The 70,385-nt window shown below is 51.2% G+C and overlaps 3 protein-coding genes across 3 annotated transcripts in view; 1 reads left to right on the forward strand and 2 right to left on the reverse strand.

Annotated features, from left to right (window-relative positions):
• The first annotated feature begins 2,270 nt into the window (after nucleotides 1–2,270).
• LOC148596036 (olfactory receptor 14C36-like) lies at nucleotides 2,271–57,111 on the forward strand. The gene is made up of 8 exons (XM_088532829.1): nucleotides 2,271–3,027; nucleotides 33,150–33,323; nucleotides 52,629–52,690; nucleotides 53,127–53,295; nucleotides 54,406–54,662; nucleotides 55,424–55,509; nucleotides 55,686–55,779; nucleotides 57,043–57,111. The coding sequence occupies exons 1-8, from the start codon at nucleotides 2,271–2,273 to the stop codon at nucleotides 57,109–57,111; spliced, it is 1,668 nt and encodes a 555-aa protein (XP_088388955.1).
• Nucleotides 16,778–17,737, reverse strand: LOC148596037 (olfactory receptor 14A16-like). Its single transcript, XM_088532771.1, has one exon. The coding sequence runs from the start codon at nucleotides 17,735–17,737 to the stop codon at nucleotides 16,778–16,780; it is 960 nt and encodes a 319-aa protein (XP_088388897.1).
• Nucleotides 57,112–69,655: 12,544 nt separating the features above from the next.
• Nucleotides 69,656–70,385, reverse strand: part of LOC148596038 (olfactory receptor 14C36-like) — a 936-nt gene continuing 206 nt past the window's right edge. The window contains exon 1 of the mRNA XM_088532779.1: nucleotides 69,656–70,385. This exon is cut by the window's right edge and continues 206 nt beyond it. Coding sequence (XP_088388905.1) covers nucleotides 69,656–70,385 — 730 coding nt within the window.

Here is a 70,385-nt window from a genome sequence, read left to right on the forward strand (position 1 = left end):
GAGATGCCCAGACTGACACATCTGAGTCGATCCCTGAACCATGTGCTGAGGAGCTCCCTCTTGTTCTGACTAAGAGTCCTGCCTAGTTCAGCGATGAGAATCGGGTGTTCCACAGGAGCACATTTCCATCTCTCATAGGTAGTGATCCTTTGATGAAAGAACTTGCAATGTTGGAAATAGTCGTTTTCCACTCAATGGGAAGAGACAACAGGTGATTACTTCAGTCTATTCCAGTGAACATTTCCCAGGAGGAGGGGACACAAGGCACAGAGAAATTGGTGAGTTCAGCTGGGCCTCTGCTCCTGAGCGGGGCCAGGCTCCTGGGACGGAGGCAGCTCGTGGCAGCCTGGCAGCACTGCCCAGAGACAGCCGAGTGCAGGAGCAGCTCCTGTGCCAAGAGCAGCAGGGCTGCGGGCACTGCCTGCTGCTGCGGACAGCAGAGGAGAGAAGGCAGCGAGAGGGGAACGGCAGTGTGGAGCGGGAGCACAGAGGAGAGCTCCACAGCTCTTGACACGGTGAGTTTGCGCTTACAGGACAATGCTACGGAGCTTCTTGAAGGGGACATAAGAACCCATCACACCCCATGGCTGGCAGCATTTTTCTCTTCTTTCTTCTGGCTTTTCCTGTGCAGAGGAAGAGGAGCTGCTTCAGAGCAGGGATTCTCTAACATACCACCTATGAGCAGGGCATCCTGCTGCCTTCCCCAACAGAAACAGCAGTGATGTGGAGCCGGGGTGTGCAGACAGGGTGAGAGGTCTGCACTTCAGAGCAGGCTCCCTGCACCCAAAGGTGCTGTGTGCCCACAGCAGTGACTGTGTCGCCTGTGAAGGTCAGTGCTCAGCCTGCCCAGGGAGCTCCCCACAGCACTGAGGGGAGAAGTTCTGGGTGGGAGGATTATCCTCTACCAGGACAGGCTCCTTCTCCTGCTGGGAGTTGCTGCGGGGGTCAGGTCTGCTCACAGGTCTAGCTGTGAGCACATTCCAGGGGGAACTTTGGAAAAGGAAAGGCGGGGCAGGCATTGAGATGGTGCTTAGAATTTCCTGCCACTTGGTAAAAGGAAAATGGAAATGAAATGGTCAGATTTGGACAAGAGACTGAGACTCATTAAGAGTTTCAAGGAGCTGCCAAAGAGTCTGCCAGGGACGTCTGAATGTCCCCTCACCCATCCCTTAGTGCATAGACAGCACCAGCTTCTCCTGTGCTGCTGCATCAGGGTCTATCTAAGCTGCTCCTTAGCACCTGCAGACATGGGGGTGCCCCTGGACAGTCCCCTGCTCCTGGGAGGTTTCTGCAGGGAGAGCTGGGCTCACTTGTGAGTGTCGTTGTCCTTCATCTGAGTGAGGTGCAAGTACACGACAGTGAGGGGCAAGGCTCAGTAATGAAGCAGGTCCCATGACAAAGTCCTAACAAGTTTTTTTTTTTTTTTTTTTTTCCTTTTGGAATGCACAAGGGTTTATGCTGAGAACGATTGAAGCACCAAAGATTTCTGCTCTATCAAAGAATGTTCCGACAGTGAGTAGGCACCTTATCAACAGACTCCTCCACTTATCCTTTTGCAGAGAAGACTTGATTTCCAAATGTTGAAGAGCCCTGCCATAGAAGGGGTGGACATCGTCTCCTGCAGCTTGTGTGCATCAAAGCTACTCCTTCTCTCTGCAATGCCTGGAATAAGGGTGCAGGGTGCAGGGTTAAAGGAGGCATGAGGACAGGGTCTATCTCTAGACATCTTGACATGTAGAAAGGGTAAGGTCTATCCTTGTTTCCTTTTGACCGTTGTTCTCCCTTGTTAGAGTGAGATCTAGTGTGGCAGACTCAGATACAAATATCTCTGTTGAGGAGGGCAAGAGTGATGGGGGTGAATCCCTCACAGAGCTCTTCTCCTTCAGATACAACTGCTGTGAGGGCTGTATTCAGCTCTCGTGGTGGTGAATGGAGAATATTGCCACCTGGTATCTGGACTAAGTCCATTCCAAGCAATGCAATATGCCATTCCAAAGCATCTCCACAAATACCAGTCAAAGACTAGTGCATCTATTTCCACCTGCAGCAAAGCAAAAACAGCTCCTCCGGAGCTATGGACAGGAGTCCCTGCTGAACTTGGCACACTCAGCCAGTTCAAAGTGGAGCACCAGAAAGGGAGCCGAAATAAGGGAGAGAGGAAATGTGGGGAGTTCCTTGAGAAACTGAAATGGTTTGGCTCAGAAAAGCCTGCCTTAACTTTTGGCTTTCTTTCCTTCCTTGGACAGGACTCCTGGGCCCCGAAGGAACTAATGTCCAACAGCAGCTCCTTCAGCGAGTTCCTGCTTATGATGTTCTCAGACACGCGGGAGCTGCAGCTCTTGCACTTCTCGCTCTTCCTGGCCATCTACCTGGCTGCCCTCCTGGCCAACGGCCTCATCATCACAGCCGTAGCCTGCGACCACCGCCTCCACACCCCCATGTACTTCTTCCTCCTCAACCTCTCCCTCCTCGACCTGGGCTCCATCTCCACAACTGTTCCCAAAATCATGGCCAATTCCCTGTGGAACACCAGGGCCATTTCCTATTCAGAATGTGCTGCCCAGATATTTTTCATGGTCTTCTTGTTTGGAGGAGAGTTTTTTCTCCTCAGAGTTATGGGCTATGACCGCTACGTGGCCATTTGCAGACCCCTGCACTATGGGACCCTCCTGGGCAGCAGAGCTTGTGTCAGAATGGCAGCAGCTGCCTGGGCCAGTGGTTTTCTCTATGCTCTCCTGCACACTGGGAACACATTTTCCCTACCCCTCTGCCAAGGCAATGTGGTGGAGCAGTTCTTCTGTGAGATCCCCCAGATCCTCAAGCTCTCCTGCTCAGATTACTACCTGAGGGAAGTTGGGATTATTGTGGTTAGCGTCTGTTTAGGCTTTGGGTGTTTTGTTTTCATTGTGGTGTCCTACATGCAGATCTTCAGAGCTGTGCTGAGGATCCCCTCTGAGCAGGGCCGGCACAAAGCCTTTTCCATGTGCCTCCCGCACCTGGCCGTGGTCTCCCTGTTTGTCAGCACTGGCATGGTTGCCTACCTGAAGCCCCCCTCCATCTCCTCCCCATCTCTGGATCTGGTGCTGGCTGTTCTATACTCGCTTGTGCCTCCAATTCTGAACCCCCTCATCTACAGCCTAAGGAACGAGGAGCTCAAGAATGCCCTAAGGAAACTCATCCAGCGGGTCTAGTGCCAGCAACAAGATCTGTCCTAGGGGCTTTGGCATTAAGGATAAGTGTTGTTCATTTTTTTCTTGCTTGCTTTTTTTTCTCTTATATTCCAATAAAGGAAAAATATATAGTCTGGTTCATGCCATTTCTCCGCAGGAATGTCTCGTTGGAATCTGCCACAGGGACCATGTTGGAGCAGGACGCCAGGCTTCCCCCTTCACCAGCAAAGAGGGGATAAACTCTGAGCCCCACTAAGCAACCTCCGATGTCTCCCATGCAATGAGGAGAGTTTCCCTTTGCAGTGTCTCTTCCAGCACTGGAGCTCAGGGCCACAGAGTCAGGCTCACACGAGTACAGACATGGTGAGACCATGGCTCCTATGTCCATTAGGAGAACTCGGCTCCCCTAGCCACAACCAGGGGGTAATTTTACCTGCTCTCCCTATGGAGGTCATAGTCATGTGTCGCCCTACATTGGTCCCTTCCCTCTACACTGCTCCAAAAGACCAAGTGGGGCATGAGTGGAGGGGAGGAGAGGCTGGATGCAGCATGTGGGGACAGAGCTCTGCTGCTTAGGGCCATCCCCACACTGCAAGGCATTTCCTTGTTGCACCCTTCAAAGGGCCCGCAGTTTTTCTGGCTACATGTCCACCAACAGCAGCAGGACTTTTTTTTTTCCTCTTTTCAAGGCTCTTCTCCTCATTTTCACACTGTCCTGCTGTGCTCTCATGTGCCTACTTGCCCTAAGTGCTCTTGTAACATGGTGTTTCCTGGTACATTTCTGTGATGTCAGGCAGGACTAGGGCCTGGGCACCCATATGCCAAACCTGGCCTACACAAGAACATTTACTATAATAAAAGAGCATCTCCCCTGTGATTTGCCTCAAGTGTGGCCTTTCTTCACAGATGGATCTCAAAGGGGTCTCGTGTTCTGCTTGTGGACTCCATAGGCTCTAGGGGACGAGCTCCAAGGATGTTTGATCTGTGTGATCTCCTAGGGACCGAGGGCAGCACTCGGAGTTCATCTCTCATTGGCCAGTGCCAATGGAGATGGGAAATTGTTTCTGAATCACCTGCAGCAGGTGGTCTTACAGGTGACAGTGCTGATGTGATTTGTCCTCTATCCTTCTGGAGGAGAATCTCCAGGAGATCCCCAGGAGAGCTTAGAGGATCTCCACAGCCCAGGTGAGGGCTGTGAGTGGAGCCTCACAAAATGAGGGATGGTCCACCATGGAGTAACCAGAAGGCAGATCTTTAAATCCAGGTGCACGTGAGGAAAGGAGGGCTCTCAGCCCTTGGAGAGGCAGTGAGGACCCAAGAGGGCAAGGGAAGCAGCACTGGAGGGTGAATCCTGCTGTGAAACACCAGAGATGGGAGCTAGTGCCCACCCAAACACACCTCCTCCCACTGCAAACACTCTGGGGTCGTGTGTCACCAGTATCGGTGGTGGCAGTCCCAGCCCAACTGGGTCTGCTTCTCTCTCTGACCACCATGGACCATAGTCCCACAGCTGCTCACTCTGCAAAGCAGCACCACCAGAACAGGGCCGGTGCAGGAACAGCCCAGCCAGTAATGGGGACACTGATCTGGGAAAAGGCTCTGTGGGGAGCAGAGACGTCCCAGGAAAGAGGCAGGGTAACATCCTGAGATAGAAAATGCAAAGGAGAGCCAGGTTTCTGTGTACCTTCGAGGAAATTCTCTGTTTTGGTGTGGCCAACTTTGAATAAATTGACTACACTCCTGTTAAAACAATGTTTTAAGGAAGTCTCTAGAGTATCTTCAATGCAATCATTGAAAAAAAGAAAGTCCTACTTTCCAAAATTTCTCACAGCTTTTGCCATTGCCATTTACTCTTTTCTGCTGTCTCATGTCTATCTTAAGCATCACAGTGTAAGAAACCCTGCTGGGGAGCCTTAAAAACAGAGATCCTCCCTTGGTACCTCTGGGAAGAAGGCTGTGTCCTGTTCTGTCCAGTCCTACATCCTGCTGTTATTGGAAGAGTCACTCACCGCAGAAATGAGATTTGAGGCTCCCCAAAACCTATCGACCTGTGGCCACACTTTGTGAAGTTTCATCCTCCATAACTTTGATCCTGTCTTGGACCACCCTGAAGCCCTAAATTCCCTCACTGGACTGCCTGGAGAAGAGATGTGACAGTGCAGGAGTGCAGAAGTGTCCTCTTCAGGGCTCCCTTTGAGACATTTTTCAGCTTTTGGCACCATCTGGAGATATTCCTGAAGGATTATCAGCAGGTTTTGGGAAATATCTGGGGGGAAAATGAGGTGACTGCTTTCCAGGACATGAAGAGACATCTCCCTGCTCCTCCTGGCTCTGGGATGTGGCTCCAAAGGACAACACTGGGGAGCCCATGAGCAGTGCCCAGCAGAGCCTGGGCCACACAGGGAAGGGAGGGCACCACTCTGGCACCAGGGAGACCTCCTTGTGATGACGCACATCTCACTGTGACCTCGGATCGTGTCACTGGGAGCTCAGCAGGTCACTGCCATGGAGATAGAAGAGCTAGGCAGGGAGGAGAGATGTGTCCTTGCACATGCTGCAAAGCAGTGACCTCCCTTCATATCTGTGCTATCACACAACTCTCCTCTGGCCTAACCCTAATCCTAATCCACAACCCTAAAACCCTAACCCTAACCTCTAACCCCTGACCTGTTTCTAACCTAAGCACAAACCTAAAACCCCAACTAACCATAACACCCTAACCCCCAAACCCTAAGACTAAACTTTCCAAACCCTAAACCCCCAAACGCTAACCCCAAACCCACTCACCCTCTAACACTAAACACTCTAATCCTAACCCTACCTCTAAACCGTAACAGTCAACCCGAAACTCTCTAAACCTAGCCCAAACCCCTAACCCTCTAACCGTCACCCTAAACCCTCTAACCCTTAATCCTCTAGCCCTAAATCTTCAAACCCTAAATCCTCAAACCCCCTAACCCCTAACTCTCTAACCCTAACAAGCTAGCCTCACAACCCCCCAACCCTGACCCATAACCTTCTAACCCTAACTCTCTAACCCTAAACCCTCTAACCCTATCCCTAAACTCTCTAACCCCCAACCCTCTAACGCTGAAACACCTAGCCCTAAACCGCCTACCCTAAACCTAAACCCTCTAAACCCTCTAACTCTCTAATAGTAAACTCTAAACCCTCTAAAACTAACCCCTAACCCTCTAACTCTCTTACGCTATAACCTCTATCCCCTCCAACTCTAACCCTAAACCTTCTAACCCTGACCCTAAACCCTAAACCCGCAAACTCTAACCTGCTAACCCTAAACACCCTAGTCCTAAACCCTCTAACCCTAAACTCTTGAACCTTTCAAACTTCTAACTCTACCCCCAAACACTCTTCCTCAAACGCTCCCACTCTCTACAGCTAACCCTCCTTCCCTCTAACCCTAACCCTAAGACTTCTAACCCTCTCACCCTAAAACTTCTAACACTAAACCCTCTAACCCTCTAAATCTAAGTCTGTAACCCTATCTCTAAACTCTCTGACCCTAAACACTAACACTTCTAACCCATAACCCTAATCCTTAAGGCCTCTAACCCATACCTCTAACCCCTGTAACCCAAATACTAAACTCTCTAACCCTAACGCTAAACCCTAAGACTCTAACTCTGCCCCTAATCCCTCTAACCCTCTACCTTTAAACACCCTAAATCGCTAACCCCCAACCCTCTAACCCCCTTAACCCTAAACCCTCTTAACCCTCTACTAAACTCCTCTACCCCTAAACCCTATAACCCACTAACCCTAACACTCTAAGCTAACAAAACCCGCTATCACTGTAAGCCCTAAACCACTGACCCCATAAGCTCCTAACTCTAACTGCCTAATGCCCTAATCCTAACCCTTAAACCTAAACCCTCAGCCCCCTTAACTATCAAACCCTCTTAACCTTCCAACAGTAAACCCTAAACCCTCTAACCCTAACCCTGAGCCCTAACTCTCTAACCCTAAACCTAAGCCTAATCACTCTACCCCAAACCTAAACTCTAAACCTTCCATACCCAATCTCTCCAACCCTCTAACCCAAACCTTAAACCCTAAGCAGTCTAGCCCTCTAACCCTAAACTCTCTAACCCTCTAACCCTAAACCCTCTAACCTTCTAACCATCTATGCCCAATGCCTACACCCTCTAACATCTACACCCTCTAACCCTAATCCCTAACCCTCTAACTCTAAACTGTCTAAACCAACCCCCACCCCCTAAACCTTCTAACACTCTAACCCTAAGCCCTAACCCTAAATACCCTAACCCACTAACCCCAACACTTTTACCACAACCTTCTAACCCTATAGCCTCTAATCATAAATGATTAACAAACTAAACTTAACCCTACACCCTAACCATCTAACCCTACCCTCTAACCATAACCGTAAACCCTAAACATCTAACCCCAAACCCTAACTCCTCTAACCCACTAACCTTAATCCCTCTAACCCATAACCCTAAATATTTAGCCCTCTAACCCAAAAGCCTAAACCTTAACCCCTCTAACCTCTCTAACCCTAATGCTAAACCCCCTAACACTAACACTAAACCCTAACATTCCAACCCTAACATTAAACCCTCTAACCCATTACCCTTAAACACCCTCAGCCCTCTGACCTCCTCATCCCTCAAACCCCCTCAGGCCTCTTACCCCCCAGTCCTAACCCTTACCCCTAACCCCTTCACCTTCTACCCCCCTTCACCCTCTACCCCCCTTCACCCTCTACCCCCTTCACCCTCCAATCCTCTACCCCTAAACACCTAACCATCTAACCCTAACCCCCTAACACCCTAACCCTCTTAACTGACCCCTTAACTCCCTAAACATAACCTTTACCTGGAACTGCTAACCCCTAAACCCTCTAACCCCTCATATCCTCTAACCCCCTAAACTCTAGATATCTAACCCTAAACCCTACCCCTCTAACTCTAAACCCTTTAACCCTAACCCCACCCATAAACCCTAACCCTCTAACAGTAATCCCTAAACTCTCTAACCCTCTAATCAACTCCCTAACCCTCAATCCCCTATCCCCCTCCTCCTAAACCTCTAATACTAAACCTAACCCCTCTAACCTTAATCCTTCAAACTCATAATCCTAAACCCTAACCCCTCTAACCCCTAAACCCTCATCCCCCTAATCCTCCAACTTTAAACCCTTAGCTCGCTAGCCCTCTAACTTTAAACCCTAACCCCTCTAACCCGAACCATAAACCCTCTAACCCTAATGCTAAACCGTAACACTCTAAACCTAATGCTAAATCATCTACACCCTTAAACAACCAACCTGCTAACCGTCAGCCCTCTAACCCCCTCAGCCCTCTATCCCCCTTAGCCCTCTAACTCTAATGCCCTAATCCCCTAATCATAACCTTTACCACTAACCCATAAACTCTCTAGCCATCTTAGCCATAAACTCCTTAACTCTAAACCCCCTTAATCCTCCACACCTAAACCCTAAACATCAAACCTTAAACACTCTAACCCTAAACCCTAACCCTCTAACCCTAAACCCCAATTCCTCTAACCCTAGACCCTCTAACTCCCTTAATCCTAAACCTCCTTAACCTTCTAACTGCTAAAACCTCTAAACCTAAACCCTAAACCTTTAACCTGAAACCCTAACATTCTAGCAGTAACCATAAATCCTAAACTCACTAACCCTAACCCCTAACCATAACCTCAAACCCTCTAACACAAAAAACTCTAACCCTTAACCCCTAAAACTTCTAAACCTCTACCTCTAAACCCTAAACATCTCACCCTAGAGCCCTAAACCCTCTAGCCCTAAACACCAAGCCCCTCTACCCCAGCCTCTCTTCCCCAATGCCTCTACCCGTCTAATCCTAAACCAAAATCCTCTGCCCCTAAAGCCTAAAAACTAAAGCCTCTAAACTTAGCCCTAAACCCCCTAACCCTCTATCACCCTAACCTCCTAAATCTAACCCTTACTGCTAACTCCTAAGAGCTCTAACACTTAACCCTAAACATCCTTCACCCTAAATCCCCTTCAACCACTTAACTCTAAACCCCTAAACATCTAACCTAAAACCCTAACCCGAAACTCGCAAACTTAAACCCCCTAATCCCAATCCCACTAACTCTCTAACCCCTTTACCCTCTAAAACTCCTAACCCTTTTACCAAAACCTTTTAACCCTACAACCTCTAATCCTAAACTCTAAATACACTAACTTTAACCCCACACTCTAACCATCTAACCCTACCCTCTAAGCATAACCCTAAACTCTAAACATCCAACCCTAAATCCTAAACCCTCTAACCCTAATCCCTCTAACCCATTATCCTAAACATTAATCTCTCTAACCCGTAACCCTAAACCCTAATCCTAACACCCCTGACCCTAACACTAAACTCTAACCCCCTAACCCTAACACTAAACCTGCTAACCCTCTATGCTTAAACCCCTTAACCTGCTAACCCTCACACCTCTAACCCTCTCGGCTCTCTAACCGCCTCAGCCCTCTAACCCCCTCATCCTAATCCTTCACCCTCTACCCTCCTTCACCCTCTACCCTCCTTCACCCTCTGAGTCTCTACGCCTGAACATCTAACCCTAAACCCTCTCACTCTCTAACCCTAAACCCCTAAGCCCCTAACCTTTAACCCTAAATCCCTAACACTCTAACCCTAACCCCCTACACCTCTAAACCTAACCTGTACTCAGAACCCCTAAACCCTCTGACCCTAAACCCTCTAAGCCTAACCCCTAAATGCTAACCCGTAACCCCTAAACCCCCTAACTCGCAACCCCTTAATCCTCTATTGCTAACCCTAACCCCTCTAAACCCCTCTAACCTTAATCCTTCAAATCCATAACTCTAAACCCTAAACCCTCTAGCCTCTCTAAACCCTAAACACTCATCTAACCCTCCAACTTTAAAGCCCTCAAGACCCCTAACTTTAAAACCTAACTTCTCTAACCCTAATCATAAACCCTCTAACCCTAATGCTAAACCCTAACACTCTAACCCTAAGACTAAATCCTCTATCTACCCTTAAAAATCCAACCCACTAACCCTGTCATCTGACCCCCTCAGCCCTCTAACCTCCTTAGCCCTCTGACTTTAACTCCCTAATCCCCTAATCCTAACCCTGACCACTAACCCCTAAACTCTCTAAGCATCTTAACCCTAATCCCTTTAACATTCTAACCCACTTAACCCTCTCCACCTAAACCCTAACCCTCCAACCCAAAAGCCTAAACCCTCTAACTCCCTTAACCCTCTAACCCCCTTAACCCTCTAAACCTAAACCCCAACAGCAAACATCTAATCCAAAACCCTAACCAACACTAACTATAAATCCTAAACTCACTAACCCTAACTCCTTACCATAATCTCAAACCCTCTAACACTAAAACCGCCCAACCTAATCCCCTAAAACTTCTAAGCCCCTACCCCTAAACCCTAAACATCTAACCTAAACCATAAACCCTCTAGACTTCTACCCCCCTTCACCCTCTAACACTCTACCCCTAAACATCTAACCCTATACCCTCTAGCCTTAAACCCTCTAGCCTTAAACCTCTAGCCGCTCTACCCCTAACACATCTACCCCTCTAATTCTAACCCTAAACCCTCTACCTCTAAACCCTAGACACTCTAAACGTAACCATAAACCCTCTAACCCCCAACTTCCTAAAACTAACCTTTATTCCTAAGCTCTAAACCCTCTAACCTTTATGCCTAAACCCCCTTCACCCTAAAGCCCCTTCACCCTAAAGCCCCTCATCCCCTTAAGCCTCTACCCCTGAACATCTGACCTGAAACCCTAACCTGAAACCCTCTAACCCTAAATCCTCTAACCATAGCCCTCCTAACCCCTTAAACTGCCTAACCCCCTAACCCTAACCCCACCCTTAACCCCAAACCTTCTAACCCTAACCCCAAACCTTCTAACTCTTTACCCTCTAATCCTTAACCCTAAACCCCGCAACCTCTATTTCTAACCCTAAACCCTCTAGCCCTGTAACACCCCTAACCCTAAACCCTTACCCCTCTAACCTCTCTAACCTCTATAACTCCCCTAAAGCCTCTAGCCTAAAACCTTACCTCTAAACTGTCTAACTCCCTAAACCGTCTAACCCTTCTGACACTCTAACCATAAACAACATAACGCTAAATCCTAACCATCTAACTGTAACCCCAAACCCTCTAGTCTAACGCCTCAACCCTCTAACACTAACCCTAACGCCTCTAACGCCCTAAACCTAACTCCTAGGCCCCCCAGCTCTACACCCTTACCCCTAAACCATCTAGCCCCCTTAACCCCAACCCCCTTAGTCCTAACCTCCTTAAGCCTCTAGCCCTAACCCCCTTAATCTTCTAACATTAACCTTAACATTTAGGGTTAATTAGAGGGTTCCTTTACCCTAACCACAACTAACCCTAAACATTTAACTCCTCGAACTCTCCAACACTCTAATCCTAAGCAATCTAATGCTAAATCCTAACCATCTAACTGTAACCCTAACCCCTCTAACCCTAACTCCTCTAACCATCTAATACTAACCCTAACACCACTAATCCCACTAACCCATGGACCTAAACCCTAAACCCTCTAAACAATAACCCTAAACTCTTAGCCCTCTAGCCCTCTAATGTCAAACCCTAACCCCTCTAACCCTAATGCTAAACCTGCTTACCCTAACACTAAACCCTAACGCTAAACCCTCTAAACCTCTAACCCCTCCCCCCAGCTCCCTAACCCCCTAATCCTAACCCTTACCCAAACCCTACAGCCCTCTATCTCTAAAACCCTAAATCCTAAACCCTCTAACCTTAACCCTAAAACCCTAAACCCTCTACCCCTAAAACCTCTGAACCTCTACCCCCTAAAACCTAAACACTCTTACCCTAAACCCTCTCAACCTAACCCCAAACCCGCTAACCCTCTACCCCTAAACGCTAAACATCTAACCCTAAACACTCAAACCCTCTAAACCTCTAACTCTAACCCCACTTCTAAACCCCTAACTCTAACTCCAAACCCTCTAACCTCTAAAAAGTTACATTAATACATTTTTCTACACTGCAAACGACTCTTACTGCATGCACACACACAATACTGTCTGCCAGAAAGCCCTAGACCACCACAGCAGTGCCGCTTGGATGCTCTGGGGAAGCCCAAACACCTCTGACCGTGGCAAAAAGGGGCCACCCAAGCTCATAAGATTGATGCAAAAGATACCAGCAATAAAGAGCCTAGGCCTTGACAAGATGGGTAACAAATGATGAGGTCAATAAATTTCAAGGCAAAGCGGGGGCAGCACAAGGCAAAGCAGGGGCATGGCACAACCCTCGGCACCCATATGCACAAAGCAGGATGTCATTGAGAAAACCCACTGACCACAACACTCTCCTTCCAGCAACTCCCTAGCTCACCCTTATTATTGGGGCATGACCTTTGCTTCCTCCATCTCTCTTTTGGGGCCCCCGTGGATGCTGCTCTACATCGGAAAAATCAATACAAATTGTATTGATATTGAAAAATCAATGCAAATTGCCACTGTCCCAACTGACTGATGCCTGCCCCCCACACTGAATATACCACACATGAATATATCAAGTCGATTACACATACCCTGACCAATCACCACTCCAGGCCATCTCTGCCACACTCACTTTACTACAACCAACTCCCACGTGCAAGGCAACTCCAGCCCCAAACTGAAAGGCACACACACAAACAATGGCATGCTAACTGAGGAAAATCCTCTGCAAAAAGAAGTGCTACTGCACAGAAGATACTTTATGTTCCAGAAAAGAAAGAACATGAATGACCTCAAGACCTGTGCAAAACAGTGCGCAGACACAACACACAGCTTAGAAACACAGGCTGGAGCTGCCTGCCCTAGACTCCCGCACATTCTCCTGCAAAACACCCAAAACACCTGCCTCGCACACCACTCATCCACAAGAGGCATCCGCACTAGACAGTCTGGCAGCTGAGACACACACTGAAACCACAAACTCAAGCCACCCCAACACTTTCTACATCGCCACTTAGCTTTTGCAGTGCGCAGGGTCAGCACAGGACTTCAGTTTGCAGACACACTTTAAAAGACTGTTTTGGATTGTGTTTGTCTTGACATTGTTGCCAAACCATTTAAGACATCTTGACCTCAGCATCCTGTCTCTGGGAAGACTGTGATATCAGCTCGAGGTGTTTTGTCTCCATACAATTTACAACTTCTTGGCCTTGGCATCCTGTCTCTGGGGAGATCAGCTCAAGACCCAAATAATGCTCAGCAGTGCCTACTGAGCGGCACTTACACTTGAGTTGGGTAAAGAGGAGCACCAGAGCACACGGCATGTGCAAAAGTGGGGGAACTCTTCAGGAACTGGGACATAAAAGGACTGCATATCCCCCACACACACACACACACATACATGTGCGGCTTCTTTTCCTGAACTCTCCTTCAAGAGAACATCACCTGCACTGAGGTGGAGCCAATGAAACTTAGCTGGACTGGTGGTGGTGGGAACTAATCTTGCTGCATGTCTCCCGCTTGTTTGTTCATTTTTCTTTTTCCCTCCTTCTTCTCTCTGTCCTACTGTGGTTATGAGAATAAAGTTTACGAGGTTGTATGGCATTTGATCCCATTTGTGTCTTAATCTCACTCTTGGGATCGTATTGAAATCTCCCCCGACAGTGGATCAGGACACTGAGATGCCTGCCATGCAGGGCTGTGCACATGTCACTTTGCTGTGATTTACGCTCTAGTATAGCCTGTGGTTATATCTGCAGAGACAGGTCGCCCTCCTCATGGTGGGATCCTCTGTCTGCTCAGCTGCATGGGCCTGTAGGCTTCATTGAAATATCTGACCAAGATGGGCTCAGGTGCTCTAAATGCACATATGTGGTTCCATTTCAGGTGGCCAAGGGGCCTCCTTGCCCCTATGACCACCAGCTGATGCTTGGGAAGGATGTGCATCTCTCAGTCTCGTTCCAAGAGAACTTGCATGTGCCTTGGACCATCCCTGGCACCTCAGGCATCACAACGTGTCATTATCCGAGCAGCCAACTCCTACCTTCTATCTCTACTGATTAGGGACAAGGGTTTCATAAGGGATGTCCATGCAGATACCTCTTTCACACTCACCTAAGTAATCCCAAAGTAATCCCATGTCCTGTGGGTCTCTGGTGTGCATAGGAGGGACACAAATGCCCCTACAGCCTGAAAGCTTCTGGAGAGTCATGGCTCCTGTCTGCACCCCATCGTGGTCAGTCCTGCTCTGCAGGACTTGATTTGGCCTCAGAAGAGAGCATGTGCAGACAGAAGATGAGCCATGGCAGAGTGTGTGGGCTGACACCAGGGTAGAACCTAAGTCAGATGGAATGAGACGATAAGCTCAAGCTGCTCCTTTCCGCCTTCAGGCAGGAGGTGACAAACCTAGGGGTGCTCCTGAGGGTGACACAAGAGAGGGAACACTGGGAGCTGCAGAGCTTGGCACCTACCATCTGCTTTGGGTCTGGGAGACCTGGCAGGTGGTGCCGCTGGCTGTGGCCCCTGAGAGACCCCCCAGCCCCACTAGCAGCACTGAGTCCCCTTCCACAATGACAGGAGCTTCTGGAGTGTCCTGGCTCCCATCTGCATCACATTGCTGCCCTGGCCCAGCTCTGCTGCCCTGCACGTGGCCCCTGTGCAGGCACCGTCCAGCACCCGGTGTGAGCAGAGGCAGGGAAACATCTGCTCAGCAGGGTTCCCATGAGAGCCCTCAGTGCCCCTTCCCCTAGCACTGCCTGCCCAGCGGCCTCCCACCAGCCCCCAGCCCCTGTGCACTCCTGCTCCTGTCCCCCTGGGCTGGGCAGAAGGCCGTGCTGAGGGCTCTGCCGGGCTCTGGGCCCACAGAGAGTCCAGGCAGGGTGGCCATTCCCCCCACACAGGTGCTGGGCCCGGCAGGCACACGGAGCTGGGCACATCCAAACAGGAGCCCTCCCGGGACCATGGGGAATGGGCAGTGCTGGGAATGGCTGCTGCGAGGGGCTGGGGCAGGGGCTGGGAGTTGTTTCTCATGCCAGTTTCTCCTCTCTCTTCCCTCCCCAAAAAATAGTAGTGTGGGCTCGATGTTTGTTCCGACACACCCTGCTTGAAGGTCCCCATGGCAGGAGGATGGTCTACTGGCCCAGTAGACAGCTCCAGCATCATCTCTGAATTCTCCCTGCCAGCCCTGCAGAGGAGCCAGGGGAGGGCTCGTCCTCCCAGGGCTCACAGCTGCACACACAGTCCTCCACCTCGGCATGGACCTTCTTGGAATGTGACCTCTGGAGCAATGGGCAGCAGGCAGAGTGCGGGAGATTGTCTCAAGGACGTGTGCTGGGGGTAGGTCCTCAGAGACAGCAGCAAACTGATGTGTCTCCTGGGTCATGCTTCCTTCAGTACAGGTCTCTGAAAGGGGTCTTAGCCTTATATTTGGTGCCATCCTTCAGGAGGGTTGATGCCCCTATGAGCTAAGAGGATGGACAGCATTGATCCTTCTTCATCTGCTTCCCAGGCCATGGGGTGGGCCAGCACAGCAGGGTTGTCTGGCTCTCATACCCACACCCTGAGTATTGTCTTGGAGCTTGCTGTAGTGCACCAGTATTGTCTTGGAGTCCATGTCAGCATTTTTCTCTCTAAGACCCCTTCACATTCAGTTCCACTTCCTTGTCATTTCAGACAATCCCTCCTCTGATTCTGTTGCCTGTTCCCACCATTCCCTTCCCTGTTCTCCCAGCAAGACCCTGAGCTCACGGTGCTGCTTCCCGGAGCAAAGGGGCAGTTGAGCACACAGGGATCAGGAAGTGTCTTCATGGTTGCTGTTCTGCTCCTGGAGGGAAGCAGACTCAACCAAAGGGGGTTTGTGGCCGCGATTCCCCCCAGGAGTCTGAGGATGTGTCAGGTGCTGGGAGGAACTACGGACATTTCTGAGGGTACTGGCTTGTGTCCAGGTGCACCTCTAGATCCTGAGGTTTGCCTTGCCCCCAAAAACCTGGGTTTAGTGTGTTACCTTTAGGTGCCTCCACCTTGGAGGACCTCTCCCCTTGTGAGGCTCCACTCACTGCTCTCCTGGCATCTCCAGCTTCCCTTCCAGAAACACAGGAATCTGACACTGTGCTTTAACATGTGGTGCAACTCTGGCCATGTAAATGCAGCACCACTCAACCTCTACACTATTCCTGGACACTGATAAGTGCTTCCCAAATCCACCCCTTGATCTCTGTAGAGATCATTACAAGATGATGAGTTTTTGATGCTGAACCCATGGAGCAAGCTGCTCAGCAGGCCCTTCTGGTGTGCGGTTTCTTCGGCGTGTTATTGACACCAGCTTTGAAGAAAATCCAGCCTTCAGGCAGTGCACTGGACAGAACCTTTTCTATTATATAGGAGTCACTGAGGGAGCCTGTCCTGATACAGCATTCGACAGAATTTAATGGACTAGGTGAGCAGTCTCAGACTAAATATCACGAATCCAAGAACTTGTGTAGCAACATGATAACAATTATTACTACTAATGAAAGACACAATAAAAATAACACGACGAAACAGTACTCAATCTGGTTGGGATAGAGAAAGAGTCATTTGTGGAGAGATGTGGCAATTTTACCACTGCTGAAAAATGTCCATGAAATCACTTCCCTTAAGGCATCCTTGAGCTCCTTGTTCCTCATGCTGTAGATGAGGGGGTTCAGGGCTGGAGGCACCATCGAGTACAGAACAGCCAGCACCAGGTCTAGAGTTGGAGAGGAGATGGAGGGGGGCTTCAGGTAGGCAAAAAATGCAGTGCTAACAAACAAGGAGACCACGGCCAGGTGCGGGAGGCACATGGAAAAGGCTTTGTGCCGGCCCTGCTCAGAGGGGATCCTCAGCACAGCTCTGAAGATCTGCACGTAGGACACCACAATGAAAGTGAAACACCCGAAGCCTAAACAAACACTAACCACCAGAAGCCCAGCCTCTCTGAGGTAGGAGTGTGAGCAGGAGAGCTTGAGGATCTGGGGGATCTCACAGAAGAACTGCTCCACCACATTGCTTTTGCAGCAGGGTAGGGAAAATGTGTTCCCAGTTTGCAGGAGAGCATTGAGAAAGCCACTGGTCCAGGCAGCTGCTGTCATTCTGACACAAGCTCTGCTGTCCAGGAGGGTCCCGTAGTGCAAGGGTCTGCAGATGGCAACGTAGCGGTCATAGGCCATGACTGTGAGGAGACAATACTCCGCTGACATGAAAATAGTAAAACTTAAGACCTGGCCAACACATCCCCAGTAGGAAATGGCTACGGTGTCCATCAGGGAATTGTGCATGGATTTGGGGAGAGTGGTGGAGATGGATCCAAGGTCGAGGAGGGAGAGGTTGAGGAGGAAGAAGTACATGGGGGTGTGGAGATGGTGGTCGCAGGCTACGGCTGTGATGATGAGGCCGTTGGCCAGGAGGGCAGCCAGGTAGATGGCCAGGAAGAGCGAGAAGTGCAAGAGCTGCAGCTCCCGCCTGTCTGCGAATGGCAGGAGGAGGAACTCGTTGAGGGAGCTGCTGTTGGACATTTGTTCCTTTGCAGCATAGGGGCAATATCTGAGGAAGAAAAGACATGGACAATCAGGAGGACACTCTTAAAAGGAAAATAAACAAATTAATGAAGTTTTTTTATCTATCTATTTGTCTCATTCCCAGATCTCTGAAGCTCATGGCTCTTCTAGCTAGAGGATGATATTACTCTAAAAAGAGAGCAGCCCCTGCTGAGAGCAGAGTCTGGTTTCAGAGTGCCCATCTCTGACCTTCTCACCCTTTCTACATGCCCCTGAGGGAGGTCTCCACACTCCCCTTCTAGCAAACAACACACAAGAGCCTTTTCTGCTGCCCATTTACAGCCTCCCACCATCACTTCCATACTATTAGTATTTCCATAGGTTCCCCATGGGTCGCTGGGATACCACAGATATGCCATGAGACAGCAGAGGCTTTCTGGAGGGCAGGTGGCAGCCTGCAGGACACCACAGGGTAACAGCCAAACGATTGTCAGGATTTAAGATGGACTTTCCTTAAGGGACAGTCAACTCATTTCCCTGTACTGCATTTCCTGGAGCTCCACAGGACAGAATGGGGCTGTGGAGACCTCACTCCTTTGGAAATCCTTCTTTTCCACTACTTGTAGCTTTGGTGCCTGAACTGCAGCTGAATCCTCCCAACCACAGAAAGCAGAGAGCAAGAACAGGAGCAGCATGGACAGGAAAAGAATTAAGGAACAACACCATGACCCTGCTGCCAAGGGAGGCAAGGAGAGGGACAGAGAAGCATTCTGGAAAACCTTCACTTTACCTGCAGGGTATGGCACCTTGCAGAGGAGGACATTGCAGCACTGCCCCTCTCAGCCCCTTGGTGGGGAGGCACCAAAGAGATGCCCCTCTCCTCTGCCACAGCTCTGGCTGCAGAGTTCAGCCCGAGTCCCATGCCCTGCAGTTCCTTCTCCTTCCCTGCCCATCTCTGCTGCCTGGAGCTGTCCCTGCTGGCAGCTCTTTCTCTGTCCCAGTGTCTTGTCCCTGTCACTGCTCAAAGATCCCATGTCACCCTCTGGGTGCTCAGTTCTGCCCTACAGAAACCTCTGGCAATGTCCAGGGCCAGCTCTGTGTTTACAGGTTGGAATGGAGCAGGTCACACAAAGTCCTGGGATGCTGCAAAGAAGATGCTGATGCTGCCTTTGGGCTAAAGTGGCAATGAAGCAGCTCACTGATGTTTATCACAGACCTATTGATCTCTCAGAGTGAAGGTTTACAACTCCCAGCTCATTGCCAAAACAGAAAACTTGTTCCTTCATTCTCCCTGTCAAAATTAGGAAAGTGAAAATGCAGAGACCTGAAGGAAAGCTCCTTCTCCTTCAAGCAGCTCTTCTCTTGCTTTTCCTCTTGAAAGGACCCCTCAGACATGTCCTGCGCATGTGCTGGAGCTGTGAGCAGAACCTGACCCCTGCAGCACCTCTCAAAGGCAGAAAGAACCTGCCCTGCCAGGGATCTCTTCCCGCCCAAAGCTTCTCCCCACAGCACCACAGGGAGCTCCCTGGAGAGGCTGTGTGCTGACCCTCACGGGTGGCAGAGTCACTGCCCTGGGCAAACAGCACCATGAGGTACAGGGACACTGCTCTGAATCACAGCCCCAGGCAGACCTTGGTGCACTCCCTGCCTTCACAGCCCTACAGCCCTGTGTTCAAGTGGCATAGCCAAGAGAAGCATACCCTGATCCTCTGACCATGTGTCAGGGAATCCCTGCTCTGAAGCATCTCCTCCTCCTGCTATGTCCTGCTTACACCAGGAGAGAGACCATTAAAAATCCTCTGAGCAATGGTTTGGCTGGGATGCAGACACCCCCTTTAGGAACCTCAGCAGCATTGCCCTGCAGACAGAGACTCACTGTTTCAAGGGCTGTGAAGATTTCCCCCACAATGAACTCTGCTCCCACTTCACGCTGCTGTTCACCTCTCGCTGCCTTCTCTCCTCCCCTGTCCGCAGCAGCAGGCAGTGCCCGCAGCCCTGCTGCTCTTGGCACAGGAGCTGCTCCTGCACTCGGCTCTCTCTGGGCAGTGCTGCCAGGCTGCCACGAGCTGCCTCCGTCCCAGGAGCCTGGCCCCGCTCAGGAGCAGAGGAACAGCTGAACTCACCAATTTCTCTGTCCCTCGTGCCCCCTCCTCCTGGGAAAAGTGCACTGTAGCCAACTAAAATAATCACCTGTTGTCCTTTGCTAACAAGTGGAGAGAGAGAGATTCTAATATTGCAATTTATTTCATCAGAGAATGAAGATCTATCAAAATTGGAAATGTCTCACTTTGCAAGGCTCATTTCACATCCCTTAACTAGACAGGAGACTGAGGAGTGAACAAGTGGGGAGGTCATTGACACAGGGTTTAGGTGCTGATTCAGAAATATCAATATCTGGGCTGTACCTGCTTAGATGTAAGTCAGAAGTCGTATTCAGATCCCTCCTGTAAACTCCACAAATACAGAAATGGTGGGATTGCCCTTGCCAAAACTGAAGTGAGCAGAGCACAGAGATCTGCCCATGAGGTCCTTGTCAAAGCTCCACCACAATCACTGGAGATGCACGGTGAGGGTCAGCAGTTCCCACAGAAACACCTGGTGACAGCAGAAGAGACTGAGGAGGTGCAAGGCATGTGTCAGTGCCTGCTTGCTCTGATGGAGCTAATAGGAGACCTGCATCACCCTAGAGCACAAGTTGGGGAATTGGCCGTCTTGGCCATCTGAAATGACCCCAGATGCCAACTACGACAGCAGCAACACTCCCCATGAAGCTGAGGTATGGGAAGATTGCAGGATTAACCAACAGCTCTTGTAATTCAATGCAGAGTCTTGATTTGACGTCACAGAAAAGCGCTGGCGGGGCCTTGTCTGATGCCTGGGGTGTCCAGCACAACCACACGTCTCTAGCAGATACAGCAGAGCACCCACATGAAAACCATGTCCCCTTGGAGTGATTGCTGGGCAAGTGCCCCAGGGCATCCTGCGTTTCTGTCCTGTACCCAAACACAGACATTCCAGCACTGGCTGTAGGGAAAGCCTATCCCGTCTACATCCAGGGTGCTGCATAAATGGGAGGCACCCTGGACCTGCCTCGTCTCTGCTCCAGGCTCTGCACTCTCAAACCCTTCTAGCTCTCCTCCCCTGAACTCCTCTTCATCCCATCACATGAGATGAACAGGCAATGGGCTAATAAGGACCTCCGGGTGGCTGCATCAAAGGCTGTCAAGGCCCATGGACATCTTCGGTGGCACCTTGTTCTTCCTGAACCAGTGTCAGGCACAGGAGAGAGTGCCCATTGGGCTGCTTTGTGTGAGAGGAAATGCCCATGGCCAGGAATACGTGTCCCCTCACTGGAGAAGCTCCAGCCTGGCTATCTTGGCCCAGGTCTCCTTCCCTACCATTCTCGTGCTCTCTGTGCAGGTCCCATCCCTGCTGCCGCCCACCTCTCCCTCCAGCCCCACCGCTCACCTCCCTCGTGCGCTCCTGCACTCCAGGGATCCCGTCCATGGATGAGGAACAGCCGTTCACCTGCTGCTCCTTCTCCAACTCCATCTCCAGGACTCGCTCTGGGGACAGCCCTGCACAGCCAGAGTGTTTCCAGCCTGTCCTCTACACAGACAGACGCGTCCACACAGTCCATGTCACAGCCCTGTCCTCTGATCAGATGCTCACACTGAGGGGACCTCACAGGCCCTTGGCTGGGGCTGGTTCTGCTGCTGGCCAATCCCGCACAGGGCCAGCAGTGACCTCACAATGTGCCCTGGAACCTTCAGCTGGCTCTGGCCTATCAGCAGCAGGGACAGAGGGTGACGTCACAAGAAACCTCAGCAACCCAGAGCCTCTTGATGACGTCAAGTCTACAGAGAAGGATGTGACCTCGCAGTCACCCTCAGAGCCACATCCCTGCTTTTGGGCTATCAAGGACTGGCCCAGCAGTGACCTCACTACCAATATCCAGGCCATGTCCCTGCTGCTGGCCTATCAGGGACTGGCACAGCAGTGACCTCACTAACAAACATCCAGGCCATTTCCCTGCTGCTGGCCTACCAGGTCCTGAGGCAGAAAGGCCAACACAACCAACATCCAAACCATGGGCCTTTTCTGCCTTGTCACCACCGGGCACTGAGGTAACATCACAACAGCCTGTGGGAGCTAAGAGCCCCCTCTGGACTATCCAGAGCAATAAGTGTCCTCAGAGTCAGAATTTGGGGCTATCAGGTGCTCAGGCAGAAAGGACCTCCGAGTACAAAGGGCAGCCATGGCCCTGCTGCTGGCATGTCATGTTCTCACACAGAAGGGACCCTGTCATTGGTCCCAGGGACATGGGCAAGGTTGTTCTCCAGGGCGTGCTTGCTCCTGCAGTGCTTTCCCAGGAGAAGGTCTAGGGAAGAGCAGTGCCCTGGCCCCAGACACAAGTCACCACCTGTGGAGGTCAGCCTAAGGTCAGTAGCAAAGAATGTCCCCTCGGCAGATGGGGGGCTGAGCAGGAGAGGCAGGAGCTGCAGCCACCTGGCCAGCACATGATCAAGGAACTCACTGGACAGCCTCACGTGTGATCAGCGCGTGATCATCTGGTTGATGGGTCGGTTGGGTTTGGGGCTTAACGTGCTGCCAGGCAGGGCAGGGGCTGTCTCCGGGGTCAGAAGCTCTATAAATTGTGTTTAAATAAAGGTCTTTGGTTTCACAACACCAAAAACCATGGTTGCTTCAGACACTGCAAATGGCATCCGAAGCTGGGGCGAGAACACAGGGGAAGCTCACAAAGCCCGAACCAGGCAGTGTAACCCAGCTGAACCAGGAACGGAGCAGGAAGAACTCCAGTGTGCACCCATCGCCTAATTAGAGGACAGCAGCCTGGGAACCACGGGAGGTGGAATGTCTCAAGGGCAGAAACACAGCCTGGATGCACTGCAGCACATGGTGCACGAAGAGAACCGACAGGTTTCTGGGAAGGATTTAGTCACTCTACTAGAGTGGATTCGGGAGAAGGTACCTACTTTCCCGAAGGAAGGCACACTCCAGCGACAGGTGTAGGAAGAACTCGGAAAGGGCCTTAAGGAGGCGATGGCGGATGGTGATACAGCCGTAGTAAAACATGTGAGCACCTGTGGCAGATCATGGTCGCCTTAAAAACGGCCTGGGATCTTCAGGGGGACAAAAGCAATCAGCCACGTGCAGCAGCACCATCAGCACCACCGTATAGGGGGGTGGCTGATCCTCCCTGCGACCATACGTTCGACCCAGGCCCCATGGACCCGGAGAAGGAACCTAATTTACACCCTTAGACCCACATAACGAGGTTACAAAAGGGGACCGAGGGTTGATTCGCTGGGAAATGTTTAGCAGAGAGGCAATTCAGCGGGGGAACTTAGAAATATTAACAGCTATGCCAGTCGTGTATGCGTTGGTGGTGCATTTGACTGAGAAAAACCAAATCCTACCTTAAAAGGGAGAAGCAGGGAAGTGTTTTCAATGTGGAGAGAATGGCCATCTCAAGAAAAACTGCCCCAAAGGCCGGGAGGCGGAAGCAAGCCAGCTCCAGCTCGCTTATTCATGTGCCGTATGGGTCATTGACAGATCCACTTCGAGTGCTGGAATGGATCATTTTACCTCATGGACAGTCAAAAAGAAATTATCACCGCAACAGAAGAATATGCACAGTTAATTCAGAAAGCAACAATGCGCTTAAGAATATTAAACAGCAGCGATCCAAGGTTCATTTATCTTCCTGCAACCAAGGAAAATTTGCAATGATTATTATCAGAACATTTAATCATGCAGATGGCTTTAGCAGACTTTGCAGGACAGATGAACATTCACTATCCCCTGCAGAGGTTGTGGTCAGAACTTCCTAACATTCCCTTATTAGCAAGGTCTCTTTGGCAGCAAACTCCCCTTTCAGGTATTACTGTCTTCACAGATGGATCAGGACAAACTAAAAAGGCTGCCATTGCCTGGAAAATGTCAGCGGACGCAGAGCGGCAAACTGAGGTTCAAGTACCAGGCTCCACACAGCTGGTGGAGCTGGTAGCTGCAACCATGGCTTTTTAAAAATTCACAACTCTAAATCTTAATGTTGGAACAGATTCCTTAAATGTCGAAGGCCTGGTGAAGCGCTTGGAGGGAGCTACGCTTTGAGAGGTTGCCAATCCTTTGCTGATGGCCCAATTGTGAAATTTATGGACTTTGTTAAATCGCTGAGCCAATCACTGCTTTATTACTCACGCATGGTCACATACTGGGGAGAAAAGTCGGGATGTGTGTAAGCACTGGTTAAGATGTTTTGCGGTCATGGATGTTCCAAAAATGATAAAAACAGACAACGGGCCTGTGTATGGTGCTATGCAAACCCAGGACTTCCTTAAACAATGGAGCGTTCAACATATCTTCGATATTCCTCATTCTCCTACTGGGCAGGCAGTTATTGAACACTCGCACCAGACCCTAAAAAATATGTTCATTAAACAGAGAGGGGGAGCTCAGAGAGATGGCCGCCAAGAAAGATTGGATAAAGCTTTATATGTATTTAATTTTTTAAATCGTAATATAGCAGGTGAGAGCTGAGTTACTCAACACTTTGGCCAACGGTCAGAAAATTTACAGCCAAGATCCCAAGTTACCATAAAAGATCTAGTTACAGGGAAGTGGGAAGGTCCAAAAGACTTAGTAACTTGGGGAAGGGGTTATGCTTGTGTTTTGACAGATGGGAAACTAAGATGTGTCCCTTCACGATGTGTATGGCCCTGGCTTTCCTCAGCAGCTGTGCAGCCTTTGTCCCAGACTGGGTCAAACAGCCAAGAAACATATGGGTAACGTTAGCCATGTCAACAACAGACAATCCCTTTCAAACATGTTTAATAGGAGTATTTTCTTGGTTAAGACAGTTTGGGCTTTGGAAGACGCAAATTTTAAAGTTTTTGATTATTAAGTTAATTGTATTTTGCTTGTTGTTAATTGTCTACCTTGTATGTTATCATGTGTGCAATGGTTAATTGATTGATGAACCCATCAAGTGATGACCGCTCAAATAAAAACTAAATAAGGAAGGGGGAGATGTGGAGGTCAGCCTAAGGTCAGCAGCAAAGAATGTCTTGTGGGCAGGTGGGGGGCTGAGCAGGAAAGGCGGGAGCTGCAGCACCATGGCCAGCGCGTGATCAAGAAGCTCCTTGGACAGCCTCGTGCATGACCAGTGCATGATCATCTGGTTCATTGGTTTGTCGGGTTTCTGGGCTCCATGTGCTGCCAGGCAGGATGGAGGCTGTCTCTGGGGTCAGGAGCGCTATAAGTTGCGTTTAACTTAAAGGTCTTTGGTTTCACAACACCGAAGTCTGTGAATCCTTCATACGCTGCAAATTTTCCATTGTCCATCTTTTCCCTGCTGTCTCCCATGCAATTAATGTGGCCTTCCAAGAAAATCCTGCTGCTCTGTGCCCTCCACAAAGTATTTGTGCACAGCATGAAGATCTCTCCTGGCCTTCTCTGGTCTAGGCTGAACAAACATCCCTCTTCCCAGCCTCTCCTTACCTGCCCCATGCTCCAGCCCCTGACCAACTTGTTGTCCCTGTGCTGAACTCCCTTCCATTTGTTTGTTTCCTTGCAGAACTGGAGAGCCCAAATGGGATCTGGTATAGAGGCACGGTGTCCACTGTGCCAAAAAGAGCGATAGAACACGCATGTGGCCCCACTGTCCGTGCTTTCCCAAATAAAAATCCGTGAGGGTGGCCAAACTATGGCACAGGGATCCAAAAGGCCTCCCCTTGCTGACCACTAAGGCACTGAGATGAGATGTGGGTGCCTTTGGCTACCACCAGGACATACCCCTGGGAGTCTCTATGGCAACGACCAGGGCTTTGTGATGGGGGTGGCATCATGTCCCCAAGGCCATTGTGATGAGGCAGTGCCCATGGCAACCAAGGCTGTGTTGGGCCAGAGCACCACCCTCAGGGTCGCACTCTGAGGAGAGCAGCTCCAGCAGAAGGGTCAAGGTTGGGTTGGGGATGGTTTTGGTTTAGTTTTATTTTATTAACCCTCTTGCTGGCTTCTTCCTTGCCTGCTCCACCTCTCCCTTTTCCTCTCCCCTTTATCCTTCTCTGTGCTTTTTCCTCGCCTGCTCCACCTCTTCCTTTAGCTATCCCCCATTGCCTCCTCCTTGCTTCTTCCTCTCCTGCTCCACCTCTTCCTTCAACTCTCACCCTAGCCCCTTTCTGTGCTTCTTCCTCACCTCCTCCACCTCTCCCCTTTCCTCCCAGTTTGGTATCATCTGCAAACTTGCTGAGGGAGCCCTCTGTCCCCTCGTCCAAGTCATTGATGAACAAGTTGAACAGCACTGGGCACAGTACGGACCCCTGGGGGACACCACTGGCCTCAGGCCTCCAACTAGACTTGACCCATTTATCACAACCCTCTGGGTTCTGCCATTCAGCCAGCCCTCAATTCACCCCATTGTCCACTCATCCAGCCTGCACTTCCTGAGCTGCCCTATGAGGATGTCACAGGAGATGGTGTCAATCTATGTGAGGAAAGGAGCTTCCTTCGCGAAAGGAAGAGGTGAAGTGGGTGAGGAAGAAGCACAGAGGAGGGAAAGGGGAAGAGCTAAAGGAAGAGGTGGAGGGGGAGAGGAAGAAGCACAAAAGCGAGAAAGGGGTCAAGGCAAAAGGAGATGGGAGGTGGGTGAGGTATATGCACAGAGGTGGGAAAGGCAGAGAGGAAAGGGGAGAGGTGAAGGGAGTGAGGAAGAAGCACAGAAAGGGGCTAGGGTGAGAGTTAAAGGAAGAGGTGGAGCAGGAGAGGAAGAAGCACAGAGAAGGGTAAAGGGGAGAGGAAAAGGGAGAGGTGGAGCAGGCAAGGAAGAGAGTTAATTAAAAAAAAAAACTAAACTAAAACTATCCCCAAGCCAACCCTAATCCTAACCACAACCCTAAACCTAAACCCTGGTCTTAACCCAAACCCTAACCATAACCCTGACCCTAAATATTAATATAGTCCTAAACTTCTAAGCCTGACCCTAAAGTACAAATAAGCAGTACACACCAGCACAGAGCAGCAGAAGCCAGCTCACACCGATGCACAGCAGTACACACAGGCAAAGACCAGTGCACACCAGCACGCACAGCACACACCAGTAGCGACCAGCACACGCCTGTACAGACTGGTGTACATCAGCACACACCGGTACACATCACTGCAAACCCATGAACTCCAGCAGACACCAGTACAGACCAATGAACACCAGAGCACGCCAGCACACACCAGCACTGACTGGTGAACACCAGCACACCCCAGCACACACCAAGACACACCAGGGCACACCAGTACAGAGCAGTAGATGCCAGCACACCAGTGTGTATACTGGTGTGTGCTGATGTGCACCGGTCTGTATCTGTGTGCACTGCAGTGCACTGCTGTGTGCTGGTGCGTATTAGCAAGCACTGGTATTTCTGCTGTATGCTGGTGTGTACTGGTCTCTGCTGCTGTGTGCTGTTGTGTGCTGTAGTGCACGGGTGTGTAGCTGTCTGCACGGCTGTTTATTAGTGTGCACGCTGGAGTACACTGGTCTTTTCTGGTGTGTGCTGGTGCATAATGGTGTCCACTGCTGTGTAATGATCTATACTGGTGTGTACTGGTGTGCACTGGTGTGCACTCCTCTATACTGGTGTGTAGGGCTATGTGCTGGCATCTGCTTATGTGTAGTGGTGTGTGGTGCTCTGTATAGGTGTGCACTGGTGTCTGCTGGCCTGTAGTGGTGTGTAATGGAGTGTGCTGATGTGCACTCGTGTGTACTGGTGAGCAAGGATGTGTACTGATATGCAGCGGTGTGTGCTGGTGTGTAATGGTGTGTGCTGGTGTGCACTGGAGTGTAATGGTGTGTGCTGGTGTGTAATTGTCCGCACTGGTGTGCGATGGTCTGTACTGATGTGCACTGCTTTGTGCTGGCCAGTATGGGGAGTGGGGTATTGAGCTGCCAGAGGGACCTGCTGCCCACGCAGTACGTGGGGAGCGCTGGTGTGTGCTGGTGTACACACGTGTGTGCTGCCGTGTATGGATGTGTACTCGTTTGCGCTGGTATGTGGTGGTGTACACACGTGTGTGCTGCTGTGTATGGATGTGTGCTGGTTTGCGCTGGTATGTAGTGGTGTGCAGTTTTGTGTGCTAGTGTGTACTGCTATGTATTGGTGTGAGCTAGTGTGAGCGGGTGCTCACTGCTCTACTACTCTGTAATTGTCTGTCCTGGTGTGATGCGTTGTTCAGTGGTGTGTACTGCTTTGTACTGGTATGCATTGGTGCGTACTGGTGTGTGCTGGTGTCTACTGGTGTTCACTGGTGTGAACTCATGTGTAACGGCATGTACCGGTCTGTACTGTTGTGTAGTGGTGTACTCTGGTGTGCACTGCTGAGCACCGGTGTGTACTGGTGTCTAATGGTCTTTACCAGTATGCACTGGTGTTCACTGCTGTGCTCTGGTGTGTGCTGGTGTGTGCTGGTATGTATTAGTGTTCGCTGCTGTCTAACGGCCTTAACTGGTGTGTGCTGGTGTGTACTGGTGTGTTCTGGAGTGTTTTGGTGTGTGCTGGTCAGTATTGGTGTGTACTACACTGTACTCTTGTGCACTGGTGTCCGCTCGTGTTTGCAGGCATGCACAGGTGTGTGCAGGCGTCTCTACCGGTGTGCGCTGGTGTGTGCTTGTGTCCTGGGGTCTACAGCGTGTACACTGTTATGTGCTGGCGTGCGCTGCAGCACTGGTTTGTGCTGGTTTGTGCTGGTGTGTGCTGGTGTGCACTGGAGTGTAATGGTGTGTGCTGGTGTGTAATTGTCCGCACTGGTGTGCGATGGTCTGTACTGATGTGCACTGCTTTGTGCTGGCCAGTATGGGGAGTGGGGTATTGAGCTGCCAGAGGGACCTGCTGCCCACGCAGTACGTGGGGAGCGCTGGTGTGTGCTGGTGTACACACGTGTGTGCTGCCGTGTATGGATGTGTACTCGTTTGCGCTGGTATGTGGTGGTGTACACACGTGTGTGCTGCTGTGTATGGATGTGTGCTGGTTTGCGCTGGTATGTAGTGGTGTGCAGTTTTGTGTGCTAGTGTGTACTGCTATGTATTGGTGTGAGCTAGTGTGAGCGGGTGCTCACTGCTCTACTACTCTGTAATTGTCTGTCCTGGTGTGATGCGTTGTTCAGTGGTGTGTACTGCTTTGTACTGGTATGCATTGGTGCGTACTGGTGTGTGCTGGTGTCTACTGGTGTTCACTGGTGTGAACTCATGTGTAACGGCATGTACCGGTCTGTACTGTTGTGTAGTGGTGTACTCTGGTGTGCACTGCTGAGCACCGGTGTGTACTGGTGTCTAATGGTCTTTACCAGTATGCACTGGTGTTCACTGCTGTGCTCTGGTGTGTGCTGGTGTGTGCTGGTATGTATTAGTGTTCGCTGCTGTCTAACGGCCTTAACTGGTGTGTGCTGGTGTGTACTGGTGTGTTCTGGAGTGTTTTGGTGTGTGCTGGTCAGTATTGGTGTGTACTACACTGTACTCTTGTGCACTGGTGTCCGCTCGTGTTTGCAGGCATGCACAGGTGTGTGCAGGCGTCTCTACCGGTGTGCGCTGGTGTGTGCTTGTGTCCTGGGGTCTACAGCGTGTACACTGTTATGTGCTGGCGTGCGCTGCAGCACTGGTTTGTGCTGGTTTGTGCTGGTGTGTGGTGGTGTGTACTGCTGTGCACTGGTGTGTGTACTGGTTACACTAATGTTCAGCTTGTTCATCAATGACTTGGATGAGGGGACAGAGGGCAGCCCCAGAAAGTTTGCAGATGACACCAAACTTGGGTGGAGTGGCCAACTCTCCTGGGGGCTGTGCTGCCATTCAGAGGGACCTAGGGAGGTTGGAGAATGGGCAGAGAGGAACCTTAGGAGGTTAAACAAGGGCAAGGACTGGATCCAGCCGCACCCAGACTCCTCTCAGAAGGAGTTTGGAAAGCAAGGGGGTCCAATCTGAACCTCGCGACCCAACGGGAGGGTGTCCTTGATGTCCTGTGTGTGTCTTGAACCTCCATGCAGTAGCTAATAAGTGACCTTGCCATAGAATCTCATGAAACCATTGTCATTACCAATAAAACCAATTCCTATTTCTTTCTCATGAGTGAAATGTATTGTGTCACTCACCCACACCACCACTCATTCCGTGACAGCCTGGTAAAGGGGAATCCCACCTGCCATGTATTTGTGCAGTTCATGAGTTAGCTGAATCCTTCTGCAAACCTGGCACTTCTGAACAGACATGTGGAGCCCCAATAAGCCATCTGAATAAGTCATCTGAATCATATATGCACCATGTATCAACAAGCTCCCTTCTTATCCCTGTCTGGGTGTCCTGCCTAGTTAAGAGATGTGAATCAGGACTTCCCGTGGGACATTTCTAACTTTGGTAGATAATCATTATCTGATGAAATAAATTGCAACATTGGAATCTGTATCCTTGTAGTCTTTAGAGAAGGAAAACAGGTTACTCTACTTGACGGAACATATCCCAGAAGGAGGAATCCCAAGGGACAGAGTAATTCATGAATTCAGCTGGGCCGCAGCTCATGGCAACCTGTCAGCACTGCCCAGAGACAGCCGAGTGCAGGAGCAGCTCCTGTGCCAAGAGCAGCAGGGCTGCGGGCACTGCCTGCTGCTGCGGACAGCAGAGGAGAGAGGACAGAGAGGTGAAAGGCAGCGTGGAGTGGGAGGACAGAGGAGAGCTCATGGTGGGAGCAATCTGTGACACGGTAAGTCTCTGTCTGCAGGGTAATGCTGCTGAGGTTTCTGGAGGGGTCTGCAGCACCCCTCCAGCTGATGACTTTCTTTTTTGGGGATTGTTCTCCCTGCTTCTACTTTGCATACACGTCGATGCTTCAGAACAGAAATTCCCTGTCCCAGCATCACAAGGTCAGGGCATCATGGCTACTTCTTCTGGAGCTGGTACAAGACAGTGAAGGCAATGTGGGCACACAGGTTCTTCAGAGCACTGTTCTTCAGAGCAGTGTCCATGCGCCCCAGGGTGCTGTGTGCCCGGGGCAGTGATTCTGTGAGGATCAGCACTCAGCCTGCCAGGGTGCTGCAGGGAGAAGCTCTGGGTGGGAGGAGAGATCCCCCCTGGGCAGGTTCATTCTACTGCTGAGAGGCTGCTGTGTGGGGTCAGGGCTGCTCACAGCTCAGCCTCACCCACACCACATATCTGGAAGGGGCTTTTCAAGAGGACACTCTTGGGAAGCTTCTGTGAAAGGGAAGGGAATATCCAGAGGCTAGGATTTTGTTTTGTATCTTTGACAAGGCAGCAAATGAATGGCACATTCTAGGTTTAGATGCCTGAAGGAGAGTTCTGCAGTGCTGCTCTGAGGGATCAATAGGTCTGCGAGGACCCCAGAATATTCCTTCAACTGCCTTTTCACCTGTGGGCAGCAGCAATATCCCCTTTGCAGCTCTCCTCATTCTCATTGTGCTTAGTCTCACTCTGCTCTCAAGGGGATGGGCTCCAGGGCATTTCTGACCTCCTCTGCAGTCAGATTTCCAGAACAGCAGAGCTGCCTCTCTCCTGCCATGTGCCCATTTCCCATTGCAAGGAGCAGGGTCTGAGAACCACTGCCCTGGATGGACACACTGTCTGGGAGGTGCAACCTGGGGACGGTGCTGCTCTGTCTCTCTGTCCTCCCTTGGCAGCAGTCACAGTGTTTCTCCTCGTTTCCCTGCCTCTCCTTTCTGCTCTTGTCCTGGCAGTCAGCTGGGGCTTCAGCTACAAATTCAGATACTCACCCTGAGGTCCTGCCATGGAGGTGTCTGAAGAGGGGCAATGTGCCCAGGGTGCTGGGCAGCGTCATTGGAGGGGCTGCAAAGGGGTTGACTCTCCCTTTAGGAGACCCTGTGACTGTCAGGACACGTGACTGTCTCTGTTGTCCTGCTGGGGTTGTGAGCTGCCCTCCAGGGCAGGATTCAGTGCACAGAGTCTTTGCCATGTAAGGAGCAGTGTCCTGTTCTCTCCATCACATATCCACCTTGAACTTCGAGGGAGAGCAGATTTAAATGAGTGCTTTGAAAATAGCCTTCTATGATCTCAAAAGAATCCAGGTTTGTCTGGAGGAACAAGGCAGATGGACTGAACAGCATTCCACATTGTTCCCTAAGAAGTAGAGACCCCATTTCTATCTCCAGTCTGCTTAATGGTCACATTTGCAGGAATAGAGAGATCTGTCTTTATTTGCATGCCAATAAAGACATGCAAAGAACCTGACCAGATATGATGGCAGAATCTAAAAATTTCCAAAATAAGTAATTTTAAAACAAAATGCTAAAACCCCCTGCTGCACCCCAAACTCCTTGGAAGTGTGTGTGGGAATATGAAAAGACCCTTTATCTTAAAGGTGGATGTCCTGTGACATCAACTCTGAACAGAAGAGATATCAAGAACCAGCCCTTTATACACATTGGCATAGAGTAACTCAGGCTCCGGCTCCTCCCAGAACACTCAGCTGGAGCAGGGACTGAGGAGCTGACTGAAGGCGACAGTAAGAAGAAGGAATTACTGTGAGTTGGGACGGGGTTGAGAAGCATTTGTATGAAAAATGGAAAGTTTATTTCAGAGAAAATTCTTCTAAGCTATTACTGCCTTTTCTTCCCTACACAGTTTTCCTGAGCACAATAGAACAGATGTCCAACAGCAGCTCCCTCAACGAGTTCCTCCTCCTGCCATTCTCAGACAGGCGGGAGCTGCAGCTCTTGCACTTCTCGCTCTTCCTGGGCATCTACCTGGCTGCCCTCCTGGCCAACGGCCTCATCATCACAGCCGTAGCCTGCGACCACCGCCTCCACACCCCCATGTACTTCTTCCTCCTCAACCTCTCCCTCCTCGACTTTGGCTGCATCTCCACCACTGTTCCCAAATCCATGCACAATTCCCTGATGGGCACCAGAGCCATTTCCTACTTGGGATGTGTTGGGCAGGTCTTAAGTTTTACTATTTTCATATCAGCAGAGTTTTCTCTCCTCACAGTCATGGCCTATGACCGCTACGTTGCCATCTGCAGACCCCTGCACTATGGGACCCTCCTGGGCAGCAGAGCTTGTGTCAAAATGGCAGCAGCTGCCTGGGCCAGTGGCTTTCTCACTGCTCTCCTGCAAACTGGGAACACATTTTCCCTGCCACTCTGCCAAGGCAATGTGGTAGAGCAGTTCTTCTGTGAGACCCCTCAGATCCTCAAGCTCTCCTGCTCACACTCCTACCTCAGGAAAGCTGGGATTATTGTGGTTACTGGCTGTTTATCCTTTGGGTGTTTCGTTTTCATTGTGTTGTCCTACGTGCAGATCTTCAGAGCTGTGCTGAGGATCCCCTCTGAGCAGGGCCGGCACAAAGCCTTTTCCATGTGCCTCCCGCACCTGGCCGTGGTCTCCATGTTTGTCAGCACAGCAATGTTTGCGTACCTGAAGCCCCCCTCCATCTCCTCCCCAGCTCTGGATCTGGTGCTGGCTGTTCTGTACTCGGTGATGCCTCCAACAGTGAACCCCCTCATCTACAGCATGAGGAACAAGGAGCTCAAGGATGCCATTAGGAAAGTGATTTCATGGACCTATTTAAGCAGTGGTAATTTTTCCACATCTCTCCACAGGTGACTCTTTCTGTATCCCATAACTGGATTGAGCATTGTTTCTTCATGTTATTTTTATTATGACTTTTACTAGTGATAATAATTGTTATCGTGTTTGGACACAACTACTTGTATTCATTCCCCTTTTTACAGTGTCTTCTCTTTCTCACCTGATACTCTAAATTCTGTCAAATGCTGGACAAGGACTGGATCCTTAACAGTATCTCTAATAAAGTAATTTCTACCAGTACAGTGCGTGAAAGCTGGGCTTTTCCTCCAAAGCTGGTGTCAAGAATAGGCTTAAGGACTTGCACCCCTCAAGAGCCTGCTGCACAGGATTCTCCATGGATTCAGCAACACGGAGCTCAGAATCATGTAATGATCTTTTAGAGACCAAGGGCTGGTTTGAGAATTCACCTATCAGAGTCCAGGGATAGTGGAGAGGCTGGATGGTCATGCATTTACACATGCACAGCTCTCCTACGTATTAAGGCACAGTGTCAGATGGCTGTTCTCATGGAGGGGAAGGTGGCGGTGTCAGGAGAGCACAGAGATCCTCCTGGGACAGCATATGCCTGGGATGGACTGTGAGTAGAGCCTCATAAAGGGAGAGGTCCTCAAAGATGGAGTTTCTTAGAGGTAAAGCACTGGGTATTCACAGGCAAAAGAGGACTCTGCAGTCTCAGGAGAGGCAGGGAGGAGTAAACTGTCAGGAAGAAGGGAGAACGGAGAGCCCTCTGGGTCACCATCTATCAAATACCAGGGGCAGGATGTATAGGCACAATGGACAAAATGAGCGCCCTTGGAAATTCTCTGCAGTCCAGGTGCCCTGGACTGTGCAGTCATCTGCAGTCCCCCAGAGGGATTAGAGGTCGTGATACCCATTTGGTTGGGTCTGACTCCTACCCCTAGTCACAGGGGCAGTGAAATGTCACCCTTAGCCGCTTTATTCCCTTCTCTCCTCCCTCCATATCCTTCCCAGCTCTGGATCTCTCTGTACTGGCCATTCGGTACTCAGTGGTGCCTCCAGCACTGAACACCCTTGTCTACAGCATGAGGAACAAGGAGCTCAAGGAGGCACTGAGGAAACTTCCTCAATGGGTACAATGTCAGTGCCAAAACCTGTCCTGTGTGCAGTCACTTGTCATGCCGATGTACTTGGCATGAAACATGTGCTCTTCATTTATTTCTTTCTGAATTTTGACTCTTACCTTCCTGATAAAATAATAATAAATAATTATTTAAAATACAATACAACAATACAGCAGGAACAAAAGGCGCACTAGGGAAAATACAGGCCTGCTGCTAAATGGGCCAAGAGTCCTGGTGAGAGAGGACACAGAAAAGGCCACGTTTGCCTCAGGCTTTAGTGCTAAGAGTGACCCTCAGGAATCCTAGGCCATGGAGACCATGGAGAAATGGAGAAAGGAAGACTTTCCCTTGCTGGAGGAGGATCTGAGTAGGGCTCACTTCAGCAAACTGGACACCCACAAAACCATGGGCTCTGAGGGGACTCTCTTGCACTGTTCAGTGCCCATGTCAGTGCCCAGAGCTCCATGAACTGGAAGAAATCGAGTCCCTCCAGTTACACTGCTTGTACCTCTGGCCCTTGGCAAGCAACCTGCACACATCAGAGACTCTCTGAGCACCGCCTGATAGATGCAAAAAGGGGCTCATTGGAATGCTGCATTTATGGCACTGCATCTCGCACTGCTTTCATGCCTCCTGATGGTTAGCTTGCTTCCTTTTACCCCTTCTCTGTTTGTCACACTGCACCATTGCATGTGTCACGATCACATCTCAAAGTGCACAAGTGGCAGTTTCTCCTCTGGTGTTATTCCTGTGTTTCCCACCTCAGACAACTTCACCTGCCACCTGCATGGTCAAAGTGACAACTGGGAATAGAAGAAGCTGAGCGCAAGGAAGGACCTTGCTCTACCTTGCTTGGTCTTGTTACAGGCATTGCCTGGTTCAGGCTGGGCTGCTTTTTCTTGGAGAGCAGCAAGAGAAGAGGCATCTTTCCCTTCTTTCAAAAGTCCTCAGGCAATAATTTGCATTCTGCTTGTAACACACACTTGTTTCTCAGGGCCATAAGGGCAGGGGGCTTGGGGCATGCAAAGGAGCACGATGAGAAAGAAGAGCACCGGCACAGCTCAGCACTGGAACTGAGCTCTTTTTCTCCTTGGAGGGTGGTCGGGAGGGGGGATTAGCGGTGGTGTCACAGTCACCCACGGGATGGAAAGCCATGCTGTCACACACAGCATGTGGCCCTTCCTCTACAGTCCTGCACTCCTGCCTTTCACAGGATGGGGAGGTGTGTGCTGAGAGGGATTCTGGCTGAAAATGAGCCCTGCCAGGATGAAGAGGGTCACAGGGGAAGAGGACTGCTGCTTCCAGGGCTTGTCTGAACCTACAGCAGCTCATGGATGTTACTAAAACACAGTTGAGCCACGAGACACTGAACAATCTTGACCTGCGATCAGAAGAAAACTACAAGGACTGATCCTGATCTTTGTCCTCCTTGAGCCTGGAAAAAGGAAAGACAGTTTTACTTGCCACCAATGCCCCACTGCATTTTAAGTGAACGTGCTCTAAGGCAGGACCCGAGATGACAAGATCCACGCCTCCAGGCCATCTGCTGACTGCTATGTAGAGCCCAGAAATCAGGTTTGGACAGAAGAAAGGACAGAAAGCATGGAGCTCTGGAGAGTTTTCCTTCTTTCTTTACATCACAGGATCCAGGAAGGAGGAATTTGTGATTCGAATAAGAAACATCACATGAAAACCAGGAGACCCGTTTACCAAATGAAGAGTACAGTAACACTTCCCTGCTCACTACCCTGGAGCAGGCAACTGCTGCCTGAGAGAACTCCAGATACAACTTGTGTCCTTGGTACCTCTTCAGAGCTGGCTGGAAGCACTTGTGGTCCCCTCCAACTGATCTTGATTTGAGGGTGACCAAGTGCAGGAAGCAGCACCAGACCAGAAGAACAGCTGCCTTCAGAAATACTGTGGCCTGCAAGGCTGAAAATCAGAGGCCAACCTTGCATCATGAGAGCTGCAATGGACATCTGCAAAGAGCATGGTGTTTTGCCAATTGACTGGGGCAGATGGGGCGATGGAAAGAAACAGACACCACTGGAAAGAATTGTCTTATTTCACTATTAATATTAAGGCAGTACAGAATGATAAATTTAACAAAATAAGCTTATTACACACTCAGGTTTAGCAACAGACAAAATAGGCAAGGTAATGCACCTAACCATTACTATATGAGAAAGGGAATAGTGATTAAAAGATACATCACCAATTGCCTAAATATGCTACTGTCATCCAGATCCGCAGTTGCTGGGGAGTCCCTGTTGTGGTGAGGATTTAGAGAACCCTCCCGGCAACTGGGAGGTCTTACGTGGTGCATCCACCCGTGAGGTCTCCAAAATCGCGGCAAGAGTGTCCATCTTTCATAGAGCCAAATCAGCAAATCATGATAACTTGCATTTTGTTTGTGAGCGGTGACATCTGGTGTGGCATACTTTCCTTATCATGTGGGATGGGGATCTGGTCAGAGCCCAGGCCTCGGATGGGAGGGTTCCCTTCAAGGTCAAAAACAGTCGCACGAGAGCTTAAAAAAGCTACACTTTAATAAGTCTCTGTGCAAGCTGGCATGAGCAATTCTACAGGCGAGTGTTGTGTCCTGCAAAGGCGGTGCCGTATTCATCTCTAAGTCAACCCCGACTCGGGCCTGTTGTTCAGGCCCTGGCACTTCAGTTCCTCATGTTCCACTCTGTCGTTGACGCACAAGGTTATATTTGTCCCCACATTGTGGGGCTGCCAAGAGATTTCCTTGGTAGTGGGAAGCAGCGTGAAAAGAGGAAACAGGACCAAAATACAGCTTGGGAAGCTCACATTGGGCAACAGGATGAAGAAATATCACTTAAAGGGTAGAGCAGTGGTGCTAAAGGGCACCCAGAGCGAGTCTGTCACCACCCATGGCTTTGTGTTTCAAGAAACAGCCACTGAGGATGGAAAAGCCATCAAGGAAGGGAAGGAGAACCTCTTGTGAGAACTTCCTGGGGAAGCAGATTGGGTGTCCATAGTCTGCAGGGACACAGGAGCAGGTCTAGGATGACCTGTGGTAGAGATGGCCAAGGGCGCTGCCAAGGCCCCAACACAATGGAGGTCTTTATCTTCTTGACTATGGCTGTTGTGTCTATCACCGAGGCTACTCCAAATCATCAGGACTTCTTTGCCCCTTCTGGGGACCTGGGAGGTGTCGTGTGTTTTTCCTGCACTCAGCATTGCACACCCTCACCCAAACACTGATGCCAAGGAGGACATGGGCAACACATGGAGGAAAGGATCTCCCTTCCCAGGGTTTCTCTGCCTGTGCTCTGCCATTTTCCTTGATAAAACACATCAAAGGTATTCGGCATGAGAGCCACATGAGTTTTTCCTCTACCTAACTATTACCAATGATTATATTTTTTACCTTTAATCAGCCCCTGGTGAGTTGTTGTAGTTAATGGCCTCACTGGGATCCATTAATGCTCTACAAAACTTTAGGGTTTCCTTCTGATTTTGACTTCTTCAGTGATTTCTTCAATCTCCTTTCAAAGCTGCAGTTCATGGAGTCAGCTCCAAGTACTGCATGGAGCTCATTAAAAAGCAAAAAGCTGTGATAAACTAGGACTCTCTTTGCAATTTCCTTCAAGTGACCATGGCTAATTGAAGAGGTTTGGGGAGTGTAACTTAAAGATGAAGACAACAATCATATACAAGTATTTCATCTTTTTAAGGTTTTACATTATTATTCCAAAGAAGAGGTGATAGCACACTGCCAATTCACAGCCATCCAGAGCGACTCCTAATGAAGTCAGGAAAGGCAGGAAAAGCCGTGTCCCAGAGATGAGGCACTGTATGCACAATCTTCCTCCCCATCTCCCCAGCTCTACCATTTCTCTCATCAGCCTCTTGGGAATTTAAGTCACTCTTGCTGAAAGCCAGCCTTAGTCCACCAAAGTCTGCATTGAATGTTATAGCTCACCTGCCCCAATTACCACCTGCTTTACTTAGACAACTGGCTGCCAACAGGCATAGGAGGATCTTGTTTTAGTTACAAGGAAACAAAAAAGAGCAAAGTATAGTTTCATGGAAAATAATGACACTCTTTGAATGTATGCTAAGTCCATACAAGCCATACATACAGTTGGAACTTGGCTAATGGGGCAGACTACAGAGAGACAGAGCAAGCTCTAACCTCCCTAAAGGGCAAACCAGCCGCTCGGTCTCTGAGTGAACAGAGTTTCAGGAGGAGTCACATTGTGTCCGCAAGGTGTTCTAAGAGGATGCTTGAAATTGTCACTTTAAACAAGACATGTGGGAATGGAGGGAATAGAGGAAATGGCCGGAAACTGAAACATCAAAAATTCCATAGGAACTTAAGGAAAAATTTCTTAACAGTGAGGGTGACAGAGCACTGGAACAGGCTGCCCAGAGAGGTTGTGGAGTCTCCTTCTCTGGAGATCTTCAAAACCCGTTTGGACGCAGTCCTGTGCCACGTGCTCTAGGTGTCCCTGCGTATGCAGGGGGGTTGGACTAGATGATCTCTAGAGGTCCCTTCCAACCCTAAGCATTCTATGATTCTATGAATGGGAGACTTAGGTAGATGCACAGGAGACAGGGGAGAGAATGGGCCAAGACTCCCAGCATGCAGAGCTGGGCTCACAGCATCATTGCCACATCCCTGGCAGGACTCCAGGGAGATGGGGTTTCTCTTCTTTAAGATGGTCTCCAGGACTAAGCAGAGATGAGGAGGAGCACGAAGGGAGGATGCAGGGATTGTTGTTCGCCAGCTTCATCATCTGCAGAGCAGGGAGCTGGTCATCTCACAAACTGCTGATGGAGTCAAATCAGGTGGGGACTGATGAGTGAGATGGAGACTGCTGGATCAACACCCGCAGCCTAGACCTCGGTTCTTCTTCCCAGTGATCCTGCTGCTTCCACCAAGGCTCCCAGCTTCAGGAGCTCCTTCCCGAGGTGTCACACAGAAACTGTCACTGCAAAGACCCCTGTGGATCCCAGGCTGTGGCAGTAGCTGCTCAGGGCTGGAGGCTGCCACAAGAGTCCTGCCTGAGGGTCCCACCTTGCTCAGGGGACAATGGGGCAGACAGGACTCCTGGGGCTGGGGCTTCCCCGAGCCCCAAGGCTCCCGTGGGGCAGCTCCAACCCTTGTGTGGGTGCTGGGGGCAGAAGGAGAGAATCCAGGGCAGGTTTCCCTGGCACTGGCTGCCCCTCTTCTCCCCCACGCCGGGGTGGGCAGTGCTGGCTGAGCCCAACACAGCAGCTCACACAGCCCCCAGGCCCCCACACCAGCACCCCCAGCACCCCCAGCCCCGAGCTGGGCTCCCCTCCCTGCCCCGGCCCCGCACAGCCCCCAGCACAGCCAGGAGCCCCGCGGGGCCTCACAGCCAATGGCTGCGCTGGGCACGAGGAGGTCAGTGCTGCCGCAGCCCCTGATAGGCCAGCTGCAGGGAGAGGGCGTGGCCGCTGCTTGGGAGGTCCCCGCTGCGGGCAGAGCTGATTGGGCAGCAGCAGGGCTGGCTCTGCCTGGTGACTGTGAGGTCACCGCTCCCGCAGCGCCTCATTGGGCAGCAGCCGGGCCCTGCGGGGCTCTGCGCTGCTGAGATCATCTCCGCGGAGCAGCTGCTGAGCCCGGGCTGGGCTCCTGGCGGGGAAGGGCTGGGGAGGCCATTGCTGCCCTGGAGGGCAGGGCCAGAGAGCTGGGTGGGACGGCGCTGTGACGTCATGTCTTTGTGAGTGCCTGATTGGCCGGCAGCAGGCAGGCAGGCGTGGGCGGTGGGTGGGGGGTCTCTGTGGTGAGAGGAGCTGAGAGGGCAGCAGTGGTTCCTGTGTGGGGAAGGGCTTTGAGGAAGCTGCTGTCTCTGAAGGCCACAGGCAGCAGCAGGGATGTGGTGGGTTTGCACCTGTGAGGTCACCTCCATGTGAGCAGCTGATGGGTCAGGAGAAGTCCCATGTGCTTGTTGCAAGGCCTTGGAGGACTGGAAGGGAATGGAAGAGATGGAGAATTGGGCTTGCTGTGTTTTGGGGTTCTTTGGGGTGTCTACTGCCATGTGTGGTGCTTAGCCCAGTGTGTCTTTGATGCAGAGGCAGGTGTAGGCTGAGGACCCTCTGTTTAGATGTGCAGGTAGTGGCGTGCTGCAGTGCGGGGTGTCCCCAGTGTCTTGATGCTCAGAAGGGAGGAGGTGTCTGCAGAGAGCAGTGCTCTGCTGCCTGCCACCCCAGGGTCCTGCTGGGAGAGGACTGTTGGTTTCCCTGTTCTCTCCTTTGAGCATCCTGGTGCAACCCAGGGGTTCTTGCAGTTGGGTGGTTTCTGTCAGCTGATGTTCAAGCTTGCAGTTTCTGAAGGTCCTGTTGATTACCTGAGTCTTTGGGATTTGAGTCACTGTGGTGGAGTAGGTTACCTACTCACTCCTTTAAAGGCTTTCTGTTGAAGCTGGACCCTCATTGCATCTTCCCATCGCAGCACGAATCCCTTGTGATCCCTCCTAGGAATGGGTAGTTAATCAAAGCAGTCAGAGGCACTTTGTGCCTACGCAGACACTTGCAGATAAGGAGATGCCCCCTCACAAGATTCAGGTCTCTCTGTGTGGTGGGTGGCTCTGAGATACCTGTCCTTGGTCAGTGGTGGAGACAGAAGGAGGCCCACTCTATACCCTGGCGTCTCTCCCCTTTCTCTCTCCTGTCTCCTCTGTGTCTGCTCAGTCACTGACCCTGCACTAGGGTCATGAGAAGTATTGGTTTAGAGAGCTCCCCTGAAGCTATGACAAGTTGTGGAGCCTGATGGAGGAAGTCTGGGACGTGGCTGTTTCCCCTGACCCTACTCCCAGCCCAAGGGTTGAGGAAGGTCCAGTGATTTTGGTGTTGGTGGTTTGGATTTCTTTTGACATCCCCAAGTCCTACATGGGCCAAGCTCGGGCAGCCGGGAAAATCCCTCCTCTCTAAGGTCTTGCATCAGAGGCTTTTCCCTACTTTTTGTAGAGAAGCGCAGGCAGGTCTGAGATGTCCAAAAACAGTATGGCCCACATCATGACCGAGGGCCCACAGGAGCTTTATGGCTCTCCCATTTACACATGTCCTGCTTAAGCTGACAATTTCTGACACCATCTTTACAGGACATGAGCTGACCATTGCAAAACCACAGTCTTGTGACTCCTCCTGTTACTCTCTGTTCCCTCAGAGACTCAGTTGCTGGTTTGCGCTTCAGGGAGTCTAAAGCTTGTTCTGTCTTTCAGGAAGACTGTCCCTTGTGTTGACATGTTGGACATAGCCTACACTCGAAGAGCATGATTGGCATTTATAATATTATGTCATGCTCTATTTATGTTTCTTTGCAGCTGAGAAAAATCCTGTGTTTATTTGCAGCTTTCTCTAAGGCAAGCAGGTGGGAGTTGGGACGGATGAGCTGCTACCTTCAGTTGCAAACTTTAGAGGAACAGGGAAGCTTCTAATGAGAGTGATGGAAGTCCCAGGTGACTGACGAGAAGAATAGCAGGGATTGATGAGAAGAATGGGGAGAGGGGAGGAAGAGTGTCCCACTGGCACCTAAGGTGTGGGACACTGGTTTTCCTACATGTCCAGACTTCATTAGGAGTCATTCTGGATTGATACGAATTGGAGAATGCTGCTGTCACTTACTCTGGAAACTGAATAACAATAAAAACATTAAATGCTTTAAAAGCAGAAATGTTTGTATATTATTGATGTCTCCAGCTTTCATCTACGCTCCCAAAACCTCTCCAATTATCCATGCAAGTCTTGATGAAAATTACAGGGAGAAACATGGTTTGTGAGAGCTTTCTGTATTTTAATGAGCCCCCTGGTGTATTTGGTGCTGAGCCCATGTAACCCAGTTAAGCCCAGTAACCTCAGTTACTGAGAGGGGACTGAACAAAATGTTCAAAAATTCAAAGTGAAAATCAACCCCAACATTTTGTTGAGTTTTAATGGGTCCCACTGATAGTTGTTAGCAGCAAAGACTGCCCAGGGACTGATTAGAGCAGAAAATTGTCATCACTGATAACAGGTAGGCAGAGAAAACGTGCAGGTGGCTCTGATGCCACATTAACCCTTGGTGTGTTTTATCAGTCGAAATGTCCAAGCTCAGCCGCTGCGTTTCTGGGAAGGGAGATCCTTTCACCCACATGTTTTCCAAGTCCTCCTGGGGACAGTGTGTGTGGGGGGAGGGGGATGTGCAATGCTCAGTGCCGGACAATGATATGACACCTTTCAAGGTGTCAGCAAGAGGGACACTGAGGCCCAGTGTCTCCTGACAGACCTTGGTGGCAGAGACAACAACCACAGTCAAGAGGATGAAGACCTCCTCTGGTGTCTGTGAGCCCAGGCAGAGCCTTTGTCTGTCTCCACCAGAGCCTGTCCCATGCTGGTTCATACCTGCAGCTGTGTCCATGCATCCTGCAGACACTCAGCCTGCTTCCCCAGTCACAGCCCTGAAGCCCCAGAAATGCCTGAAGGCTGCAGAGGACACAGAAATCATTCTGTCTTAAGCTAGGTCTTAGCTTCCATCTAAGCTCCTGAGCTGAGCCTGGCTCCTGGGACAGCGGGATCCCATGGCAACTTGGCTGCAGAGAGACAGCTCTGCCCAGAAGCAGAGCTCTTAAAGGAGCACCAAGACTCAGGGCACTGCCCACAGGCACCAGGCTGGGATGAGTCGCTCATAAGTGAGGGACAGGTGAGGGGCAGTTGGGAATGGAAGGGCAACTGAGAACTCACTGCAGGGAGAAATCATAACAGCCTGAGATATGGAAAGTGTCTGTCTGCAGGACAACACTGCTGTGGTTACTGGAAGGATCTTTTGAATGTAGCACCTTCCCCAGCTAGGGTGGCTCTCCCAGCTTCTCCTGCTTGGAGCTGGTGGTGCTTTGGAGTAGGGATTCCCAGCCAGACCATCAAAGGGACTAGGCATCACGGCTGCCTTCTCCCTGGGATAGTGCAGGGGTGTGAAGCCAATGAGTGCACCCAGGTCTGCATGGGCTGCAATTCAGAGCAGTGTCCCTGTGCCGCAGGGTGCTGTGTGCCCAGGGCAGTGACTGCCACCTGCGAGGGTCAGCACTCATACTGCCTGGGATATCCCCATGGTGCTGCAGGGAGAAGCTCTGCATGTGAGGAGAGACTCCCATAAGGACGGGTTCTTTTCTGAAAGAGCCTTTTCAAGAGGACAGTGAAGGCAGTGTTAATGTCTAAGATGAGGAGATTTCTTGTGTCCTCTTTGCGAAGTGCTGGGGGTGTATGGAAAGGAAATGCCAGGTTAGAGCTGGAACCTGACACTATAGTCCTTTAAATGGAGAGATCTGTGAGGAACCTCAGAAAACCCCTGCCCCCCTCCCCTGACTGCAGACAGCACCAGCATCACCTTCTCTGGCCTCACCAGGTTTGTCTGACCTTCTCCTTACTACCTGCAGAGAGATGTCCCTGGACAGCGTCCTGCTGCTGAGATACTGCTGTAGGGCAGAGTGAGTGTCCAGGGGGTGGGATGGGTTGTGTGGCACTGGCAGGGAGAAGACATGGGCAAGAGGAACTGCTGCCATCAGGAAGAGCTCCAGCAGTGGAGATAAAATCAGCAAATGGGAGGGAACTAGAAACATAATCACTGTGCGAGGGGGGATTTGGATCACTTCCCCCCAGTCTGTCCCTGCAATGCGGATGTCTTCCTCTAAGCAAAGCCCCATGTCTCCTCTCCCACCCCTCAAGGCCATGGGGTCCCAGCCGTGAGTCCGCTCCTTGGTAGAAGAGGGGCTGTGTCTCTCCTGCAGCCTGGTCCTTTCCCACTGCAGGAGCAGGGGACTGAGAGGGACTGTCTGGAGATGTTGCTGTCTGGGCAGTGGCGTGCACAGCTTGGGGAGGTGAAGACTTTCCCCAGTGCTCCTCTGTCCGTTACTCCTTACTGTCCCTTTGCATAAGGTTCATAGTATTGCTCTACATTTCTTCACCTCTCGTTCTGGTCTGGTTCTTGCTCCCTCGAGCTAAGGACAGGGAGTCAGCTGCAGTTAAGGCAGAAACTTCCCTCTCCCACTGCATTGTGTCAAGCAAGAGTGAAGATATTAAGATGCTTGGAGGACAGGGTCCATTTCAGGCACTTCTGTTCAAAAGGGTAAGTTGGAGATGAATCCTTCCCAACATTTTTTTCTTTTAGAAAGAGCTGTCATGAGCGATGCCATTTGCACAAGAGTGATTAGAGAATATTGCTATTGAGTCACTGGATCAAATCCCCTTCACTCAGTTCATGGTGCCCATCCCCTGGTCTCCTCACCGAATACATGACACAGTTGTAAACCTCCATTTACACCACCTAGAAGAGCAGGACTGACTGACACAAGCACAGATGAAGAGCACACTCAGCCAGCACAAACCAGAGGTCAGACAAGGGAGCTGAACAAGGTAAAGGAGAGAGGCAATGTGGGATTACTAAGAGGAGTAGAAGGAGTTCTGCTCAGAGAAGGACTTTCACTCAGAGAAGCCTATTCTAACGTGTTGATGCTTTTTCCTCATTGGACAGTGCTCCAAAACAACAGCAGCTCCTTCAATGAGTTCCTCCTCCTGCCATTCACAGACACGCGGGAGCTGCAGCTCTTGCACTTCTCGCTCTTCCTGGCCATCTACTTGGCTGCCCTTGTGGGCAACGGCCTCATCATCACAGCCATAGCCTGCGACCACCGCCTCCACACCCCCATGTACTTCTTCCTCCTCAACCTCTCCCTCCTCGACCTGGGCTCCATCTGCACCACTGTCCCCAAATCCATGGCCAATTCTCTGTGGAACACCAGGGCCATTTCCTACTTAGGATGTGCTGCACAGGTCTTTATGTTTGCTTTTTTAATTTCAGCAGAGTTTTCTCTCCTCACAGTCATGGCCTATGACCGCTATGTTGCCATCTGCAGACCCCTGCACTATGGTGTCCTTATGGACAGCAGAGCTTGTGTCAAAATGGCAGCAGCTGCCTGGGCATCTAATTTTCTCAATGCTCTCCTGCACACCTGGAACGCATTTTCCATACCACTGTGCCAAGGCAATGTGGTGGAGCAGTTCTTCTGTGAGATCCCCCAGATCCTCAAGCTCTCCTGCTCACACTCCTACCTCAGGGAAGTTTGGCTTCTTGTGGTTAGTCTTTGTTTAACTTTCGGGTGTTTCATTTTCATTGTGGTGTCCTATGTGCAGATCTTCAGAGCTGTACTGAGGATCCCCTCTGAGCAGGGCCGGCACAAAGCCTTTTCCATGTGCCTCCCGCACCTGGTCGTGGTCTGTGTGGTTGTCAGCACTGCATTTTTTGCCTACCTGAAGCCCCCCTCCATTTCCACCCCAGCTCTGGATCTGGTTGTAGCTGTTCTGTACTCAGTTCTGCCTCCAGCACTGAACCCTCTCATCTACAGCATGAGGAACAAGGAACTCAGGGATGCACTGAAAAAAATTATTCAATTGGTATTATTTCAGCAGCAGTAAGCTGAAATCCCATCCTTCTACACAAGTCATATCTAATTTTTCTCAGACAACTCCTGTGATTTTGGCATTCTTTCTTTAATAATGAGGTTTGTACACAAGTTTCTGAATTCATCCCACTTCTTCAGAGGTGTTAACCGTGTCTTTCTGACCCATAAGTTTTCTTTCAATGTGTCTATCATTGTGTCAGAGCTGTCATTCTGCTAATTAAAAGGTATGTTTTCAGTGCATCTTGTGGATTGGGCTCTTCTTCCAAAGCTAGTGCCAAGAATTTGCTGAGAATTTGCTGAATTTTCAGCCTGAGAGATGCTTGTTGTTTTTCTGGGGCTCTTCATGGGTCCAAGGCAATGAGCTCCTGGGGGGTTATGTTAGGGAATTAGGACTGGATTCAGTTCTCACTTGTGAGTGCTGGGTGCTCCTGATAGTGGTGAATGGCCAAGTAGTATCTGCCTGGGACTGTCCCCCGTATGGTGGCCTATGACCACATTGGGGACCTTGCAGGCACAGGGAAAGGAACTACAAGAGCCGCTCATGATAGCTTATACCTGAAGTCATGGTCTGGATCTGGGGACACATGAACACAGCCTGAGCCATTTTATATGCCCTGTGATTGCTCAGAGCATCATTCACAGATAGAAGCCCCTTGATACGGTGTTCTCAGGTACAATGATGCCTGTCCAGCTGGGTCTGTGTCCAACCATGAGCACAACAACTGCAGAGTCACCCTGTGACCGCAGAGCACCACAGGCCACTCACTCTGCAGAGCAGCACCAGCATCTCGGGGTCCTGCAGGGAGCACCGGGGAGGCTCCAGGACCTTCCAGGCAGACCATAACTAAGGAATTAAGCTGGGGAAGGGTTTTCCAGGGAGCAGGGATATCCCTGGGGAAGGGGAAAAGGAGCAATTGTGCTCTTAGAAGGAGGAATAAATGAGGAAAAGAAATATGTTTCTGTGCATGTCAGCTGGGAGCTGGCTGCTGTGTCCCTGGCAGCAGGAGGTGCCAGCAGAGCCCCAGGGCAGGGAGCCTTGTGCTGTGCTGGAGAGAGGGGCTGGCATGGGGGCTGCAGGCAGCCTGGGGTAGGGAAGCTCTGGGATACAGGAACAAGAGGCACAGAGTGTCACTGTCCTCTGTGTCCGTATGCCATTGGGGCCAGTTCCATCTTGGAGCCTGATGGGGCACCTGACACACACGGCCCTGTCCCCTGGAGCTGCTGTGCCCACAGTGGGGCTGGGGCTGTGGGGTGAGTGCCCTGCGGGGGGCACTGCTGTGGGGCCACCCCCAGCCTGGTCTGCTCTGCTGGGTGGGCTGGGAGAGGGCAGGGCAGGTGGGGAGAGCTGGAGAGGGGCTGGGCTGGGCTGGAGAGGGTCCGGAGAGGAAAAGGACGTTTGCTGAGCTGGGTGTCCTTGGTTGCATGGGCTGACTGTGAAGGGGCCGCAGGGCATTTGTCACGGATTGGTCTCTCATTTTGGCCATTTCCAGCACTCATCCAACATTGGACATTTGCAGGACTCAGCAGGGGCAGGTTGCTGAGGGTGGCTGCCCAAGCAGGAGGGCTGTGGTGGGCTGAGACACCAAGGGTTGTTGCTGGGTCCATACTGGGGAGATCTTTCCCTATCCTGGAGTGTACCCTGCCCCATGCAGTGCCTGAATATCAGGACCATGGTGTACAGGGCACCAGGGATGGGAGCCACAGGGCTCCTCACTGCTCCACTGCAGAAGGGAAACTGCCAGGGCAGCTCTCCCAGTGCTGCCCCACAAGCTCTTGTCCCTGCTCCAGACACGCCAGGCTAGATCGTGAAGACCAGAAGGTCCCTCAGGCAAAGCTGTGCCAGCCTCGGGGAGCTGCCCTGAGCACCGGGACATGCAGAGTGTTCCCCTTGTAGAGCCTTGTCCTGCTGGGAGGGTGGCACAGGCACCAGGGGAATGGCCTGTGTCTGCATGAGGTCACTGTGGGGCTTCTGCATGAGAGGTGAACACATCAGCCCCTGCACGGCAGCCTCACCAGCTGTGACCCCCCACTGCAGCCCCCACTGCTGTTCACCCCTGCCCCTACTGACCTGCCACCACCCCCACATTGCCCTGGCTCCTGTCACGTGTCCCCACACCCTTAGGACCAACAGTGCAGCAGGAGCTGGCACAGCCCTATGGCCACTGCCTGAACCCCAGGCCTCCCCCCAGGCATTACAACCATCTTCCAGTAGGCCAGGAAAGAGGATCTGGGGAGTGATGGGCTGATCAGTGCCAGCTCAGTCCCTGGGAAATAAATCATTCTGTGGGCTAGTTCCAGCTGCATGAAGGGACAGAGACCAGCCAAAGCTTCAAGGGCAAAATTCTGCCCTGGCGCAACTGGAGAATCAAGATTATTTTTTTATCATGTATGTGAATCACTGCCTGCAAAGTTCCATGTACATTTTCATCATCAATCTGGCCTTCCTTGAAATCTGGTTTATATCCCCTAAAACCCTCACATTGTTGGTGATTGTGAGTTCTGGGAGGAGAACAATTTCCTGAAGCATCTCTTTTGCCCAGTGCTATTTCTATTTTGCCTTGGGCTGTACAGATTTTGCTCCCTTATTATCATGTCCTTTTACTGCTACCTTGCCCTCCACCAGCCTTTGCATTGTGCCGCCATCATGAAGCAGTAGCTCTTCACCAACCTGACTATTGCTCTGTGGGTCACAGGCTTCACTCTGTTGAGTTACCACTCGGTCCTGCTCTCAAAGCTGACTTTCTGTGGACCCAACAAGATCCACCATGTCTTGTGGGACAACTACCCCTTATTCAAACTGTCCTGCTCTGATACCAGCCTGCTTTGGAAAGCAGACTCTGCTTTGATATTCTTTGTTGTGCTGAGTTCCTTATATTGAACCATGGTGTCCTACATGTGCATTCTTCCACTGTATTCTGCACATGCCCTCTGCATCTGGGAGGTAGAAAGCTTTTGCTACATGTTCTTGTGATCTCACCAGCTTAGCCATCACATAGGGAAGCTGCCTTGTTCTCTATGCTTGGCTCTAAGACCATCTTTCCCTGGAAATCAGCAGAACTGTAGCTTTGCTGAACACAGTCTTGTATCCATTCTTAAACCCCTTCACCTACAGTCTCAGAAAGAGGACTGTTAAGATTGCCCTGAAGGAAGCCATTGGCTGTACAAAGGTTTGGCTTTTTCCCCACTCATGATGCCTTCCATAACAGCAGTTCTAATTATGTCCCATATATTATACCATGCACATCATATATGTAGCAACTAAATACACGTAGCTCATTGGATTGTGGTGGTGAAAAGAAGGAATGCGACTTGTGCCTCATGCTTACAGGGAGCTATTATAAGTGACATCTGGAGAGATATTAATCAAATTTTGAACACACAATTTTTTGGACTGGAACATATAAATGAGGCACTTACTTAGGAACATGGTTTAGGAGGTATGGTGGTGATGGGTGTATGGTTGGACTTGATGATCTTAGAAGTCTTTTCCAACAGTAATGATTCTATGACATACTGCCAGTGCATGCTGACTCAAGGCAATTTTCATATATTTTTTCCAGAAATTCAGCTGCAAATTCTAGGGATCTTTTCCAAGGGTTACTGAGGAAAGCTCCAAACACCTCCTCACCCTGAATTACAGAAGATTCTAAGAACAAAAATTAAGCTCAAACATTAAAATGGATTCAGATTCATTGGATTCAAACCCATAAACCACTTGCCAGTTTCAATGCTGTGACAAAGACAAAAAGACAAGCATGTTCACAGTTAGAAACCCTGCTTTGTCTGTGGCAATTCTGTTTGGTGACTCTAGGATACATTTTTGTGAAAGAAACAAAACGTATTTCTTCTTGGACAACTGGCTTTTTCTACAATCTTGTTCTTTGCTGAAGGAGTTCTTCATGACTGGGAATCACTAGAATTGGAGTGATGGATCTACTATCCTTATTTTTTTGTTCTTGTCCATCAATAAAATTATATATCCCTCCATGTATATCTTGATTGGTATGTACTGTTGACAAGGGGAATAATCTCCTTTTATCCCCTTTTCCCTTTATCCCCTGTCTCCTTTTTTTTTTTTTTTAAATTCCATGGGGATAGAAGGAAAGCACAGAGGAAGAGAAAGCTCTCCTTACCAACTTTTATAAATGGTGTTGTGGACATGGCATTTCTGGAGGGAATTCTACAAGTGTGAACTCTTCATAGCAAATGTATTTCTCCCCTGTGATTGAACCTTAGAAATACCAGCTCTGTGATCTTCATGGTGGACGAACAGTGTGTGAGGAGCCGTGCTGGGTCTCTATGGTCATCAGGAGGAATGACCATCTGGGAAACCCTCTCCTGTTCTTTGTGGCCAGTGGCTCCTCTGGCCCCGCTTCCAGCACTTCTGCCTGGGCTCTTGGCAGAGGGACGCTCTGGGATCCCCAGATTTCAAAAAATCAACACCAGCCCCATTTCTTTCTTGCTCAGGTACTCACGTAGTGATGGTACCAGCTGGGTTTTAGAGCTTCCGAGAGGATTTTTTTTTTTTTTGAGTCAAAGGATCCTTGCAGTGTCTGCTGTTCTCTTGGAAATGAAAAGAGGAAAAGAGAGGAAAGCAAAAGAAACAACAACAAAATTGTGTTTACTCTCTGTTCCCAAAGTTGACCTTTTCACAAGAATTCCTCTTTGCCTTAGCTGATGTAATACTTAGATCCTTACTAGTTATTTAGTGGGCAAGTGTGCAGCTGGGAAGTTTTGAAAACCTCATTCCTGATTCCTGCTTCAGCAGTAGGTTTTTTAAGTGTGGGTATGAGCTGCTTTTCCCTCTTTCATTTCCTCGCCACCTTAGGCATCCCCACCCTAGATGTGAGTGTGTTCAAAGCAGAGGTCTGCAGATTGCCTTTGAGTGACTCTTGTTTCATACAGATGGGTCTTGCGGATCTTTTAAAAAGTTTGAGAGCTTGTTTTGATCTGCTAAGTCCCTGCAGCTGCTCCCTCCCTGTGCGAGGGTTACCACACATGTGGCTTCAGGGCCCCCATGCTCCACTTGTTCTGCTGGTTGTGGTGTTTGTGGTGTGATGAGGCCAGTGAGGCTCCTGTGTTCAGTGATCTATCCGCGGCCTGCAGCTCTGCAGGAGCTGGCAAGGGAAGGACCCGCTGGCTGGAGCACCCAGGAGAACATTTGGGTGGCTGCAGGAGCTGCTGGAGGTTTTGGTGGTCTCAGTGGGCAGCGCTCCCTGCCCCGGCGGCAGCAGCCGCCCGCGCTGTGTGGCCATGGGGCGAGCGCGCTGCGGTGCCGCTGCCCTCCCTGGCAGGCAGGTTCCCCACGCGGGGCCGTGGCCGGATGAGCACAGGCTCAGTGTGCAGCCCGGCCGGACCCCGTCGGGGGGATATCCCTGCGACAGAGGCTGCGTGGGGCAGGGGCAGCCCCAGCGCCCCTCGCAGCCCCTGCCCGCTGCAGGGCCAGCCCTGGCCAGGCCCTGGGGGCGAGGGGCCCGGTCCCCTCTGTGACACGGGCTGCGGTCACAGGGGACGTCCCGTGTCACAGCCACAGCTGCCCTGTCCCGCGCGGCCCGGCCTCTCCCCACACGTCGCGGCGGAGCTGGGAGAGCGCAGGCGCTGGGGCTGCTCTTGGCTCTGCTCTGCTCCAAAGAGCTGCTGGTTCCGAGCGGGAGCCGGCGAGGGGCAGCGTGGGCAGCCTAGTGCTGAGCGACGTGTGCAGAGGAAGAGGAGGAGAGGAGCTCTGTCCTCATCACCTCCCTCTGCAGGGCGACCCAGAGCGAGGAGGAGAAGGATGGCGCTCTGGAAGGGTGGCCACGGAAAACGACGTGGCGAGGCGGTACCAAAAGTACCCCCAGAAGGTGAGGCCTTCAGGAGATCTTTTCCAGGAGCTGTCACAGAGATGATGAACTGTGAACTTGGCAGTGGAAACCCTGGGCCGGGGGGATTGGAGGGGCTGGGGACAGCAGGCAGAGCCTAGGCTGATGGTTCCCTCTAGCTGTGGTGCCAGTGTGACCGCCAGGACTCCTGGGTCCAGCCCTGACTCTGCCCTTGCTGTCCTGGGGCCCCTGGGCAGACGTCCCTTTCCCAAGGGTCCCTGCTGGCCTCACAGTGGGGATCACCCACCCAAGCTCCTGGTGAGGGAAGGAGCTGGAGCAGCTCCGGTGGCTGTGTGTGTGCAGGGAACCCGTTTGGGGAAACTGCCCATGCAGGGGAGTCCCTCGGGAATGCCCTGAGTCCCCACACTGCCACGGGCATCTCCATCCCCTCGCTAGGTGAAAATCCACCACCACCTCCCTAGGGAGCGGCTCACCCTGCGAGAGCTGCTTGTGCCAGGCAAGGAGAGCTGGGTGAGGAAGGCCGAGGGCTCCCGCAGCTCCTGCTGGGCTCTGCAGAGGCTGCCGGCCCCGCATGCGCTGCAGAAGAATCCTCGCGCTGCTCTGCAGCTCCGCAGGGATCTCTGTGCGGCACCCCGGGCGCTGCCTCTGCTCCTTCCCTCCGCGCTGCCCGTGCCTCCAGGCTGGCAGTGCAGGCTGTGAGCTGGAGACAGCGTGGCTGTCCCGGCAGCATCGCCGCGTCCTCACGCCTGTGCCAGGTGCCGAGCGCTGCCGGGCTCAGGGCACAGGTTCCAGCCTGACGGCAGTGCCCACCTCAGCGCTGCGGCCCTTCGCAGCAGGGGGGTCATTTTGGGGAGGGGTGCTGTTTGTTGGTGCTGACATCTCCTTGCTGAGGTGTGTGCTGGATGGCTGTGAGTTGCCCAACCTGGAGCATGACAGGCAGCCCTTTCCCTTGCTTTTCCAGCGGCTGCGCTCATCTGGGACGGTGCTGCTGAATATGTCGTGGAGAAGCTGGTGCAGAACACGGTGGGTCTGCCCTGCTGTCCCTCCCCTCCAGCCCTGATGGTTCCAGCAGTCCTGGCATCTCTGTGCCATTGGATGCAGTCGTTCTGCCCCTCATTGAAACCAAAAGAAAATCCTGTGGAGAACGATGCTCTAAACAGCAACAGTGCCATGGACAATGTCTCCCTAAAGAGACACTGCAAGTCTCCAGTCCAGTTTTGTTCTTGGGAGTGGTTGGAGGCTCTACATATACTTTTGAGAGTGGGGGGAGGATGGAGAGGAGACTTTCTGGAATGTTGTTCCAAAGGAGCTCTCCAAGGCTTCCCAGAGGACTCCATCTTGTCCCTTTGTATGCCAGGAGCGAGCAGAGCCCATCACACCATGGACATGTTCTCACAAGACCTGGGTCTCTTTGTTCCCCTCACCTGCTTAGAATTCTTCTCTTCTGTTCTGTTTGCAGGATGTGAAAATTTGTCCACTTGGGGTCTTCAGGGCTGTCAGAGAAAAAGTCTCTGTCATTGGAAAACGTGGCAAGACTGCTCGTGTGACAGCCTACAGACCCGTGTTTTGCATCGCTGAGGAGCTTGCAGAGCGTCATGGTCTTGACCAAGAGGAGGAGGATGATACTGGTAAGAAGACAGGTTGCAACTTTTGCTTTGCCTTGCAACATCAGTGGGATGTGGATAACTGCTGTTCTGTAGGGGCAGTTAGAAATCTGTAATTCCTTCACTGGGTGCTCAGAAGAGCTTCAGGTCTTATTTTTTTATGTATTTATTTATTTTAATTTGTATTGTTATGACATTATAACGCAGAACTGAAAGGCCCTCTCTCTCTCCCTCTTGGACTTGCTTTTACAGCTGTCTCCAATCAAGTGTTTTGGAGCTGCTGTTTTTAATCCAACGTAGTTTAAACTCCTGTTCCTTATTGCTGCCTCAGCAGGCCTTGCAAGGGCGAAGGTCAGCACTGCTGCTGGCTCTTCCAAGCCGCTTCTGCTTCAAAGTGGATTGAAGACACTCGTAGTGTTCTCTGGCAGAGTGAAACAGTGATGGGAACACTATTGTGCAGGAAAACCCCTCCGAGGCCAGCTGTGCGGTGACTGCTGGGCAGTGCTGGCAGCAGTGCAGCTGCAGTGTGACGGGGGTGATGGCCGTGGGCAGCAGGAGCTCTGGGCTGTGTTCCCAGTGGGCCTTTCCTTTCCAGTGACTCTACCTTGTTGGGGCTATGGTGCTATAACATCAGTCTGGCATCCCTTGGGGATGGACCTCGGGCACCCAAAGCAGGGCTGTGTATTCAGCAATTCTGAGGGCCTGGGGGTGGCCAGAAGGAGTGAGGTAAAAATGATGATCACTTAATATTCTTTACTAGGGAACATGAATGAAGGTTCAGTAGTGCCTTCTCCTGGGAACTGACTCCCTTTTTCCTCTCCTTGTGCTGCCGTCCTGCCTCACGGTCATGCGAGTTAGCCAGAAACCTTTCTGTAGTTTGTGAAGGAAGGAAACGTTGCTGAACTCTTGGCCCATGAGGCTGTGGTTTACTAGGAATTTCTCTCGCAGGAGGGATGCGTCAGCCTTCTTTATGGATTTCCAGAGGGTTAAAGTTGACAGTTCTGTAGTACTGTCTTGCTGGAAGACCTTCCAGCTGCAGACACACTCACTCTTTTTTTTTTTTTTTTTTCTTTTTTGCCTGCTGAAGAGCTCCATTGGTGACTGTGTTACTCTTGCTCTTTTGTTGCTCCCTAGGTCGTACCGGATGTGTGCGCCTGCAGTACGATCGCATAGCATATTACACCAGCTTTCCTTCCAACGTAGTGCTGAGGTGCATACGAGAGACCATGAACCAGCTCTCTTCCTGTCTTCAGACTGGGACTAATATTGCCCTTGTTCTGAGGGACATTGGCATCCTAGTCATTGAAGACAAAGTTGTGAAAATGAAGTTTTACAGAAGCCTTCTTGAAAGGATGAATGAGTCTGACAAGGTGATAACAGCTCTTCTTGGGGTAAGTTCTGCTTTTCTGCAGTGCTACCTCTTGCTTTTTGGCATCCCTAACCAAACCCAAGTGAATGGATTTCTCCTGGGCTGCCACAACGTGTCTGGGCATGGGGTCACTCCTGAACTAGAGGAATGGCAGGTTCCTGCACAGTGACCCCTCCTGCCCTTCCCTGCACTGCTGGGGGTATCAGACATCTCTGCCAACTCTCTGGTGATCTCAGCCCTCTCTCTCTGAGGATAGAAGATGTCAGTGTTTTCCATCCCTCCTGTGTGTCAGGGGGTCATGGTATCTTTGATTGCCCTTGGTGCTGTTGGAAGGAGCGGTTTGCTGTAATTCCCTGTCCTTCTGCTGTGACACCAGGAAACTGCAGCTTGTGGATGAGCTGCCAGCATTCCTGAGGTTGCCTGAGCACATCCTCTTCAGTGGTGCTAGGGCCAGAGCAGCTGGCAGGGCTTACCCCACTGTAAGCAGCCTGTAGCCCAGACCAGCTCCTCATTTTGTCTTTTTTTTCTGCCCTAGTCCTTGGTGCCCTATCAGGCCATTCTCTAGACCAGTGAGCTTTCTTCTGCCCTTTCTTTGTGTTTTTTTTCGTTTGTTTTCTTGCTTATTTATTTTTTTATTTTGCAGTGGGTCTCAATCCCGGGCCCTCAGCTACGATTCTGTTGAATGCAGGGTCTGCTGTCACCAGTGGAAGCACATTGACTGCCCTTGTGAGCAACAAGACCCTTTTCTTGGCAGCATCTCACATGCGTCCCTCTCCTTTGCAGATGCCGAAGATGAAGGGTACAGTCATCTCGGAAAATACAAGAGCTGTTTCACTGACCCATTCAGGCTCTGTGATGGTCTTTCCAAAGTGAGTGATGGTCTGCAGAGTGTCCTGCAGGATTTGGCCAGTTCTGCATATTCTGCTCTGTAAAAGGATGGTCTTGAGAATGGCTCTGACGTGTGTGTCTGCCCCCATAGTTAGCACGTGCTGCAAAGCAAATGTGGAGTCCTTGCTTCAGAACACTGTCCTTTTGCTGTTTGCAGGCAGGAGCTGGAGACTTTTCCCAGCCAGCCGCTGGTGAGACCTCCACCTGGGAGACCTCCCACTGGGAGAGGTCCCGTCCTGAAACATCGAAGGGTGAGAGCTCTCACCGTGGAGGAAGCAAATCCTGCTTTGGAAGAGGAAAGGGGAAAGACTGTTGAGAAAGGTAATGGAGCAGTTGAAACTTGGTGCAGGGCTGTGCCTTCTCCTTCTCCTTGTTTTTGGGTGTTGGAGCCAAAGTTCCAATGGGATGTATGAGATGCCATGAGGCACTAGATGTGCTGCCTCTCAGCCCTGATGGGAAATGTCAAACGACTCCAGAGGGAGGAAGAGCTCAGGGCAGCCCAGCACATCCAGATGCAGCTGGTCCCTCTGAATTAAGCTTTCCCACTGGACAGCATGTACCACTGTATCAGCAGTCAAACTGCTCTTCCATTTGAGGAGGTCAGGAAGGAGAGAGACAGAGTTGAGGACAATTATTGGGAATCATCCATTTTGCCTGGAGCAGAATGGTAATGGGAAGAGTGCCCTATCTCCTAACGTATCTCATGGAATCTGCTCAGATTGGTCAGGAGGGTGATAATGGGTGCCAAGACTTCACTGGATTTTCAGAGCAAGCAGGGAGCAGATCTACATGTCACTTCTGTCCAATAGTGGCTGTGGTTCAGTTCTGAAGTGGTTTTTTTTTTTTTTTTTCCTCCTGCTTACAGAAAAACTTCCTGCCATGCGCTGCCTCTTACGAGAGCCCCAAGCAGCCCTCAAAGTAGAGCCTGGGAATGTGGGAGAAGGAAAGGAGGAGAAAGAGGAGGGGAAGAAGCATCCTGGAAGGTGAGTGTCTGGGGTGAATGGAAGTGATGGAGTGTCCATAGGGCTGGGGCCTAAGACCCTTTTGTGAAGTTGAGGTAAAATCTGTGTTCTTCAAGACAGGGGAGAGGTGTGTATTGGGCTTGCTCCACCATGGGGGCTCTTCCCAGAGGCCAGTGAGTCTGTAGTGAGGTAGGATTAAACACTGAGGAGCTCTTTCTTTGCCTTAGCAGTGGCTAAAGCACTTGGCAGGACAGAGGCTAATGGTGTATATGGGAGCGTGTCCTTTTAAATGACCCTGCTGCTCTCCATGCTGCATGGAGAGGAAGCCTCAAAGTGGGCACATGAGTCTTTCCTCTGGGCATGTGGTGCACCCCTGGGCATTTTAGTGAGGGGGGATTGCTCTCTCCATTAATTCTACCACATCCAGGCAAGCCTGGAGCCTCTCTTGCAGAGCTGCCTTCTGCTGCAGAAGCAGGTGCCCAGCATGTGAGAAAGGTCTGGAGATCCAGCTCCCCCTGTGCTCATGCAACTCCTTGTGTTGTGTATTTGCAGTGTGCTCCCACATATCCCGAGGCCCTGCACACAGGTGTCATCGCAAGGGGGAAAAAGATCAACATTTGAAACCCAACCACCAGCTACAGGGCCAGGGAAAGAAGGCTCTCAGGAGGCAGAAGAGGTAGGTGCTCCTGATGTATGAGGCACTTCTTGTGCCAGCCTGAATTATGCAACAGCATCAGAGAGTGGGTAGCGGTTGTACAAGACCCCTCCAATGTGTTCCCTTGAGCTCTCACTGCCTCTGCCATGAGCTTGCTTTCAAAGACACTCCTTGTGCTCTGCTTTTGCAGTGCATCTGTTGCTGCCACATTCTCCATCTAAGCATCTAAAGTATCTCTTGGGTCCTGATTCTGGTGGAAATATCACTGCTACTTCTTCCTTGTCCTAAGACAGAGATTTCCCGTTCATCTCTGTGATCATTTACATGACTGATCATAACAGAAAAGGGAGGTTCAGTCTTGCCATGATTCACTGAGGGGCACAATGGTGCTGACAGGCAGTGTCAAGAGCGCGGTCAGAGGAGAATGTGGGGAATGGTGTTCACTTCAGGGAATAACAAACCTTCTGTCCCCGTCCTTCTTCTCCCTCCCTAGCAGGACTGCCTTGCCCATTCCTTACGTTTTGGGGGAATGCCGTCAGCTGTGCTCTCCTGCAGGGGCTTGTCCCTTAGGAAAGAATTGCTGTCCTGCCCAGGGAGGCTCTTGATCCTTGCCCTTGCCGAAAGCCCTGCAGTGTTACTACCCGTTCTGCTGTGTTCCCCTGCAGCTCCTCTTCTGTGAAAAGGGGGAGCTGCTGTGCAGAACAGCAAAGACTGTTTCAGAGCTTCTGAAAGGCAGTGGCTTGTATGAAGAGTGGAAGCGTTGGTGGCCCTTGTGGGCAACAAGAGGCTTTTCTTGGCAGCATCTCACATGTCTCTCTCTCCTTTGCAGATGTCAACAAAGAAAGATTCAGTGCTTTCAGACACTCAAAGAGCCGGCTCTGACATGCGCTTTCCAAAGTGAGTATGTTTGCTTGCTGGTTGACCATGTGTGCATCCTCTCAGCACGTGTTTGGTAGTGTTGCATTGCCGGGGCTTGTGAAGGCGCTCTGGAAGTGACTTTGGATTAACTCCTTCCAGTGGTTGGAAACCAGTGAACTCCAGCCTTTTCTGGCTTTGTTCAGGCTCTGCAGAGCTCTGTGCAGGGGCTTCTGGAGAGCTCTGTGCTGGCTCCCAGGTTGTGGAGGATTTGTTCCCTTAGTGACCTGGAGGTTGTTCTTTCCATGTGCAGCAATGCATGTGTAGGAGGGACTACCAGGGATGTGCAGGGCAAGACTGGGATTCAAATGGTGGTGGCAAGCAGGAGGAAAGGAGGCCAGTCTGTCCTGCCTGGACAGCAGCGTGGAGAGCAGCTGGGAGCTGATCTCCAGAGGCAGCCTGGGTCATATGGCTGGGAAAGCTTTGGAAAAGTTTTCTCCTAGGTTCGGGATTGGAAGCCCTGGAACAGCCTAGGGAGGAAACTCACATGCTGGAGTTCTGTGCTGTGTCACTCCACTTCCTAACACAGTCCTGCAGGATCGGTCCTATTCTGCATATTCTGCTCTGGAAAAGGACCCTTAGAGTGGCTCCGATGTGTGTCCTGGTCCCCAGAGTTAGCATATGCTACAAAGGAAAAGTTGGAGTCCTTCCTTCAGAACACTGTCCATTGGCTGTTTGTAGGCTGGGACTGGAGGCTTCCAACAACCACCCACTGGTGAGACCTCCACCTGGGAGACCTCCCACTGGCAGAGGTCCAGCTCTTCGACATCGAAGGGTGAGAGTTCTCATCGTGGATGAAGCAACGCCTGCTTTGGAAAAGGAAAGGGGAACAGCAGTTGAGAAAGGTAATGGAGCAGTTAAATCCTGGTTGGGAGTTGTGTCTTATCCTCCTCTCCTCCTTGGTGTCAAGTGTTGGAGCCAAGGCTCCAGTGTGATATGTCGGATGCCTTGAGACATGAGATGTGCTGCTTCTCATCCCTGATGGGAAATGTCAAGTGAGGGCCTGAGGGAGAAAGAGCTCAGGCCAACCCAGCACTCCCTCATGCAGCTGGCCTCTCTGAGTTAAGCTTTCCCACTGGACTCCATAACCAGCGTACCAGCAGTCAAACTGGTCTTCCATTTGAGGAGATCAGGAGGGAGAGAGACAGAGTTGAGGACAATTACTGGGAATCATCCATTCTGCCTGGAGCAGAATGGTAATGGGAAGAGTGCCCTATTTCCTGACCTGTGTCATGGAACCCAAGTCAGCTGCTCAGGATGGTCAGGAGGGTGGTAATGAGTGCCAAGACTCCACTGGATTTCCAAAACAAGTAGCTCTGCCCTTTCCTTGTGAGTTTCTGCTGCACGTGCCCTCAGCATTGCCTTTGGGTTCACTGTGCGACCAGCGGCAACGCAGGCCTGTGAGACCTGTAGAGGGATCCCAGCAAGCGTTTCCCTCTTGTGAAGAAGTTATTGCCCCAAAGAGGTTCTCTTACGACACTAACACATCACTGTGAGCTATGAAAAGTCTCCTTTTCATAGCGGGGACATGACAGAGCAGAAGCAATGCCCCCATGTCAGGAAATGATGTTGCAGAGGGAAAAGGCAAAGATTTGGACAGCAGCCAATGTGAAGGACAGGTCACAGACAGCCTAGGAGACCTGGCTTTAAAGGTCTCCCATTGAGGTCTTGCAATTCCGTTCCGGACCAGAGCAGATCTGCACGTCGCTCCTGTCCCAGTGGTGACTGTGATTCTGCTCTGAAGTGTTTTCTTGTCTCCTGCTTGCAGAAAAGCTTCCTGCCCTGCGCCACGTCTTACGGGAGCCCCAACCACCCCTCCAAATAGTGCCTCAAAATGCGGGAGAAGGAAAGGAGGTGAAAGTGGAGAAGAAGCCTGCTGGCAGGTGAGTGGTTTGGGTCAATGGATGAGGGGGAGTGTTCATAGGGCTGGGGGTCTAAGGGCATCTAGTGAGGCTGAGAAACATTCTCTGTTCTTGCAAGGCCTCTGAAGGAGGAGAGGTGTGTATTGGGCTTGCCCCACCATGGGGGCTCTTCCCAGAGACCAGAGAGACTGTAGTGAGATGGGATTAAACACTGAGGAGCTCTTTCTTTGCCTTAGCAGTGGCTAAAGCACTTGGCAGGACAGAGCCTAACGGTGTGTCTTGGAACGTGTGCTTGTAAATGACCCTGCTGCTCTCCATGCTGCATGGGGAGGAAGCCTCAAAGTGGGCACCTGGAGCTTTCCTCTGGGCATGTGGTGCACCCCTGGGTATTTTGGTGTTGGTGGATTTCTCTGTCCATTGATTCCACCTCATCCAGGCAAACCTCGAGCTTCTGCAGAACTGCCTTCTGCTGCAGAAGCAGATGCCCAGCGTGTGAGCAAGGGCTGGTTTTCCAGCTCCCCCTGTGCTCATGCAACTCCTCACGTTGTGTATTTGCAGTGTGCTCCCGCGTATCCCGAGGCCCTGCACTCGGGTGGCAGCACAAGGTTGGAGAAGAACCATTGCCACCCGACCACCAGCTGCGAAGCCGGACAAGGAAGGGCCTCAGGAGGCAGAAGAGGTAGGTGCTCCTGATGTATGAGGCACTTCTTGTGCCAGTGTGAATTACACAAAGGCATCAGCCGATGGGCAGTAGCTGTACAAGACCCCTCCAATGTGTTCCTTTGAGCCCTCACTCTCTTTGCCAGCGGCTTGTTTTCAAAGACACCACTTGTCTTCTACTTTTTTAATGCATCTGTTACTTGTGCATGCTGAGAGAAGCTGAGTGGACTTGGAAGCAGAGCACTAATCCTTTGGGAATTGTCTTGCAGATGCAGACAACAGTTGAGAAGCTGCCTAAAGAACCGCCTGTTCTTCAGAAAGTGTTTGAATGCTACCTGGGAGAAGATGAGGGTTTTTCTGTGACATATTCCTTGTCTGGCATAATGCAGGAGGTGAAAACTGAGGCCCAGCAACAGGGGACTGAACCGAAAGGGTACGTATGTGCCAGCGCCAGGAAAAGCCTGAGACCGCTGAGTAGCAGAGGTCCTACAAGGGGTCAGACTCCCAATCCCAAAGGCACTGGGTTGGACAGAGCACCCTGAGAGTTCTCACAACATGGGATGGATCTGCGTTCCACGCAGACACTAAGCACCTCTTTCCAGCCCCAAGCAAATGCCAAGTGCTCTGCTGGAGAGTGCAAATGGGACCAGGGTGGAGGAGCTGGGAAAGGACAGAAGCAGGAGGGGTCTCAGAATGAGAGTTGTCAGTGCTGCTGCATCCTGTTTTCACCTTGAACAAGTCATGCTGGCCTAGGATGAGACTTCCCTTTCATCACTCAGCACAGGCTGCAGCTTTGGGACTGACAAGTCTGGAACAGCTGAGCACAAAGGGGCCCCTCCAGGGTGTGCCTGCACCTTTTCCAACTGCTCCCCAAAGGGGGATCCCAGAGCCAGGATCACCCCCCAGCAGGCTCAGCCACAGGCTGATGTGCTGCAAGGGGGCCTTGTTTGAACGCAAGGGCCTGTGTTACATGACGATGAGCAGGGAGATGCCATCAGAAGCACATCCAAGCATACATGTCCTGAGCTACTGTGCGCTATTTCTCTGCCTTTGTCCCTGTGCATCACACAGCCTCTTCCTTTCTCTCTCCTCAGCCCTGGCAAGGCAGCCAAGAAGAAGAAGAAAATTGTTCATGATGACCACAAACAGCAAGTTTTAATCTCTTGAATTAAACTATATCCTCCAACTAGTGTGGACCATTTTTTGGGTGGAGTTGTATGGTAATAACCAGGATCCCAAGACCAGAAGTGAAATCTCACAAGCTGGAGAGTTGGGGCCAGGAGGGTCCATGGCAACAAGTCCTGGCTGAGTGCTGACGTGTCACCTGTGTGGTGATAAAGGTGACCTGACTGTGTGTCCTGGCCCTGCTGGCACTGGTTGGCCTTGGTGTCACGGGTCACACAGCCGCTGCTGGCAGCGCCTGCCCCGGGCTGGCACTCGGCACGGCCAGGCCCAGGGCTGGAGGCAGCTGCAGCCGGGCGTCCTGGAGGGGAGGCAGGAGGAGCTGCCCCGCGGCCGCAGAAACGGCAGCCTGGAGCCAGCGCCCAGGGCACTGAAGCCCCACGAGCTCCCGAATGGCACCATGAGCTCCCGCAGCGGGAGCGTGCAGAGCCCCTAGGGCCGCGAAGGCGGCTGCTCCCAGTGCTGCTGCCAGGCCAGGAGCTCCTGGGTGAAAAGGGCAGCACATAGAAACTGCAGAAAATGTAAAAATTATAAGCAGAAGAAGTATGAAAATGAAAAAATAAATAAAGAAAGAAATGGACAGGGCTTTGGATGGGGATAAGAGGTAAACACAATAGTGGCAATGCACACATTGCAGTGGTTGAAGTAAAGGATTTTTTATTACTAATATTTTGAATCTCCTAAAAATGCCTGAACATTAATGCATACAGCATGGAAAATAAAGAGGAGAAATAGGAGATTTGTGTGTGGTCACAGGCCATGATCTCCTTGAAATTACAGAGACATAGAATCACAGAATCATTATGGTTGGAAAAGTCCTTCAGGATCCGAGTCTATCTGTAAGCCCATCACCATCCGGCCTACTAGACAGTCCCTAAATGCCTCATCCACACATTTCTTGAACACTGACAGACATGATGACTCCCCCACTTCATTGGCAGCCTGTTCCAACACTTCACCACTCTCTTTCCATGTAGAAATTTTTCCTCATGTCTTAACCTGAACCTCCCCTGGCTTAACTTGAGGCCATTTCCTCCATCCACTTGATGGAGGATCCATGGAAGAGCCATGTGATCCTCCCACTCTGTTTGTTATCCTTCCCCTCTATTCAGCTCTGGTGAGACCACACCTGGAGTATTGTGTGCAGTTCTGGGCTCCCCAGGACAAGAGGGAAGTGGAACGCATAGAGAAGGACCAGCACAGAGTGACAAAGATGATTAAGGGACTAGAGTATCTATCTTATAAGGAAAGACTAAGGGAGCTGGACCTGTTTAGTCTGGAGAAGAGAAGACTGAAAGGGGATCTTATCAACATATACGAAAACCTGAGAGGAGGATGTGAGGAGGATGTAAAGAGGATGGGGCCAAACTCTTCTCGGTGGTAGCCAGAGAAAGGACAAGGGGTAATGGTAACAAACTGAAACCTGAAACACAGGAAGTTTCATCCGCATATCAGGAAGAACTTCTTTACTGTTAGGATCACAGGGCATTGGAAGAGGCTGCCTCAAGAGGTTGTGGAGTCTCCTTCTAAGAAGATCTTCCAAATCCACATGAATGCAATCCTGTGTCATGTTCTGTAAGTGTCCCTGCTTGAAAGGGGAGGGATTGGACTAGATGATCTCTAAAGGTCCCTTCCAACCTCAACCAATCTGTGATTCTGTGATGCTGTGTTCCCTTCTGCCAATTCCCTCTGGAATGCAAGAGCAGTTTCCTTCTTTGGAGATGCTGCGCAGGTCTTTTTTTCTTATATTCAGCAGAGTATTCCTTCCTCACAGTCATGGCCTACAAACACTTTGTAGTCATCTGCACACCCCTGCACTATGGGACCCTCATGGACAGCAGAGCTTGTGTCAAAATGGCAGCAGCTGCCTGGGCCACTGGCTTTCTCTATTCTGTCCTGAACACTGGGAACACATTTTCCCCACGACTCTGCCAAGGCAATGTCATGAACTGTGAAGTTCCCCAGCTCCTCAAGTTCTCCTGCTCTGATTCCTACATCAGGGAAGTTGATTTATTTGCAGCTACTCTTTCTGTAGCCTTTGGCTGTTTCCTTTTCATTGTGGTGTCCTATGCGCAGATCTTCACAGCTGTGTTGAGGATCTCCTCTGAGCAGGGTCGGCACAAAGCCTTTTCCATGTGCCTCCTGCAACTGGCTGTGGTCTCCTTTTTCCTAGCACTGGGGCATTTGTCTATCTGACGTCCCTTCCATCTCCTCCCCAGCTCTGGATCTGTTGGTGGCTGTTCTACACTCTTTGGTGCCTCCAGAAGCGAACCCTCTTATCTCTAGCATATGGAGCAAGGATCTCAAAGATGCTCTGAAGAATCTGAGGAAGTGGATGCAATGCCAGCACCATCTAATCTTCATATTCAGGGTTTTTCCTTCTTACTTATTTTTCTATGGTGCATCTTTGTGCAAAGAATATTTCTTGTCTTGTGCCTTTTATCCTCAGGGATCTCTCATTTGGACCAAAGATTGGAGGCCATGTTGAAGTTCTCTTCAAGCCAGGCCTTCCCCTTCACCAACAAAGGAGGAACCTCCAAGCCCACTGCTCTGAGCTCCATCAGATGTACCCAGTGCAATGCAGAGTTTCCCTTTGCAGTCTCTTCCTGCCCTGACACGAAGGCAGCTCAGGGGCACAGTCAGGCTCAGATGATAGCAGGTGTGTGACACCATGGGTCCAGTGTCCATTAGAAGAGCTCAGCTTCCCTGGTCAAAGCCAGGGTATCATCTCATAGCCCTCTCCTATGAGGGTGACAAGCAGGCGTCACCATGGCCTCATGCCTTCCCTCCACAGAGCTCCAGCACTGTAATGGAGGGGCTGTGGAGGGGAAGAGGCTGAGGCACCTTGTGGGCACAGACCCGCTGCTTGTCAATATATCACCCCCATAGTGCCGCAGCAGACATTTACTCACTGCAGCCTTCCCACAGGGGGTTGCAGTTTTCCTGGAGACATGTCCCAACAGAGCAGCAGGGCTTCTCTTTTAAAGTTTTTCTCTTCTCTTCCACGCTGTCCTTCCATGCTCTGTTCTGTGGGTATGTCCCAGGAGCTCCCATAGCCTGGTGCTCACAGGGCTGTATTCCTATGTGCAAGTGTCCTGTTAGTATGAGTGGGACCAGTCATTGGGCAGCCTTATGCCAGAGCTGGCCTTCAGAATAACATTTCCACAATAAAGGGGATCTGCCCTGCGATGTGCCTGTATCTGCCCTGTCTTCAGAAGCTGGAGTCAAATATATGCCCAAGGGGGTGCAACCACAGAAGGGCCTGCTCTTCTGATTGCAAACTCCACGGGATCCAGGGGATGAGCTCAGCATTCCTAGGTGATCTGTTAGCGTGGATTCAGGGTTCATCTTTCAGTGACCAGTGAAGATGGGGATTAATCTCTGCATTTCCTGCCTGGGGCTGTTCCCACAGGGGACAGTGCTGATGACAGATGCTTCTGGAGGGGAATGGGGAGGAGACACTTCAGGGGATCTGCATGGACAGTGTGTGCCTGGGGGTGGGCAGGGAGTGGAGCTTCACAGACTGAGGAACAATGCACAGTGCAGTGACTAGAAGGCAGAGCACCAAATCCAGGTGCACATGGGGAAATCATGCCTCTGCAACCCCCGGAGAGGCTGTGGGGACCCAGGAAGCCCAGGGAAGGGGCACTGGAGAGTCATTCCTGCATCCTCAGTGAACCACCACAGGCTGGGAGTAGTGCCCCCCCCCCCAAACATGTCTCCTGCCATTGCAAACACCCTGTGGTCACTCTGAGCACCGTCCATGAGCACAGACATGTGCCAGCAGTTTTAGTGGTGGTGATCCCAGTCCAGTTGGGTCTGCCTCTCTCTCTGACCAACATGGACCATGTCTCACATCCACTCACTCTGCAGAGCAGCACAGCAGCCTGCGACCCTATGGGGACCTCAGCGCAGGGTGCAGGAATGGTCAGGCCAGCACGGACACACTGACTTGGGGAAGAGCTCTCTGGGGAGCAGGGAGGTCCCAGGGAAGGAGCAAGGGAGCCTCCAGAGAGAGAAAATATGAAGGAAAACCAGATTTCTCTGTGCCCCAGCTTGGAGCAGGCGGATCTGTCCCCAGTACAGTAGGGGCTGCTGGAGGACTGTAGGGCTGGGACTCTTGTGTTGTGCTGGGCAGTAGCGTGGGCATGGAGGGGCTGCAGGCAGATAGGAGGAGATCTGCTGGGCACCAGAGCAAGGGAGACCAAGAGTGACCAGCCTCATCTCAGGGTCTCATTCCTGTGCCTGGGAGCTCTTGCCCTTGTCCCGGGGCCTGTCCTGAGTGATGCTGTGGACACGGCTGTGCCGGGTCTTGCACCTCTTGAGTCCTGACATGACCTTGTCCCCATCCTGCTGATCTGACTCCCCATCTCTACTTTGTACCCGCCTCCATGCTATGGCATGGAGAGTGTGGGAAGTACAACTGAGAACACGCATATGGATACCACGTCATTGTAAAAGTGACCACATGTCTGTTGCAGCAATCCTTGCATGCCAGACAATTTAAAAGTGTGAGGAGAGCCTCAGATTTGTGACCCCAACCCAGGTAACACTGCAGAGAAAGTCTGAGCTGGAGGAAAAAGTGAGCCAGGCACCTGCGTCTGATTTTATGATGCAGAATTGTAACAACAGTTTTATCTCTACCACAAAAGCATTGGCGTATTTATGCACCATGTGTGATGGGGTTCCTGTTGCAACGAGTAGGCTGTTGGGATCAGCAAGAGCAGGAAGTGGAGCCAGGAACCAATGGTGCTGGCCAGACTGGCAGGGCAAGGATCTCCCCCAAAAAGAGGTGTCGTCTGGTCCTCTGGACAAGACCGGAGGGGACTGGAAGCCTCCAGCCAGCCCTGCTTTATGTGGGAGGTTGGACTGGAGACCTCCTGAGGTTCCTTTGCATCAAAGCTCTTCTGCAATTCAATGAATTCTTCCCCTCAGATTCTGCTGCAGTAGAGCTGGCACAGGGATGAGAGCACCTAGGGCAGGGCAGAATGAGCCCAGCTGGGAGAGCAAAGGGGCAAGGTTCAAAGGTCTCTCCTTGCATCATCCCTCGGTTTGGAAACCTCCATCCTGCACACTGAAAAGCTCCATCTTCCTCTTCCATTCTGCCATTGAGGATCAGTCTGAGGTGGGGCTGGCACTGCCACAGTGGGTGGGAGAGGACTGCTGTCATCTTCTCCTCTCCATTGGGATACAGAGACCTGCAGGAAGATGGAACTGGCCATGCAACACTGCAGAGCTGGGGGAGCAGCCAGTGCTGCAAAGGGCACTTGGGGCACTCACCCTGCAGCCCCAGCCCCTCTGTAGGCTGAGCAGCCCCTTGGGGCAGAGAGGGGTGTCAGTCTCCCCATCACAGCCTGTGGGCTGGGGGCAGCAATGGCACAAGGAAATGGAGACAACTCATCCCATGACCAGGGGGTCCCTAACCCTGGCTGCCTGCAGCCCCTCTGGGCAGCCCCTCTCCCTAGGACGACACACGAGTCCTAGTCCTGGGGCTCCTCAGGCGTCTCCAGTGACAAAGCAATCTGCCCGAAACTGAAACCCATAGGAACAGAGTTTTGCATTTTTTGCCCCCTCAGGCACACCACTGCTCCTTTGCTCTTCTCTGCAGATATCCCAGCTCCCCAGAGAATCTTTCCTCAGGTCACTGTGTCCTTGCTAGCCTGGCCATCCCTGCACCCCTCCTCTGGGTAACCCAAAGGGCACTGGGCTGGCAGTGCTGCTCTGCAGGGTGAGCAGCTGTGGGGACGAAGGGTGACTTCGCACTGGCCATGATGGTCAGGACAGACCTGCTGGACCAGCATCACTACAGCTGACCACACTCTCCCCAGCATCTGTTGCTGTGGGAGGGTGCCTGGAGCAATCCCAGGGCATTTCACATTGCTCAGGATGTGTTTGAAGGTGTCATTAGACCCAGCCCGCTGCCACTCTTGAAAGCCCTGATTTGGGGTAGTGCTCGGTTTGGCCCTTCAATGCAGGTAACTCCATGTAATTTTGAATTTCAACACAAACTCTGTTCCAGGCATGTGCTATCCCTGGAGACCTCTTCTGCTCTGCAGGTGGCTCCATATTCCTTCTGGAAGAAGGGACCTCTGTCACCAGTCTGTTACTATTTATTTGGGACAGTCTCTGGGAGATAATTCTTGAGCACTCGTCCTCTCCAGGGCACTGGGCACCCACAAGTGGCAGCTGAATCCAGCCCTCATTCCCATCACTGTACAAGCTGATGCCCCTTGGCCCAGGTACAACCCAGGCACGGGCAGTGGGCCTTTATGGGTGCAGTTCCCTGCGCACATTCTTGGCTCCAACTTGGGCAAAGAGCTCAGCCTTCAGGCACAGTGCAGAGAAAAACCCTTTTATTACAAAGATGTGACTCAGGAGACCAGCTGTGACACAGCGAGGCCAGATTGACAGTTGGCCTCTAGATCAGACAGACTGGGTTTGTGCCTTAGGAGAAGGGGGATAAATACAAATGTTTGTGCACAATCATGTGCATCACAGATAAAACACATGAAACAAAAGGGTTGCCTGAGAAACATTAGAAATCATTTGCGAAGAGAGATGGGCAGCTCATTGCTATGTAACCTCTAACTTGTGCAGAAGTTTTGTCAGTGTCTCCTTGAGAGCCTTGTTCTTCATGTTGTAGGTGAGCGGGTTCGCTGAACAGGGAGCACCAGCCAGCACCAGATCCAGAGATCTGGGGGCTTCAGGTAGGCAAATATTGCAGTGCTGATAAACAAGGAGACAACTGGCCATGTTTGGCAGGCAAATGAAAAAGATTTGTGCCTTTTCCATTTGGATTTGACATGGCCACAGCAGCAGCAGTGCTGGGATCAGGGGCAGGGCAAGGGGCAGGGCAACAGCAGTGAAGAGCCCTTCCCTCAGCTGCACAATCAGACCACGGGCCAGGCAATGCCTCTGCAGCCAGCCAGGCTCCAGGTGCTGCTTTGATGCCAGCTCTATGCTAGGAATGTCAGGGTTTCATGCTTGGCAGGGAGCAGCAGTCCCTTTTGTGCTGCAATCCCTTGGGCACATTCTTGACTTGACCTTTGAAGAAAGACCAGACTTCAGGCACAAAACAGAGGGAATCTCCTTTTATGAGAGAAATGCCATTCTGGAGGCCAGGTCTGGCATAAGGGTGCCCCATGCCTGCTCCTGCCTGTGCTCCAGGAATGCACATGAAGCACAACCCTACCAGCACCGTGTTGGGAGAGCACTTCAGCCCTCTACATGCATCCAAGCACAGCAAGACAGTTTGGAAGGATGGAGAGCATCTCTGGAAATAGAATGTGCTGCTGCTGCGGCTGGACATGTCCCCAGGAGGGCTGAAGCCCCCATGCGATGGCTGTAGCGATTAAACACCTGCTGTGGTAGTGCCAAGGGGAATCCAAAGTGCCAAGGGGAATGCCAAAAACAAACTGTCCTCATGGGACTTGGGGCATCTGAGAAACTTCAGGTGGGCAGGCTCTGAGGATCCCCCCTCCCTGCTGATGTAGGGGGAAACCTGGCTTCCTGCATCAACATGGTCTCTGGATCAGAATCGGAAGAGAGATACCTGAAGAGAAATGGCATGAACTGAATTTTTGATATTATTTATTTTATCAAGAGTGTAAGAGAGAAAAGGGAGGGAGGAAGGGAGGGAGGGAGGGAGGAAGGAAGGAAGGAAGGAAGGAAGGAAGGAAGGAAGGAAGGAAGGAAGGAAGGAAGGAAGGAAGGAAGGAAGGAAGGAAGGAAGGAAGGAAGGAAGGAAGGAAGGAAGGAAGGAAGGAAGGAAGGAAGGAAGGAAGGAAGGAAGGAAGGAAGGAAGGAAGGAAGGAAGGAAGGAAGGAAGGAAGGAAGGACCCAGCCTGTATGGCAAGTATATGGGAATGATAAGTGGATACACATGGAAAAGTTACTGGTTGGGATATTGTACAGACTGAACAATTTTCTGCAGTGCCTCCTTGAGCTCCTTGTTCCTCATGCTATAGATGACAGGGTTCAATGTTGGAGGCAATATCGAATATAGAATGGCCAGTGTCAGATCTAGAGTTGGGGAGGAGATGGAGGGGGGCTTCAGGTAGGCAAACAATACAGTAACGACAAACAGAGACACCACGGCCAGGTGCGGGAGGCACATGGAAAAGGCTTTGTGCCGGCCCTGCTCAGAGGGGATCCTCAATACAGCTCTGAAGATCTGCACGTAGGACACCACAATGAAAATGAAACACCCAAAGGCTAAACAAACGCTAACCACAATAACACCAGCTTCCCTGAGGTAGAAGTCTGAGCAGGAGAGCTTGAGGAGCTGGGGGATTTCACAGAAGAACTGCTCCACCACATTGCCTTGGCACAGTGGAATGGAAAATGTGTTGCCAGTGTGCAGGAGAGCATAGAGCCAAGTAGTGGCCCAGGCAGCTGCTGCCATTTTAACACAAGCTCTGCTGCCCAGGAGGGTCCCATAGTGCAGGGGTCTGCAGATGGCAATGTAGCGGTCATAGGCCATGACTGTGAGGAGAGAAAACTCTGCTGACATGAAAAAGGTAAAAGTTAAGACCTGTGCAGCACATCCCCAGTAGGAAATGGCCCTGGTGTCCCAAAAGGAATTGGCCATGGATTTGGGGACAGTGGTGGAGATGGAGCCC

Source organism: Tinamus guttatus, unplaced genomic scaffold (assembly GCF_059628265.1).
Source record: "Tinamus guttatus ecotype Peru unplaced genomic scaffold, ASM5962826v1 Tinamus_guttatus_pri_ptg000034l, whole genome shotgun sequence".
In the NCBI taxonomy this organism is placed as follows: domain Eukaryota; kingdom Metazoa; phylum Chordata; class Aves; order Tinamiformes; family Tinamidae; genus Tinamus; species Tinamus guttatus.

Coding starts and splice junctions, on each gene's coding strand:
- LOC148596036 (XM_088532829.1), top strand. CDS start 2,271: ATGTCCAACAGCAGCTCCTTCAGCGAGTTCCTGCTTATGATGTTCTCA. Junction 53,296..54,405: donor AGAGGAGGAGGATGATACTG/GTAAGAAGACAG, acceptor GTTGCTCCCTAG/GTCGTACCGGATGTGTGCGC. Junction 54,663..55,423: donor TGATAACAGCTCTTCTTGGG/GTAAGTTCTGCT, acceptor TCTCCTTTGCAG/ATGCCGAAGATGAAGGGTAC.
- LOC148596037 (XM_088532771.1), bottom strand. CDS start 17,737: ATGTCCAACAGCAGCTCCCTCAACGAGTTCCTCCTCCTGCCATTCGCA.